At 40.1% G+C, this 72,089-nt stretch overlaps 2 protein-coding genes and 1 long non-coding RNA gene across 3 annotated transcripts; all 3 read right to left on the reverse strand.

Moving 5' to 3' along the window:
* Positions 1-1,375: 1,375 nt before the first annotated feature.
* Positions 1,376-24,878, reverse strand: LOC119911607 (Fc receptor-like protein 5). Its single transcript, XM_038730531.1, has 9 exons — positions 24,826-24,878; positions 12,745-12,780; positions 9,387-9,650; positions 9,063-9,308; positions 8,589-8,771; positions 8,246-8,347; positions 7,092-7,190; positions 2,901-2,990; positions 1,376-1,891 (listed from the first exon to the last, which is right to left on the reverse strand). Exons 1-9 carry the CDS (start codon positions 24,854-24,856, stop codon positions 1,815-1,817), a joined length of 1,128 nt encoding a protein of 375 aa, XP_038586459.1. The 5' UTR covers positions 24,857-24,878; the 3' UTR covers positions 1,376-1,814.
* Positions 24,879-34,647: 9,769 nt separating this feature from the next.
* LOC119911655 (programmed cell death 1 ligand 1-like) lies at positions 34,648-54,218 on the reverse strand. Its single transcript, XM_038730612.1, has 3 exons — positions 54,020-54,218; positions 37,527-37,871; positions 34,648-37,361 (listed from the first exon to the last, which is right to left on the reverse strand). Exons 1-3 carry the CDS (start codon positions 54,093-54,095, stop codon positions 37,279-37,281), a joined length of 504 nt encoding a protein of 167 aa, XP_038586540.1. The 5' UTR covers positions 54,096-54,218; the 3' UTR covers positions 34,648-37,278.
* Positions 54,219-55,694: 1,476 nt separating this feature from the next.
* Positions 55,695-57,261, reverse strand: LOC119911706. The gene is made up of 3 exons (XR_005445989.1): positions 57,023-57,261; positions 56,445-56,538; positions 55,695-55,926 (listed from the first exon to the last, which is right to left on the reverse strand). It is a non-coding gene; the product is annotated as an uncharacterized LOC119911706 (long non-coding RNA).
* Positions 57,262-72,089: the final 14,828 nt, after the last annotated feature.

Consider the following 72,089-nt stretch of genomic DNA (forward strand, 5'->3'; position numbering starts at 1 on the left):
CTGGCCACATATATAAATAAAATTATTTCATTTTATTTTTTTGATGAACTTTATGAATTGAATCATTATTTTTTGTATTTTCCTTGAAGCTTTGGCAAAACTGTTGTATGTTATAGGAATTGGAGCTGTTATCACGCAATACCTGCCATGCCCAAACTTCTTGAAACTGCATTTCCTCACACAGTGTGTGAACCATAGCATAGCCTTCGGGGGTGGGTGTTGTTTCGACCTGACTTCTTTTCTCCGTGAGATGGAAGAATTTAGAAAGTAGCTTGACGCTGCGGACAGCTCAGAGTGATGCTGCGTCTGTCACCAAGCTGACTGGGACTGTACTGAGCATGTGCAGCTATACAATAGCTAAACAACCTACAAGCATTTCTCCTACATGCTGCACTTTATACTGATTTGCCTTCAATATGGAAGATGCAATGTGCGGCAGAATCGGATGCAGAGGGAAGTGGAAGGAATACTGAAATTGAAAGGGATGTTCACTTTTTCCACTCAAATTAATAACATAACTACTACTATTGTCTCTCATCTTTGTGTTGTTCCAATGCAAACAAAATAAGTAATCATGAGAATACTAAAGCATTTGTAATTGTGACAATTTTCTGGGAGAAGTAGTGCATTGTGTGACAGACATGCAGGGGTGCCCATATTTTTGACCATGACTGTATTAAGTACTCCTAACTTTATCTTTTTATGCTATAAATGGATTAAAAATATTCAAAATTATAATCACACAAACAGACTGTACTGAAGCTGAAGGGGCTGTTTAGAGTCTGTGGTTGCAGTTTTGATTCTTCTCAGCCATCTGCACTGAAGAGAGTTATGAATTGCAGGTGTGTATCCGTTAGCCACAGCCAAACCAGAACAAGTCACACATCACATTTTCCAACAGACAGCTTCGTCAACCCGTTCTCACTCTCAAGTCGTCACATATGGACACATGGTCAAGAGCCATAATCAGTTTGTGAGGCACTGGGGATCCCTTTACCATCATAGTTCATAGTTATTTTAACCCAAACCATGATCTTTTCCTAACCTTAACCAAGTACTTCTGTTGCCTAAACCATCCAAGTACTTTTCGTGGCTAAACCTAACCAAACTGCAACATTTCACAAGTTTAATAATGCAGTGTTTCAAAATGGTGACGTTTCGATCTCTAACGTTTTATTTTGAATGTCTAACCGGATGTTGCATATTTGTTGTTGCTAAGCATTGCTAACTTGACCGCAGAACTGATATAAAAGGGCTACCCAGGTCGTTAAAAGGCGACGCCAAAGGGCCTTGACCAAGCGTCAATATGTGACTAGTCATTAATGAGAATGTGTTGGCTTTGTGAAACCCACAGAACCACAGGAGAACAACAAGAACGAGACCAAAGTTTATTGATTCTGCCAAGAAACAAGTTCACTGCTGCGGCAACAAGAAACAAAAAAAGTGAAATGAAATATAAATAACATTAAAGTTACATTACCTACAAAAAAAAACTTGTAATATTTCATTAGATTCTGTTCAGTAGAAATAAATGAATGAAAGTACAACAAAACATGTAACATGTCGGTGAAGTGTACTAAATACTGAAACACTTACAGGGACTTTAAATAAGTATTTTAACAATTTAATTACTCTTGTTTGTTTTTTAGTCACTGGTTTTATACTGTATATTTTGATTTAAACTAGGCACAAAATCTGACCTCGCTGTTTCTTTGTAGCTGCCTGAGTCTAATTTAGCTTTAACACTGAAATATAATAAATGGATGTGCTGAGGTGTGAGGGGCTCTGGGGACCAGTTACAGGTCAACTGGACATCAGTGGTTGGACTGGTGTGAAGGTGCAAAGGTCTTCCTCAGTGAAGAGTAGACGACCTCTGTCTCTGCTGGAAACTCTGAACACACAAACAGTTCAAACAACATGAGAAACTGACAAAGAAACTCCATCAACAACAACTCTGCTTCACCGAGTTCTCAGGAACTAAGAAGAGTTTCAAACTAGTGATTCACTAAATCAGGTCGCACCAGTAAACCTTAAGAAACGTCTCAGCCAGTGATGAGTAGATCGTAATAAAACTCTTACAAATCTGTTTCAACACTTTGGTTTCTAACGTAAGCTTAGTCCAAATTGCACCAAACACAACACTGTGCATCAATTGGATGAAAAGTTCTCGATAATCAAAACACAAACAGACACACGCTCCTCCTATATTAGAGATGTAGCACTGTGTGCGCTACAAAGGCTCTCGCCGACAACACCACAGCTAACGAAATGCAGTCCACTAACATAATTAAACAACCAGCTCCCAGCAAAGACTGACTCCAACCTAAACTCCATATAAGGATACAGAACAACAATAATGGTTAATGTGATGAAGCCTGTCAGGCAAAACCATAGACTATTTAAGAGAAGAGTTTGGCCGATAGGCCTCAGCAATGTTGATTTTTGCAACCAGACCAAACGTGACCATAGTTGGATGAGACGGTGGCACTAGCAAGCTTGGTTGGCTAGTTACAGCTGTAATTTACATTAACTGTGACTTTAACTGGGTTGCTAATGTTGGCTCACTTAAAAAAAAAAAAGGTTTAAAACAAAGTGTACTTAACGGGAAAATGAACAGCCAACTGCTAAACAGCTAGTTCAACAGCGCTGGTTAAATTTACACATTGTTGTGGGTAAGAGTCACTCTAGCCTGATTGACAAGTGCTTTAGGGCGGGACTACCCTGTGATTGACAAGTTGCTACCATGGCGATCTGCCAATCAGTAGTGACTCGTACTGCACTGGATAAATTTAACCAGCGCATTGAAAAAGCTTATTAGGAGTAGACCATAAAGACTGGAAGCCAGGGGGACACCGCTAGTCTGGCTCTGTCCGAATTTAATAAATAAAGAGCAGCTGTACCTCTCGTCCTGTTTGGTCTGACGGTTATTTGTTCATAACTGACGTCATCTGTTCCTCTCACTGCTGAGTAGACTGCAGCTGGATCACTCTCTGGAAAATAAAATACATACAAATTACATTACTGCAGGTACTACAACTGATACTAGTGCTGATATATTGTTATGGTTACTATTGGTGGTTGTTAGTTTATGTTAATCTCGTGCCATTTCGTAAGAGACGTTATGTATTCTGCCAAGTCAGCTGTGTGATTCTCCATCGAGGATTAGCTCCTACGGAGATGAGGTTGGTGTGGCTGTGGTCGACCCTTCCACTCCAAAGATTCCAATCAACACTGGCTGCTGCATAAATAGTTTGTGTGCACACAGCTCACGGTGGCTGTGAATCAGTGATCAGTCCACCTCGCTGCCAGGTCAAGTTACATGGTGTGTTTTTTTGTTGTTTCTTTTTTTAGATGTGACACTGGTTATTTTCTAGATTGTTTGCATTGCTGTTTTGTAAGATTATGAATGCAGTCCTCCTTTTGTTACCTTGTTCTGAACTGGAGTGTTTTTGTTCTTTTAAGTTCAGTGCAGTATGTCTCCGTGTAATACCTCTTTCTGTTACACTGTGAACATGTAGCCTTGACTGCATCTATGTAGCCAGTTCATTTTGTACCTTTGTTTTCTTCACAAACCTTTTCAAATAAATCAAGTTATCACTAACCTGAATTATCCCATTTGTCATCGCCATCTCATTTCAGTTATCCCATACCTTATGATACCTCTCTCCATAACGAGAGAGTCGTAACAATATTCACTGCTGTTACTACTACTGGTTTATTTAGTGGGGGTGGCAGTTGTGCAGTGGAGAAGACACATGACTTTGGTGTGAGAGATTCCCACTGCGACATCCAATGTGTCCCTAAGCAAGACACTTAACTCCTAGTTGCTCCAGAGCATTCGAACTCTGACATATAGCAATTGTGAGTCGTTCTGGATAAAAGCATCAGCTAAATGACGAGACGTAGATGTTGTGCAACACGTAATGATACTACTGCTAAAGAAATTAAAGAAAGTTAAACTTTATAAATGGCTGCAAGTTTGACAGTTTTTCTTAACACCACTACTGGGAAAGGTGAAAGACAAAATCTAACTGTGGGGTATTCATCTGAAACAATGAAACTAGACGACCACAAAGCTGCTGGCTAGTGTGAAACTCAACAAGTTCACACCTTTTAGTGCAAGGCAGAAAATAGACAGACATCACCATCTGCTAAAGCAGACCACACTATAGTGAGAAACCACTGTTCACAGAAGTCAACAGGAGGAAGTTGCTGCTGTGGTTTGAGGTGCAGAGTGGGAAAAAAAATATAAATGTAGACACAACCAAGTATATTTTGTCTGCTAGTTCTACACAGAACTGTTAGCGTCTGTAGGCAGATTCACCACAGGGCACAAAACAGATCTAACACACGTTGTCAGAAAACAAAATTTATCAAAACAAATATAAGTGCAATTTGACCATATCTATTGATATAGGTGTATATTAGTGTTTGAAGTGTAACACAATTATATAAATTTTTGTGGGTACGCACTTCCTGTGTTTTGTACGTATGCAACCTTTAGGAGTATTTTCTACGTACAATTTTATAAATGACATCATACCACACATCTTCATGGAGAAATTGCAGCAACAGGGACTTGAACAGCCATTCTTGCTTCAGTCCTGGGGTGTTGTGTCTCTGGAAGTATGCTCTCAGCTGTTTGTAATACTCCTGTGTTGTTAAATCCTATTCCTGGATGACAGCAAAGGCGCCAATGGTGGCGATGGTGTGGTCAGTGTACACTGATTACCATTTCCGCAGGGCTTGGCAGAGTCCAGAGTACCAAACAGTAGTCAGAGTCGTCCGAGCTTTCATAGTCACTCAGTTTGCTATAGCGATGAGGGCATCTTCTATCCTGTCACGGTGGGGATGGACTTCCACCAAGCGCAGGTGTTATCTACTGGGTCTGTGTGGTTCAGCAGCAGGTGAGGGGTTGGAGCCACCTGGGGCTCTGTTGCACAACTCCCCCTTTCCTGTGTAAGGGGAGTCTGAACAAAATGCAAGGTAACGCATCCAGTGATGGACTGGTGTACTTTGCTGGCGTGTGGGCAGATGGGGGCGCTCGATAGCCGAATAGAGTATTGAGGCTGGGGATTACACCACTAGGGGGTGTCAGCTCCTAGTTTAGAGGTCTTGGCAATTAATTTCACCACTCTGTTTAAGAGAACACTTGGTAGCAATTAATTTGTTGAGTACTTAGACTTAAGAATCCTTTATCACAAGGTGATTGGTGTCAATCTAGCTTGCAGGTTAGTTTTGTTAATAACTAGTTCCCTGGAGGGTACCTAGCAAACTGAAGAGCCGTTTAACAAACGTGTGCCAAAAAATCCAAACAATGCAAATACTATCCTCTGGCACACAACAAAAACTCCAAAACACAACTGAATGAAAAATGCTTGGCAAAAGCATACAATATATAAATTAGAATCAAGGAAAAAAAGATTTTTCAAGTTAAAAAATAATAATTCTGGATTATTTATGCATAAATACTGCAATAAAATTGGTATTTATATGGCCTCACACAGGGGCACCATATGTTGGGGTTTTCAACACGGGCTCAGGTTTGGTTAGTAGCTGAATATCAAAGATATTCTAGAAATCTTAATACAATTAATATTCAAAATGTATTAATTATAATTAATAAGTAGGGGTACCTCCCTGAAATCAGGGACCAATAACCAACAACTTAAAATTATAAAAGGATTTATTTAACTCAAGGATAGATCAAAGAACAACTTTAGCAAGAAATCAGTATTAACTATTCTAAGCAAAGATTAAGAAAGGGGGTGGATCCGACCCACGTGCTTGTGATCCGGTTCAGAATGTGCTTGAGGTAGCGTTGTAGTCAAGAGCGCCCAAACGGAGACCAAGTCAAGACCAAGACCAGTTCCCCACATTACATGACACAATAAAATGTGGAACAAGATCATAGGTACTTCTGAAATTGATCTGAAAGATCCACATTCACATTAAAACACCCACAAACACTAAGAGCTGAAATCAATGTAAGGATTTTTATTCACTCCTTTTCCATGCTTACCCTCTCGGGGAGGGGGGGGCAGTGGTTAACAGTAACAAATCTTAATTTAGGGTTATGGTCTTGAAATAAAACCCTGAGTCCTCAATGCACTCTGATGCTAGCCTGCTGTGGGTCACAGGTGTGGTTAGCTTTAGAGATCACGTGGTGTGTGCATGGGGGGTTAGTAAGCAGGAGGAGGAGAGAAAGCCCCAAAGAAAGTACATACATCCACCATCAGTGAACATTCATTCAGCAGCGGTTTCTGGCTTTGGATTAGCTAGAATATGCAATTGTATCTGTTCTCAGACAACAGAAGCTAAAACCAAAAATCCTAATTACTGTTGCAAACAATCAGCTACAACTTTATCAATAGGAGAAATGGTTGTGAACTTGCATTCAGCAACCGTGTTCCTTGGCTTGATAAAAATACTGATACATTTTCACACAGTAACAGGAACAATGCGGTCACTGTTGTATGACCCTCTTTTTATTTTTAACTATGTATTTTTTAAACTGCATGTTTTTAAGTCTTGGTGTACGGCCATTGTCCTGTAATGTTTTAAGTCTAGGGGGGGTTGTTATTTTAGCTTGGGAGCTGAATCCAGGTAACTGGTAACTACAAAACCAATTGAAATGTGGCAGTTGTAGTAGTCCAACAAAACAAGCAACGTTCTCCACCACAGAGACCATCATTTAAATGTCCAAACAGAAAGCATAAATCCACACAGGGAAAGCAATAGTCCACGGGGGGAGGCACAAAAAACACTGGAGATACAAGAATGAGCCAATGCATGAGCAAATACACACAGTAGGGTTGGAGATAATGAGTCACAGGTGTACACAATCAGGGTAACAAGACAGGTGCAAATAATGAAGGACAAGACAGGAAGTAAAAGTAGCAAAAGACACTCAAGGAAGAACACCACAAAGCAAAACAGAAAACAAAACAGAAGGAATGCATAACACATACGAAACAACACAAACACAAGGAAATGAAATCCAGAGGAAAGTTTAGTATTTAATCCTGGACTCTTCTCTAACATATTTTCTAGAGTTGGTTCATGGTGGAAATAAAGAAAAGCAGCTGTACCTCTCGTCCTGTTTGATTTGTTGTCTTTGATCACTATTTGTCCATAACTGACGTCTCCTGTTCCTCTCAATGCTGTGTAGACTACAGCTGGATCACACTCTGGAAAACAAAATACATACAAAATTACATTACTGCAGATATTACAGAAAATACTGCTACTAGTGTAGCTACTGCTACTGCAGCAGCAATTACAAAAAGAATTGAGATTATTATGCTTCTCTTACAATATTATGCATTTCTGTATAAGAATAGGACATAATAGAAATTGATCAATATGGCAGCAAATATCAGCATATACAGTAGCTGAAGACACATGTTAAAGTCCAATAATTATACTGAAGATCAGTTTTTTTTCTTGTTAACACTGCTGCTGCTGTGAAAGCTGAAAATAACACAAGTGAAGCGGATTTATCTAATTTGGAAAACTTAACGACCACAGAGCTGCTAGCTTTGATCAAGTTAAAATAATCACCACAGGATAAACATGTTGACTAGTCAATATGTCAGGACTTCACTCAAACTACATAATCAATCCCGTATAAAAGTGAAATCCAAATGTGATTTGAAAATTTGATGTAAATACAAAGAACTATGTGAAGTGGCGTCACATGAACCTAAAACAAAAAAAAAAAAAAGTGACACAACATGGAAAAGAAAATGGGTAATTTACTATTTACATTAACTAAACAGATCAATAATAGTGTTTGAGTAAAATACATTTATATCTGAACATTTATAATTAATATTTATTATTATTTATTTCCATTAACAGTCCTTCAGTGAAACATGCAGAACATGTGCAGAATCACGTCTGGCTGAAGTGTTTTTATCAGAAACAGGAAACAGGACAACCACAGAGCTGCTAGAGTCTGTTGATAGATTCATGGCAGGGCACAAAAACATCTTACACAACACATCTTGTCAGCCAAAACAGATCAGATTACAATCTGAAACTTTATAGACTAAAAAAAAATAGATTTTACATTTGATTTATTTTGATGAACATACCTAACATATCCTTATTTTATAATACTGTCCTATAATACCAAAATGTCCTGTCAAAGTCTAAAATTTAAATCGGTCCTCACAAAGACGTAAGAACAAGAACACACAGTAACTGTCCCTGAAAAACAGAATCAATAAAATGTCATTACCTCTGCTGCGTCTGATTGGCTTCTGTTGGTGACGTAATATTTTGACATCACTGTATGTGATGTCGTCTGTGATGTCATCAACTCCAACTTCTACTTCAGCAGCTGAATGAACCAAAAGGAGCAAAAGTTTTAATCAATCAAAAGCTCCACAGCTCACTAAATGGACCCTGTGGTGAGATTGTTTTATTAACAGCAACAATGTAATTTCTGAGAATCCTGATGGACGTCTGACTTAAAGAAACATTAACTTATTATTTGTATGCCCAGAAGTGTTAAGAGAAATGTGTCAACAGTAAAATGTGACTTAACATGTGAACTGCAGCATGTGGAGTCTGTGACTAACCTTTACGTTTCCTATAGAGGCATTGTCTCACCAGTAGAACCAGAAGAACCAGAACACAGAAAGATAGAACAGCAGACCACAACTCGAAGGGAGGAGAGGGGGAACTAGGAAGAGAGGTGGGTGAGGAAGAGAAGAAATCAGGAGGAGAGGGAGTTGAAGGAGGACCCGTAGTGGTGGGTTGCACTGAAATTAACAAGAAATTGAAATTACAGAAATAAAAATAAATAGATAAATTATTTAACAACATGCTAACAGAAAGACACAGAAGTGAGTTCATAATGTCTGTCTGGTTTAGAGTTAAAAAGATCTTGTATCAAACGGTGGGTTGAACTCTGACAGATTTCACTCTTGTTTCTTTGCAGATTGCAAAGTTAGAAATGTTGTCACATCATGAATCATCTCTGCTGAAACCTGCTGAACTCAATGTAGAAAACAAAACCAGGTCATTTTGAGAATTATCTTTGAGCTCCTCACCTGTGACAGAGATCCAGCTGGATGGAGACTCTCCACGACCTCTGATGTTACACTTGTAGAGGCCTTCATCAGACTTGTTAACATGGTGGATGGTCATGTGACCTGTAGGCTCAGTCCGTATGAGGGAGCCATCTTTATAGAAACCAGCTGGGAGGTTGGAGGGAGGGGTCTCTGTTTTACAGTGCAGAGTGACATCGTGTCCCTCCATCACAGGGAGGACAGGACTCTGCAGGATCACTGGTCCACCTCAACACAGAGACAAACTACAGCATTTCATCATTTACACACAGCTTCATCAACACTAACTCCACAGTCTGATCTTACCAGTGACAGTGATGTTGATGGTGTTACTGGTTGCTCCCTCTCTGGACTCACACCAGTAAACTCCACTGTCCCATGGGACTGTCAGACTGATGTTACAGGAAGAATTAGCTGATTTCCCCCAGCCAGCTCCACACTGAGTCCTGGTTCCTCTGGTTGTGTTCCTCCACAGCGTCCATCCAGCAGAGCTGTCGTCATCCTCACAGCTCAGAGAGACAGACTTCCATCGGAAAAACTGAGAGCTGTTGGGACTCACAGTCAGAGAGTCTGGAGGAAGAGACAGAAAGATGTGGTTTTCTATTTTTAAACGTCATTTTTCCACATTCCTCATATTTTTACTTTCTTAATGTCACATCTTAACTGCTGAACTGATATCTGTGTTTCAGGTATTGAGTTAAACTTGTAGTCAAACTCAGATATGAGCTGATAAACAAACTCTTTCTGTATGTTTTTACAGTTGGCTGTTTAAAGTTGATGTTAAAGGTCAAGGTTTCATGTTTACATTGGTGGGAAAACATATCAAGCATATTAAGAATATGATGCCCCCCCCGCACTATTAATCAGAAGGTTATGACAAAGACACATTCGATCGGCAGATATAATAGCAATATAACTAATTACTCTCAAATGACAGCAACTGGTATATCAGTAATGTATTACATTTTTGAAGTAACTTGCTCAACACTGATTTACATCTCTTCTTATGTATTTTTTGGGGGAATAATTTCTTTAAATATGCTTGTGGCACCTTTTCACCTCAATGATAAATTAATTCATTTTAATTCAGTTATAAACTGTAATGGGAATTCCAAAGATATTGCATGTAACCCTGGAGTCAGGGAGACTTGTCTGATCTGGCACTGAATTTGTGTAAACATAACAGACTTCAGGGACAACATGCCTCTGTGGGATGACATGATTGACCCTAAAGCTGGATAAGTAGCAGGCTCACTCAGCTCTCCTCACTCATTCGAGCATACATGTACACGGCATATGTGTGTTACTGTGAGTTCCTTCTGCAGAAGACTTGAATACAATTCACAGAAAGACAAGTGTTTGCCTGAGCTGTTTATTTGAAAGCTTGCCATCACAAAACTCTTGGACTTTAATAGCTCCTGTGATTCAGAAGAGAAATAGTTCGCACATTGCTTCCACCGATGACAAAAACAAGTTAATTAAGATAAAAAGATAATTGTGCCAAATGCTGTTTAACAATGATACTTATTTTGTTTTATAAATCCAGCTCACCACTTTCCTTTACAGCTGAGGCTCTCGTCCCTCCCTAAAAGCCCAAACTCCCTCTCAGCAGTTGTGATGTTTAGTTCTGCTGCAGCCAACAACATGACTGAGGGTTATAACATCATTTTACATTGCCCTATAGGCTAAAGGATAAGCAGGTATAATTAACGGATGGATATTATTTGTATTTATTCTAAACCAGGAGTGTTCAGTGTTGCTTAACCTGGTCGGTGCTCATAAAATGTCCACTGTGTCCACGTCTTCTAAGTCATAACGATTTATAGTTTTTTAAGACACTGCATCCCAACAAAACACCACGTTTCAGCGTTCTGTAACGCAACTCCGTCAACTCGAGTAGTTCACCTGTAACCACGGCCCTGTTTCAGAAAGCAGGTTAAACAAACTCTGAGCTTATCCCTGAGCTCTGAGTTGACTGAGCCTGAGATGTGAAAATCAGAGTTTTCGGTTTCAAAAAAGCCGATCAGAATAAGTTCAACTCTGAGTATGTTGAGCCTGATGGGAGCGCGTGCGTGGGGATGAAAAAAAGCCATCATCAATGGAGCTCTGATACTACGATTCACCATGGCAATGGGTAAAAAGGCAGAGCCTCCATTTTAATCGGGTGGAGCTAGAAATACGAATGCTGCCAACATGGACCATGATAGCATCTAAAACACAGGAGGATTGATACGTTAACAATGTTACATTTTATATAGCGTTGCTCATTCGTCATTTACCAGACTGAAATTTCCTTAATGAATGATAAAGGCTTCCCCCACTATGTTGAACTATGACGCTCCCCAGTATGTTACAAATTGACGCCGATGGGTCTTGATCGTGCGTCCATACGTGACAAGTCGGAGAGTGAGAACTGGTTGCTCTGAGTGAGGGGATCAGCCACTTCTCATCTCATCAAGTGAAAAAGTAGTTATTTAACACCAAAGGTACCCTTCAGCATCTGTGTGAGAAGCACCGGGTGCGTCTCTATGACACGCTTCTGGAAGCGTCTGCATTTAGATGCTCTGGGGCGTCCTGAACAGAGCGGAAGTGCTAGCTACGTTCGTGTTAAAGGTTTTGACAGGCCCCCAAAGCCCCTACCCTTACCCATCACCATAAGAAATGTTAGTATCTAAACCTAATTCACTGACTTTATGCATGTTGACCGGCTAAACCTAAAACTGCCCCATTTGGTGCACCCACACAAATATTTTTAAAAGTTCCAATCTTGAGTTTGTTATATATATATATATATAAACAATAGTTTTATATAAGATGTGTTTAACCATTAATGCACTATGCATCTGTTTAATATATATATGATTGCAACCGCATGAAGTGTGATAAATTTTACTGTCAGACAAATGAGGCTGTATAAAATGTAAATACCCTATTCTTCAGGACACAACCCATAAAGGTAATGACTTCATAATGTGCCCTCCTTAGGCCCAGCAGACAACCTGCCTATAAGTGAATGGTATGCTTGGTCATATTGGGACACAAAATCCACAGCTAAAGCTGATGAAAATATTGTTATTGTCACTGTGATATAAGCAGCGGTGATGTAAATCCAGTTTCTTATAGCTTACATAAACAGAAATAAATCAGATTCAGTTTTAATCTCTCCAGTTTACTGTTTATCCTCTTAGTAAAGTTCCGCGGTAAACGCACCATCATGGGTAAGTTAATAGCTATTCCTGCCAGCACAGTGTACTAAACTTTACAGTGTAGTGATGTTAACACAGCATATCGTTAGCGAAAACCCCAGTCAGTTTCTGGTTGTCATGGTAATGTATCACGTCCGACTATTAACCACACCCCTATTCTCTGTTTGAGAAAGAACCTTAACCAAAAACAGTAGTTAAAACTAACCGGAGGGGGGCTTTAAAACTTTTATATAATTAGGTGTTCCCACTTACCTGGTAGTCGCTACATTATGCTGTCCAGTTTCTGAATTACATTTTTATTCCAATCAGTTTTAGCTTTGGCTCCAGTCACACTGTGGCATCAAAACTGCATTCAGTGTTTTATTGTATTTGTAAAGTGTCTGTTTCCCTCCACAAACACTAACTGTTCTATCAGGGAGTGAATAACTTTTCAGCTGTGACAGAAGAAGTTTTCTCACCTTGGTTTGTTGTGCAGCTCAGCAGTGAGGTCAGAACTAAAGAGAAAACACACTCAGGTTAGTTTGAGGTTTTACATGCAACAAGACATCTGGACTTTCTACAGCACAGAACAGAACACAATCAATGTTTTTCTTTTGAATTCTTGTTAAAACAATAGTTAAGTAAAAGCAGAGGAGCTGTTCAGCTGCAGAAAGGAAATGCAGGAATGGGGGTAAAATGATGCCATAATTACTGAAAATGAACAGACCCTGACTTGTAAACACAAATACATGATCTACGAAATGATTAAAAATCCACAAATAAACACATCATGATTCACCAATCACTGACTTGTACTTTAAAACCAGAATTAGAATGAATGCAAAGTAATTTATTTACATGTGAAATTTGTATTCTGTTTGTAAATTGTGTCGAATTTTCGAGTCGACTACAATTGTCAAGTTTTAACACTGTTTTACTATGGTGCTAAAATGATCCCATAATCACTGAAAATGAACAGACCATGAGTCTTAAATACACAATTCAATTAATAAACACACTGCTGAGGAGAGAGAGCAGAGCTGTAATGAGATGAAGCCAGAACGCAAATAATGTGTGCATTGTCGTGACGTTCAATGGGAGTTTGATTGAGGCATACTCTGTATAATTACTGTAGTTTAAACTGCAAAACAGGATATAAAGTAGATAATATAAGCTCAACTTTACATCTGCAGCAGTAAAATGCAACATACACATTAATGTAGCAGGAATATTAATCCAGAAACATCATATATAATAGTGAAACACTGACAGCAACTTTTTACAGCATTATGAGTTTTGTTTTACATTACTTTCAGATTTGTTTAATCTTTATTTTGTTTATGAAAATACTGTAAAGGGCAATTTATATGTTTTTCCGCATGTACACCACATCAGAACTGGTCCAGAAACACAGTTTCACAACAGTAAGTTCCCGAAACGTTCCCCCTAACTGCCGGATCTGCATCAGACAGTAATGTCACTCTGGGCTCTCTTCCAGCAGGGGCGGAAATGGCAATATGTTTGAGCTGAACAATTTAACTCCTGACTTGTTAAGGCGAAGTCCTTCCTTAAAAAGACATCTGCGGTCCCAGAAAAAGTTGAAATTATCGATGAAATACACTGAATGGACAGTGTGTGCCATTGAGAGACACATGTTCAGTGCCAACAATCTACTAAATCTATGAACTCCTCTTTGAATTGGTGATCGAGGGCCATTGATAAACACCTCAGCTTTCAGCCTTTCTCAACTCTTTTGTCCTTTTTCAAATTGTTGCTTCCCAACATCATTATGATTGCTACGGCAACCGGCAGCGCTCCTTCAAACTTCGCTACACTTTTGTTTTTTACAATGTTTTTTGGCTGACGCTTTTCTCCAAAGTGACTTAGAACTAGATGTCTTGCTCAGGAACACATTGGATTCTCTCACACCAAAGGCATGTGTCTTTTCCACTGTTCTATCACCAACCCCATCCCTCTGACATAAATCTAGCATAGCATTAGTTCGGGCAGGCAACAAAGTCAAGCTCAGTTTACAATCCCAGCTCATCAGCTGATTGCAGCCATTCTAAGTCAGCCACATCTGCTGACAACTCAGCTGATTCCTCTCTTATTATTCATTGACAAATTTCATACAAGGCGCATATTTAAACTGCCTTAACCAGCCTGCCTGTCCTTGCTGCTTCCTCTGCAAACAGGTCATAACCCACAGCCACCCCAGCTCCGCCTTTCAGGCCATATCTGATATGGATGCACAATAATTATCAATCTGATAGGTATAAGCCGATTGGCATATTTCATGGAATAACATCGAGAAATTTATTTGGCAGAGAATTTAAGAGTCAAACATGCTTACAGGCGCCTTTCCTGTTATCACTCTCCTGGCCTCATATTGCTGTGCGTGGATAGAGCCTCACAGATGCAGTTCAGGCAGCTAGAGCCAAACAAACATGTCGCCAAAGTCAGATTTTTTCCACTGTTTCAGAAAAAAAAACCAGCGCATTGCATATGGCATATATCAGTCCTTCTTCCTGTCCTCCTTCCTTCTGTCTCTGCTGTGATTCACTGCAGGTAACAATGTGCCAATCGAAGCTACGTGGCAATCTAAGCTGAACAGTCAACACAGTCTCACTCCCTACTCGTCAAATGTCTGATGCATGGTCAAGGCCCTTTGTCGTCGCTTTTTAAAGACTTGGGTAGCCCTTTTGCATCAATTATTGACGTTTAGGGATCCACAGTCAAGTTAGCAACGCTTAGCAACAATAAATATGCAATATCTGGTTACACTTTCCAGATAAAACGTAACGTTTCGATACATTGTCATGTTGAAACGTGCATAATTAAAGTCGTGAAACGTTGCAGTTTCGTTAGGTTTAGGCACAGAAAGTACTTGGTTGGGTTTAGGCAACAAAACTACTTGGTTAAGGTTAGGAAAAGATCATGGTTTGGGTTAAAATAGCTATGTATGTCAATTAAGACTTAAGTTAACTAACGTTAATGTCAATTTACCTCACTCGCCTAAATAAAAACATTTAATGTTTTGTTTCGTACGGGACACAAACCCTGTTCTCCTGCTTCAAGGTCCGGGTTCTGGCCCTCTATCCACCCCAATCACCTCCTTACTTCGTCTTTTCTCTTAAATATCATACTTGCCTTTACCATCAAAAACTGACACAACAGGGCTTCCCTCAATACGTCGAACTATGACGTCAAAGGGATCCCTAGTGCGTCACAAACTGACGATTATGGCTCTTGACCAAGCGTCCATATGTGACGACTTGGGAGTGAGACCGGGTTGGAACAGTTAGACTACAAACCGCTTTCATTTAGCTCATCTTACATCTCACATCAAACTAGCGTTAGCGCAGTGTGCTTTAATAACACAGAGGATGAGACGTAGACAGAGCAGATAAAATAACGCTTTCTATATGTTATTCTTGCTAAACAAGCTATTAAACAGGCTGTTTAAATAAAGTAGTATTTAACTCTTGAGGTTTTGTTTTATATATATAAACCTTTATTTGAACAGGAAAAGTCCCATTGAGCACAAGTAAAACACAATTTTTCAACCATGACTTGAAAAACAATACATTACATGAATTAAAATACAATACATATTTAAACAAAGATTACATGATATTTACATAGACAAAAATGTAATGAGTTTTAATATGTAAAACATTAGATTTAATTCTGCTCCTAAAGATCCGGTCTCGACAAAATGGGGCTCATGTTGACCAAGCAACGGAAATCAGAGAAGTCTCCAGCAAGATGAGAGGTGGACTCTTTTACATTGATGATGCTTGGTTCTAAAAACGCAGTCAAGATGAACTCTGTTTGCCAAATGTCAGACTGTTTATTGTGAAGATGAAACCATATTATCATCTGGTTGCTGTTGTTTACATTCACCCCAGATGCAAATTCAAAAAATGCACTTTGCAATGTTATTGGTGTATACTGGTATGTATATGTATATAAATAACTGTATATATTGTTTTATTTTATTTTATATGTCACCATATTGTAATATACACTTAATTATATATTGTGTGTGTAGCATGCTTCTTACATCGTTTACAGCAAAGTCACCCAAAATTTTGAGTTTGAGACCCAGAGTTTGAGGCCGAGTTGTTCCTTGTAGCCTTTTAAGTCCTGATTAACGCTGTCCTTACCCTTCTGTGTGAGGATGGGATGTTATCCAGGTCATCAGACGGAGATCCAGGGTCCTGGAACTGTGGTGAAAACTTCACTGCACTGCACACTCGGTTGTTGTGGAGGTTTGTTGCTAACACTCCCTTTTGCAGCTGTCCACCGCTGTGTCCTACTAAGAACAGAGGTTGAAGAGGCGCTCTGCCTAGATGATAACGCAGGCCAAAGAGTCGCATCACAAATCTCAGGGCGCTGGGTTCTGCCTGTTACTCGTCCTCCCATTTCCCTGGGAAATGATTTACTCTTCATTACTCGCCGTTTGTCAGCATGCTCTTGTCCACTATTTTGGGTCCACGGTAAAGTAGTGTCATTCCCACATAGTCCATTCACTTCCACATTAACTTCTAACCTTTGGATCTTAGTTTCCAACACTTTAATTTTCTGTAGAAGTTTGTGGAAGTCGTCCGTGGAGAAGGGGGGCATCTTGTTGGTAATTAGTATTAGCTACAACTCCAGTCACTGCAGTTTAGGCTTGTGCTATTGATAGGCCACATTCGCATAGCACTGAGATCCTAAAAGTGCGTAAAGAGAGTATTATTCTCATTTTCAGGTTCAAAATGTTATTTAGGGGTTGTACCAGAACAGGTTTACATGGTTTAATTTTCAAAAAACACCATTTTTTTTTCTCATACTGCACATTGGTGCAGCTCCTCTTTTCACCCTGTGTGTTGTTCGCTCCGCTCTTGAGCTACAGAGTGATGCATCTTACTTGTACAAAATCTTTGTTGGGAGTTGCACATGCGCAGTTCCCAGGTAAGGACTACTAGCCAATCAGAAGCAGAGAAGGGCGGGTCGTAAGAAACAAGGTAGTGTGAGCCAAATCAAAGCCGCTTCAGACTGCGACCGTAACCTAGCAGATGGTATAAGTTACTCACAAGTCCACAACCACACAACATCATTGTTCCACATCTTACCATCAGGACTAAGCGTTGAACTGTTGCCGGTGTTCTGACGATCTATGCTGCCTTGCCGAAAAATGCTACCACAGCGCAAATCGATAGACTCGACTCTACTCGGCCCTGCTTCGTTTTCCATTGCAGAAAGTACCCAGAGATAGTACGTAGCTTGTCGTCATAGCGACGCCACACACAGCTGCCGCGACGTAATATTCATTGCGACACGCACACCAGCGATCCACACAGCTTTCTCTTTAAGTTAAAACGTTTCAACATTCCTCAGAATGTAAAGACAGATAAGCGGTATGAAAACCTTCCAGCTGTGTTTTCCTCTGCCCTTGTTGCTGCAGCGGTCTGTGTGACGGCGGGAGCAGAGGGCTCTGTGAACGGGCGGCTGGCCGGCCTCACATGCTCATTCTCACAGCAGGCTTCCCCCACAGACACTCGCGGAGCTCCTCAACTCATCACATTTTTGTTCCGCCATCACTTCTCGTAAAACTGTCAATATTTGAAATCTATACAACTGATTTCCCACCTCAAAACTTCTCAGAAGTGGATTTAAGGATGAAATTCCATACAAAAACTGTAAAATATAAAACTTTCTGTTGCTGGCCTCTGGCGCTCGCAATGGTGATGCAGTGAATGGAGACGATTCTCTCTGACCAGTCAGCAGTCTGTCGTGTTTTCACGTTACATTTTAGTATCCCTCAGCTCGCTTGGAACCTCGATGGAGGTGAGGTGATATGAAAAAAAGTACCTGGAAGCAGGTACAGGTACAACATTTCTACAATGGAAACCCAAACAAAGGCGAGTCGAGCCACAGGGCCTCACCTCAGACTAGCTTGGTTTGAGAGCGTGCCTGACCACGCTAGCTTCTTGGCAAGCTTTATGACGCGTGAAGGGCTGGACTACAAACGAGCTGTTGTCAAGCGGTTCAGAGCAGAGTTTTCTGTGGGAGATGGGAACTCCCTTTGGGCTGGAAATAACTCAAACTACCACCTCTTTAAAATATGTCAATAGCCTACTTTATCTGAATAGATGACAGTCCCAGTAATTTAAAAGTATCCAAGAGCCGCTGTTTATCCTTTCTAGGATAAAAAAACAAGAATATCAGCAAAAAAATGCAAGCAGAGGGGAAAGCAAGCAGCAAAGCATCTGCACTGTAAGAAAGCAGAAAGCTTCACCGGCCGTTTGTATGTTCTCTCTTAAGTTGGATGTAAAAGTTGACACTATCCAGAGTGTGGTGTCCGAACGATAATGCTACGATGATGTGTTGAGAAGAAATCCGCTTGACACTGTTCTTGGTTATAAAAGTTTATTACATCAAAGAATTCAGCATCAATTACAAGCTCTGCAGCAGCTTGGAGAGTGACCCAGCCCCGATGACCACTCTGTCTCTCTGTACATCGAACACAGCTTATATAGGACATGTTTAGGTCTCTGCTAAAAACCATATAAGGGCACGGTGCTGTAGAATAAGTGTAACCATCTATTAGACACCACAGAAGGGTACAGTCCCTTCATACACACTAACCTCTTTATACACACTAATCTCTTTATACCTAATTTCTACTTCCCCTAACACTGCACCCCTCAATCATTACTTCCCCATAAGGGTTCACTGTCCCTCTCACCAGCTACAGAGCATTATGTTAAACTGTAATGGCCGGATACACGTAATGGCCAGATGCACATATGTTATACACCACAAGAGTAAAAATCTTTTGCTCAGAATAGTCTTTTCTTTAACTCTTGAGAAAACACTAAGATCTCAATAGTATATCTTTTTGAGATCACTCCAATCTGAATTGTTGCTCCTAAAACCCCGTAGGATGACATGAAGAGAGATTGAGGTTTTGAGACTTAAGTAAGACAACTGGATACTGAATTGAGATTACAATAGGATAAATTAAAGTAACAGATGAGATCTCATCATTGTATCTTTTTGAGATCATTAATGTCTTGCTTATTGCTTATAAAAAGCAGTTGGGGGCTCTGGGGAGATGTTTGTGAGCTTGATTGTATCACATTACTGTCTATGCTTAGTGAACCATGCAAGAGGCTTTCCCTTAGCTGGAGTTGAACCCACTCCTGTTGTTCAAAGGGCAACGACACTGCCGCCGCCCGATCCAGCTAAAATTAACAGTGAAGGACCGATTCTCTTTAAATATAGTACAATTTTCTTTTACTTAAAAGAGGAGAAATAACATATCCACAATTAAAGTCCTCAAAATTCTACTCAAGTTAAAGGTACAACAATATTCACTAGTGAAAAGTTGTGAAGAAGATGCACTTGGTAAGAACGAAAGCTGAGATGATCACATTGAATGTTTTAGTACCAAAGACTGTACAAGATATCCTGAAAGATCTATCCCCGACTGAAGGTTCATGAAGATAGTGAAGAAACTGTAAATGGTATTCACCAAGTTCTGATGAACTGCCTGAAAAAGCATGAACTGGAAATAAAACACATAACAAGTGTGACCATATTTGGACGAGACGGTGGAGCTAACGGCCATGTGCGGTGCTAGCCAGCTTGCTTCGCTAGGTGCGTTTGTATTTCATTTTAACAGGGCTGAAAATTTTGTCTAGCGAACAACATTCTCAAAACTAAATGTACTCACCAGAGAAAGTGAACAGCCAACTCCTAATAAGCTTTTTCAACGGCGCTGGTTAAATTTACACAGTGCTGAGGGTACGAGTCACTCTACTGACAGGTCGCCATGGTAACGACTTGTCAATCACAGATAATCCCACAAGCATAACCTGCATTATAGTCTACTTTACTCTAAATGGGACCATAATTTACAAAATGAACATCAGAAGACCTGAAACTAGCGATTGAAACCATAAACTCATTGTGAAAGTGTTTACTGAGGTAATAAATTTTACCACCCTGGGGCAACTCATAGAGAAGTGAACATACTCAAACCAATTGACCCTTTGCTAAGCCACATCCCCCTGAGTTACTGCTGATAAACTGTTGGACTTTTATCACGCCACTACCGCTGTCTAATACTGCACTCCCTGAAGAAATATTGTCTAATTTTTGGAAAAAGCGATCTCAGAAAGAAGCAGACAGTTTTGCAGTTGCATTTTGTATTTGAAGGTTTTATTCAGGCTAAAGGTTAAACTGACTCAAACTGACCTAAAAAAAGTAATAAAGACAGAAGTCTGATGTTTTAAGCTAGATACTTTTATCTGAAATTATAATGCATACACTAATGTTGGCCCTAATTAAATTTTAACAAGACATAAAATGTTTTTATTTGTGAATCAGTTGAATGGTTGAATATCAATAAGCTCTTGAAAAATTACAAATAGCTCTACTAGAAACAATCTGTAGGCAGACATAAGCCAAATAAAGTGTAATCTATGAATATATTAGTATTATACTAACATTAAACTTTAAAATTTAATGTAAAATATTACACACAATGCTAGTTCCTCCTCCAGGTCAATAGTGTCTGCAGTGGACAGATGTAGATTTAGCCAGAGGCATGATGCCATTGTGAGAATATTTGCTCCTTTTGCCACCTCTATTCTTGAAAGAAACACGTTGGCCTTTTTCTGTTGTAATGTAAAGTGTGTGAGTGTGTGTCCATACACATTGCCTCAGTGCCATCAATTAGCCTACTGAATCCCCTCCATATCCAACATTCCACCCACTGCGGGTGTCTGTCCGCTTCCTGCCCCAACTGTCTGCTTTTTTGAAAACCAAAATATGGTCACCCAACACATTCTCATCTTAGTACGTCATCACTGATGCTTCCAGACAGCGTAACAAAGCATAAGGATTTTACGCTAAAGGTACCCTTCAGGGTCTGTATGAAACGCCCCCGTTGGCTACGTTGCAGCAACACAAGGGAACCGGTCGACATTCCCAAAGACAGTGACTTAGGTTTAGGTACTAATATTTCTGATGGTTGTGGTAAGGGTAGGGGTTTCGGGGGGCTGTCAACACCTTTATCACGAGCGTAGCTACCGCTAGCTAACTAGCACTTCCAGTCTGTATGGGACGCCCCAGAACGTCTCACTCACAAATAGAGACTCACCCGGTTTGTCTCTATTTCTGCCTCTTTCTCAAATCGTCGGTATATGACGCCCTGACTCTGTCTGTTGTTTGCAGTGCATTGTGAGTCTACGTCAGTGGTTCTCAACCTTTTTTGGGACTTAATTTCCAAAAATTAAAATTATTATTATTATTATTTTCCAAATATATGTTTTGGTCCTCAAACTATTTTGGAGAAGTAAGAGAAGTGACAGCCAATTAACCTACAATTTCATATGGCTTTTCTTACATTAAACTGGTTTAATGTCCCTAAATACAGACATTGTTCCGTTTGTAATGTTTTGTAATAATTCGCGAACGCGCTGGCCATCAGGTGCAGTGGAATGCTGTTTGTATGTCTGTCAGTCTGGGCAAAAATACTTTCAATATTGAGGGGGGATACGAGCGGCCCCTTCCAACTTGGACTGATCCTCATTTTTGCTGATTTCTGATTGGCTCTAAGGCGCCGATCGAAGGGGTTTACTTTCCATTTGGGGCGAGTTCAATCCAAAACCTTTTGCACCCGTTTGCTACGTTTTGTTGGGGCTGAACTCAGCCCAGGGCTGTGTGACAAGTGCAACAGAGAAGGAGGCAAAAAAACGTATAATACGTTACACTACTAGTTACTGGGAAAAGTAAATGTAAAGTGAGAAAAGTATTATTAGCACATTCCTGCCCAACACTGCTAACAGTAGGCCTAGCTATGAAATTAGTTTTAATTTAATGTTAGAATATTATACTAATAGAAATAATTTTTACTCCACAGATTATGTGCAACCAAAAAACCATTTAGATTTTTGACAAATTAAACTCAATCAGCAACAGAAAACTACTTCCTTAAAAGAGAAAGCAAGCACATAACAAGAATACAGAAGACGGCACACTGAACAGTTTTAACACCCTCCCTCCTCTGAGGGAGTAAAGACGAGTCTACAGCTCCACACTGCTGTCTGACCCTAACTGGTCCACTGACTCCATAGGTGTCATTTACACTGTGGACCCACCACATTTTGAAATGGCTGATTTTGTCCCCATCGCTTTTTAAAAGCATTTGTTAAAAATGTTCTGAAAACTGCACTAAGAAATGTTAACTAACAAATGAAAATGCTCTGAGAAAGATTTATTTGCACAATAAGAAAACCTGCAATGCAATATAGTTTTCCTTCATATAAAAACAGACATTTTCGCTGTAAATTGGAGCAGAAAATGTCTCCAGAATGCAGGAAATTACCAGTTTAATGCTCAAAATCTTATGGGGGTGGACCCCCAGACCCCCCTCACAAATATTTCAACATCAAATATTTAATCTAAATAGTGCTGAAAATTGCTGAAAAAGTCTTGTTCTCGTGCATCATCACCTCTCATGACCCAAATGTATCATCATGCCCTGATGTGAGCCCTTATGTACCCACAACTTTTCAACACAAAGTCACGCCCTTGTTCTGCTCTGCAGCAGCTCCTCTCTAGTAGGCCTACTTATACTCTCCACCGATTAGTGGACACTTTTGAAAGGTATACATGCGTGTATGCTACATTCTCATTAGGGGCTGAGCACCCCTAAAGAACTGATCCTAGAATAGCCCCTGCTTTGGGGTAAACTCGCATTAAAATTTCCAACAAAACAAATGCCCCCCAAAAGTACCAAAAAAGTAACTAACTTAACCTAGTTATAATGTAAAATATTACTAATTTGTGATTCATGCATTACTGAAACAAAAACAGTTGCAAGACTAGAATTTACAACATAACTTGCATAAAGGACCTTAACCTTTAAAGTAAATCTTGTGGATTGAAATTGAATTGAGAACCATATTTGAACCGAGAGAACTGAAAGTGTCATAAAAAGTTGAATTTTTAGTGAGGCTCAAATACAATTTCAGTTGCAACTGAATTCAATTTCTCAATATTATATTCAGTTTCATTTTGGGGGGAATTCAATTTGAAACTAATAAATTAAATTTCAAATGATGCTATTCAGATTCAGTTTTTTATGCAATTATTCAAGTAGAGCAATTAAAATTCAGATTGAAACAATTCATGTCACTGGATAATGTTATCAACTGGTTAACGTTAGTGATTTTCTGTAGTGACTGTTTTTACCCGACATCATCTGAATTTTGTTTGGTCTGACAGGCTTCATCAATAAACCTTTATTGCTGTTTTTATCCTTACGTATATGTTGGAGTCTGTGTTGTGTTGGAAAGCGGTTGTTTTGTGGTGTTAGTGGACTGCTTTTAATTAGCTGCGGTGTAGACGCTGTAGTCGGTGAGGGGCTTGGGAGCGCAGACAGGGCTGAATCCGACTCGGTTTCTTCACATTAAAAGCAGAATAGTAGCCGATGCAAGCAAGAGAGCAAACAGGTGTGTCACTTCTTAGTGAGGTTTGAGCCCATTGACAATAAAGCAGTGAAAATTTGATTTATTAATCAATTATTTCATTGAAAAACTACATATAGACCCTTTAAGTTATTATTGAAGATAGCTTCTTGTTAATACCTTGAGCAGTCATATATCAGTTTTATTGTAAAAGACCTGATCACAATGTTTCAACATCCTAAAATGGTCCTTAATTGTTACAGACAGCTCTCTGAACTCACAGGAGTATGAGTTGCTGTTATATATATTTCATATACATATTTCTAGTTTAGGTCTGCATTGTGGTACCAAGTACGGCTTATGTTTTATTTGTATACTGTAAAATAAAGTGCAACCATTTTGGTGTTCAACATGTTCTCTTTTGAAGCACTTCAGTGTACTAAATACTACGACTGCATGATATGCTAAAACAATCATATTGCAATTATTTTGTCAGATATTTCAATTTGTGATTTGATTCACGATTAGCCGGAATGACATTTTATGCATCACAATTTTCATGGAATAAACCATTAAATCATGATGATGTGACATTTTGTTGGGTCTGTCCCAAACAAAGAGTTTTCTTCTCTCATCTCTGCAGCACTACAGTACTTAATTATAAAGAAGAATTATAAATCATAACACATTTTACCATCATCAAAAATTGTGATTTGGATGTTGCACATATTGCAATGTGAGATTTCATTTAATTGTGCAGACCTATTAAATACCTTTGTTTTTGGAAAAACATTTTCTTCTTCTAATTCTTATATTTTAAAGCAAAACTAAGAATAACTACACATTGTTACCACTTGCTGTAATACATATTTTGTCTTTCATTGCTGTCACATTACCAAATTAATTCCCACTGAAATTCCTGCTCTTTTGTCATAGCTAATATATATTTGCAGTTTATACGCAGTTTGGCTGAATTTAGTCTTTGTATTCCCGTTATTTACTCGCTGTTGCTCTCACCACCAGAAATATTTTTAGAACTAATCTTTGAGATATGGAGACAAACATTCACACATTAAGTAGATTTTTACTCACCTAGCAGCCACTGAAAAGACAATGCCTCCATTTTTAATCTTGGTCATCTGAGATCAACACATTAATGTTCACCAGTCACACCAAGTAAAACCCCCCCTGCTTCCTCTTTCTGTAGCATCATTGTGGTTTCCTCGCACGCAGTTAGCAGGAAATAGGCTTTATGTTTCGTGTATTTGCACATGTAGAAAAAAACAATTGTCTATAACAGATTACACCTCAAAGTGAACAACTGACATCAGAATCTCAGTGACAGCTAGATCACAGTGAAGTGGGAATCACTTGGACAGGTAACTAATCTATCAGAACCACTGGGCTGAAACATACTGAGAGAAAAATCACACCTTAGGGTCTCTAAAAAACCTGTACGTCTTAGGACTGTGAAAGGACACAGAGCCAAGGGCTGACACAACAGCAAGGCTGGACAGACAGTCCTGTCTTGACTCAACTACAATAGTCTTGACAATAGTCTTGACTATTGTAGTCAGTATCTGGCTCACAACTAGCACAGTAGTTTCTGTTTTGAATGTTTTTCTTGTTGTAAAGCTGCTTTTATAATTGCAAGTTGTTGTCAGATTGTTCCTGAATCACACTTCCTTGAAGATGTGCTACGGGACATGCCTACAGCATCTGCCCTTGAATCAGTTCCAGTTTTGGATATTTTTAAAACACCAAAGTTATTTTGTAAGGTTTAGGCACCAAAACTACTTGCTTAGGTTTAGACACCAAAACAACTTCATTAGGGTTAGACAACAAAGTGAAAGCGTGATTTCTGCTCATCGTTCAGTTATAAAATTATAGTGCAATATCGATCATATGTCTTGCTGGACTGCTGACAGTGATGAGAGTCTGATGACTCACAGTCCTTAGTGGTGCACATGGACATCGTTAGACCTATTTTAGAGGGGCTGACTCTGCCCTAAAATTATCCCAAGCCCCCCTAAATAATAATAAGATTTCGATAAATAATAAAGAATAAATCCATCCATCTTCATCTGCTTATCTGGGGTCGGGTCACGGGGGAAGAAGCTCCAGCAGGGGACCCCAAACTTCTCTTTCCCGAGCCACATTAACCAGCTCTGACTGGGGGATCCCCAGACGTTCCTAGGCCAGTGTGGAAATATAATCTTCCACCTAGTCTTCCCTGAGGCCTCCTCCCAGCTGGATGTGCCTGGAACACTCCCTAGGGCGGCGTACAGGAGGCATCCTTACAAGATGCACAAACCACCTCAACTGGCTCCTTTCAACGCAAAGGAGCAGCGGCTCGACTCTGAGCTCCTCGTGGATGGCCGAGCTTCTTACCCTATCTCTAAGGGAGACACCAGCAACCTGCCTGAGGAAACCCATTTCGGCCGCTTGTACCCGCGATTTCGTCCTTTCAGTCATGATCCAGCCTTCATGACCATAGGTGAGGGTAGGAACGAAAAATTAACTGGTAGATCGAGAGCTTTGCCTAATGGCTCAGCTCGCTTTTCGTCAAAACGGTGTGCTAAAGTGAGAGCAATACCACCCCCGCTGCTCCGATTCTCCGGCCAATCTCTTGCTCCAGTTTCCCCTTACTCGTGAACAAGACCCCGAGGTACTTGAACTCCTTCACTTGGGGTAAGGACTCATTCCCTCCCTGGAGTTGGCACTCCACTGGTTTCCTGCTGAGAACCATGGCCACAGATTTGGAGGTGCTAATCCTCATCCCAACTACTTCACATTCTGCTGCGAACCGATCCAGTGAGAGCTGAAAGTCACGGACCGATGATGCCATCAGAACCACATCATCCGCAAAAAGCAGTGAAGAGATCCCAAGCCCATCGAACCGCAGCCCATCGTCGCCACGACTACGCCTCGATATCCTTTCCATGAATATCACTAACAGGATTGGTGACAAAACGCAGCCCTGATGAAGGCCAACCCTCACCTGGAAAGAGTCCGACTTACTGCCGAGTACTCGGACACAGCTCTCGCTTTGGATGTACAGGGATTGGATAGACCTGAGAAGGGCCCCCCTCACCCCATACTCCCGCAGCACCTCCCACAGTATCTCTCGGGGGACCCGGTCATACGCCTTCTCCAGATCTACAAAGCACATGTAGACTGGATGGGCATACTCCCAAGCCCACTCCAGGATCCTTGTGAGAGTAAAGAGCTGGTCAGTTGTTCCACGACCGGGAAGAAAACCACATTGTTCCTCTTCGATCTGAGGTTCAACTATCCGCCAAACCCTCCGTTCCAGCACCTTGGAGTAGACTTTAATGGGGAGGCTGAGAAGTGTGATACTCCTGTGATTGGCACACACTCTCTGGTCCCCCTTTTTGAACAGGGGAACCACCACCCCAGTCTGCCACTCCTTGGGCACTGTACCCGACTTCAACGCAATGTTAATGAGTCGTGTCATCCAAGACAGCCCCTCCACACCCAAAGCTTTTAGCATTTCTGGGCGGATCTCATCAATCCCTGGGGCTTTGCCAATGTGGAGTTGTTTGACTACCTCAGTGACTTCCTCCAGGGAAATTGACAAGAAATCCCCATCAGCCTCCAGCTCTGCCTCTACTAGAGAGGGCGTGTCAGTCGGATTTAGGAGTTCCTCAAAGTGTTCCTTCCACCGCCCAATTACCTCCCCAGTTGAGGTCAACAGGGTCCCATCCTTACTGTACACAACTTGGACGGTTCACCGCTTCCCCCTCCTGAGATGGTGGACAATTCTCCAGAAACAGTTTGGTGCCGACCGAAAGTCCTTCTCCAATCTTCTCCCACACCCACTGCTTTGCATCTGCCACAGCAGAGGCTGCAGCACTTCGGGCCCGTCGGTACCTTGCAACCGCCTCCGGAGTCCTCTGAGACAACAAATCCCGGAAGGCCTCCTTCAGTCGGACGGCTTCCCTAACCACCGGTGTCCACCACGGTGTTCGAGGGTTGCCCCTTGAAGCACCTAAGACCTTGAGACCACAGCCTTCCGCTGCGGCTTCAGCAATAGAGGCTTTGAACATTGCCCACTCATGTTCAATGTCCCCAACCTCCACAGGGATGCCAGAAAAGCTCTGCCGGAGGTTTGAGTTGAAGATCTAACGGACAGGGGCCTCCTCCAGATGTTCCCAGTTCACCCGCACTACCCGTTTGGGCTTACCAGGTCTGTCCAGAGTCTGCCCCCACCCCCTGACCCAACTCACCACCAGATAGCGATCAGTTGACAGCTCTGTCCCTCTCTTCACCCGAGTGTCCGAAACATGCGGCCTCAAATCAGATGAAACGATTACAAAATCAATCATCGATCTTCAGCCTAGGGTGCTCTGGTACCATGTACACTTATGAGCATCCTTATGCTCGAACATGGTGTAATCCATGACTAGCACATAAGTCTAACAACAAACACCCACTCGGGTTCAGATTAGAGGGACCTGCTTGTGTCTGTATTAGTTTGTCATTTATATTTCTCTGATATGTTTATTGTTCAGTAACTTGTGTTAGGTCTGTTCCCCCTTTTGATCTGCCTGCTTGCCAGTCTCTGTTTTCCCCTACTGTCTCTCTGCCTGCCTGTCTTGCTAGTCCTGATCCCTTCCCTGTGTTGCTCCCGCCCTGCTCGTTAGTCCCTGTGTATTAATGTTTGGTGTTTCTGTTCATTCCCTGTCCGGTCATTGTAGTATGTATACGCTCTGTTGCATGATTTGTGTTCAGCCAGTTACTGCGCTACCTGGTCTGCATTTTGGATTTTGCCAGCTTCCACTGCCTGTGAGTTTTGTCTTGCCTGTTTGTCTGTCTCAATTCCCCCTGCTTTCACACAATGTTATGGTGGAAAGAATAAGCTTATAGATGTCCTACGTATAAATCTATATATATATAAATACAAAACGGGAGTCAATCTCCTTGTCAGTCTCAAGTACAGCTGGCTGACACAGTAACCTATCAGAGAACAAGGTACTCAAAAGCTCCATCCACAGCAAGCATACCAGCCAACAACTAGCAAATTTCTTCCTTTAAGGATTGGTAACGTACCGGGCTTACTGGCATAATTTCACATAGCTAACTGCAATGTTAAATTGGCTAAGCAAGGGACTGTTTATGTAAATGTACATTAATGTGTTTTTTATTAAGATTTTATTGTATTGATCATTTTTAACATGAGATTATGTAACTGCATTTCTCAGCCACAGCTAAATTGGTTAGAAATGCTGTTTCACACAGTCTTTGCATGCTACTAACTCCTTTTCACAGAAAAGTTGTACCTTCATTTTTTTTATGTGACCACATGTGCACACACACGCGCACACACACGCGCACACACACACACACACACACACACACACACACCTCACACAGTCCTTATCAGATATGCAGATCTCTTCGTCTTCTCTTTGTATCAGCTTTGTGCATTTTAGTTAGTTTTATCTTGTGCGTTTTGTCTGCTTGGGTTCCCTCCGGGTGCTCCGGCTTCCTCCCACCATCCAAAGACATGTGGACTAGATTAACTGGTGACTCTAAATTGTGCTATGGTGTGCGTGTGCTAGGTTGTTTGCCTGTGTGTGGCCCTGCGATGGACTGGCGACCTGTCCAGGGTGTACCCCGCCTTTCGCCCAATGTCAGCTGGGATTGGCTCCAGAGACCATGTACGCAGGATAAGCGGATGGATGGATTGCATAAGAATGAATATATTGCCAAGCTTTGCCACAAAGAACTCCAAATCCTTCCACCCACTATCTATGAGTGGTAATTTTGTTATGGTTATTGATGTAATGGCTTATGGCTTATCACAGTGTAGCACAGGACTCTCACTAACTGAGGTGTGACACTTGCATGGCTGCGCTCCCTTGACTCTAATGCAAAAAGAGTAGTTTTGTAGCTTTTTTTTGGCTTATTTTTTCCTGAGATATGGTCAAACGCTGTTCCTGGGGAACTTGTAATGGTTACAGTTGCTACCCAGGGAGGTTGATAGGGGAAGTACGATTTATTCTTTTTCCAAAACCTAAAATCACCCCAGAAAAATGTTGACTGTGGATCATTCCTAATTTGATGTTAGTCAGCTAACGCTAACTTCCTACTGAATGTAATGTTATAAAGCCCTAATGTTAATGATTGTAATAATGAATAGAGGCCTACCCAGCTGTACAGGAACAGTGTTGATGGTTCATATAGTTATCTTTTGTCTCAATCGTCAGAGGATGAGGTGGTTCACTTGAGATTGGTAGGCTTTAGCTTCTATCTTTCTATCTATCTTTTTTTCACGTCCGTTTTCTGTCAGTTTGACAGCCTGAATACAACCTTCAAATGTATAATGCAACTGCAGGTGACAGAATATAAAAATATATTATAATAAGTAATCAGTAGCTTATTATTGTTTTTAGCTTAAGTTACTTTTTTTGGACAACACAGTTGTACTTTGCTTGCATTGCAGGCTTACTGTGCAAATAAACTATTTTGATAGCATTTTTATTTGTTAATTAAATTTTATTGCGGCAAGCTATTTTTCAGAACATTTTTAACAAATGCTTTTAAAACGTGGTGGGTAGCCTACATGTTCCCAGCGTCCCCAGTGTAAATGACCCTTCCTCCCAACAGGTTGAGCTACTCCATGCTTACCGCTTCACCTCCACTTTCCTCCTGCTCTCTCACTCCCTCAGTCGCTCGTCACTTTGTCACTCGCTAACACTATAGACTGGCAGTGGCCCAGCTCTTTGGGGGGGGCCGTAACGCAGGAAACAGAGAGCAGAGGGAGTTGGGGCTAGTAAGAGATGTGATTGGGCCAGCCCAGTGTCGGTATAGAAAATTACCCTGGGCTGCTGTCCATGCTTTATGGGCTGATCGTCGGCCCATTTTTTTTAAACAGTTATATAAATACATAATTTACAAATGTGCGTCGGCCCACCTGTCATTACTAGTCCAGCCCTGGCTCACAGTCCCAAACAGAGCAAGGTTGTGCTTCAGTTTTTAGATGTTTATGTTGCAAAACTCTACCAGCTACGTTACAACTGTCACAACTGTCTGGACTCACTGCGCGAGCAGTGCGGTTGATTACTATCAGGGCGTACGCCGGTGTGGCATCAGCTGGGCGGAGTTGATTAGCTCCACGATTCTATCTTATCAATTGTACATTTGTATTTCACTGCCTGCGAAAATTAATGCGTTGCTTGACCGCATGTGAAAAATTTCCTTTGCGTGAGTCTCGCGAGACAGCAGTTTACCTGACGAGATATCTCGTTACAATTTAATCTCGCGAGATTTCGTGACATGAGATCTTGTCACACCCCTAGTCATGGTTCAAGCATAAAATTAGGAGGCTTCATCCCACTAAAGGGAGTGATCACCGACAGTCCGCAGTGCACCGACCGCTCAGCAACCTCTTGTTCCTTCCACTTTCCACTCAAGCTCCCTGCTCCCTCTCTGGTAGACCTACTATAGGTTGTGTTGCTATAACGATAACAAGACTGTGACCCCCATGTGCCCATCAAGTGACCCATAATGCTTATACTTTTGGTATATGCATTTAAAAAAAATTATTTGTTTGTAGGCTATTGCTTCTTTACTGTGCACACAAATGTATAATTTGTAATTTCATTGTACTACTTTAGACGCTATTACAAGAGAAAGATATAAACAAAAAACTGAAACATATGTTGGATGTGATCCTAATGTTATGAAGAGGAGCAATTTTTCAACTGAATTGAAAGATCTGCCTGTCATCGAGGCGGTAGATATCAGCAACTACCTTGTCCTGCAGACATCCTTCTACTCAAGACAACAAATGAAAGCATACAAAAGTATAGCAGGCATACAAATTTTTTGTAAGTGGTTGGGTCCACAACCTCAGTACCAAGATGCTCCACAATTACGTTGACGACAATGATGTTGTTTGGTTTTCGCCCAGGTGAGTGTTTTTTCCTCTGGATTAATCCATTCAACAGTCCATCCTTCTCCTCTGTGTTCTGGGATGGAGATTTGAGTTGGCACTTGGCTTGTATCTTTTACAACCGAAAGGTCACTAGCGCAAGCACAAATAACACTGCTGGTTTGAATGTTTAAATGATAAAGTGATATGTGACATGAAATGAAATTAAATGTGAGAGACATTATCTAGTCCTTTCACATTCAATTTAATTTTGATAGTAAACATCCACATAAATGATCACACTTAGGTTTGTCATTGACTACTTCATTACATATGCACAGAAACTGGAGTAGAAATGCTATTTTGAAACATTTGGTGAGTTTCAGTACTTTGGAGACAAAAGTTTGTGAACTTTGCGCACATTCTCACGTCACATTAATTTTTATACATCAGACGTATGTTTGAAAACAAGCGTACGTAACTGTTTTGTGCATAGGCAGCGTTTATACATGAGGCCCTTGGTCCTGTTTTTTGTTTTGAAGAGCACTTATTGCAGTCATTGAAGGAATGACTGTGGTCTCACTGGGTATGATACGATTAGTATTTTATTCCTAAAACTTAAGGATTATACTCTGTGTGTTATTCATGGCCTTGTGCCCTTCAATGTGTCTACCTGAGCAGAGAAAATGTTCACGCAGAATATGAAAAACCTAGCTTCGCCTGACTGTGAACATGCAAATAATTGCCACTCCCCTGGCAAGACCCCTGCAGTCGCAAGAAGGACTGCCAGTGCCATAGTCGGCCAAATGCTGCTACAGGCACAGCTCACTACGCCGTCCCCCGGCCTCCTGCCCTGCTGTCACAGCCGGAGCCTGTCTTGCCGGCTCAGTGTCACCCTCCCAAGGCGCCAGGGGTGGCCTGCTCATGGTCTAACCCCCTGTGCAACCACGGCATTCTGGAAAGCGCCAGTGAAATTTTGGAAGGGGGATTGCTCCTATTCCCTCCCTACCTAGGCTCACCTACCTGGGTGTGATGCTGTATTCCTTTTTCTGGAGAGCACAGCTCTCTCAGGAGAGCATGGGTGCTCTGACGGAGCCGCTCCACTGTGTGGTCCCATGGACGGTGGTGAGGGCCCTGTCAATCATGAGGCTTCTGGGCCTCATGTCAGTGGCTCACGTGGTGGTCCCCCTGGGCCTCCTACACATAAGGAGGCTACAGTGGTGGTTTGTCCACCTGCATGTGGCGATCTGTGGCATGCCCACAAACCTCTCCACATAAACGCGTTGGAGCTCCTCACAGTGTGGAAGGTGGTCCGATACTTCTCCCCTCTTCTCAACAAGTGCGATTCAACTGAACTAAAAGAGGAAGGGTTAAAAAGCACCCTTTAAGTAGTCTACTTCTGTTGTTAGCCCTGTATGTATTGCCTGCAGTACTGTTCTATCCAGTGCTTAATTTGTGCCGGAGTTAGCTGGAGTTTAAGCCTTTTTCGCTCTGTCACTGCACTGCCCTTCTACACAAATAAAATCCAAGATATCATCCAGCCTATTAGGGTGAGTCTAATGGATTTCCTTATTTACTATTAAATTTGGTAGCTAATAATGGTTTCTGATTGCCCTTTAAAACAATGTGCAGTTACGCTATGCGTTTAAAATAATTAGTTATTTGATCACAACTGGTTAATTATAATAAAAATAATTTTTTTCAGCAGATGGCACATTTCACACGTTCCGGCACAATCTCTTGCTTGGACCCTGCCTGTTCATATTGATATTTGGATTTCTGCCTTTTTGGATTCTCTCTTTGGAATATTTTTTTCACCCTTTGAGTTTGGACTCAGTACATGCAGGCATGGAGAACAGTGTTCCTTAGTTTGTTCCTGTATTAAATAAAAAAAATAGTGCACTCATTTTTAACTTCATTCCTGATTTTTTTTGGAGCTGTGGCTTGTTTAACCCTAGCACACGTGTACTGCATGCAGTGACTGCACAGAAGTGTTTTTTGCAAAGTGAGTGACGTAGCCTATTTGATAATTTCTCCTCACTCATCATTAAAACAAGATATAAAGATAACATAAAGATATGATGGTAGACGATACGTCACACACCCCTACATAGAAGTTAATAATAATTATTAATTATTATTTCTCAGTGTCACACTCTGCTTTTCAAATAAAAAATGGATGGAACCTGAAATAAATTACTGGGTGCGACCGCTGACACGGTGTCGATGAATTCTGTCTGTGGAGGGAGATGCGAGATGAGACTGGAGCTCTGTCCTAACCCTGCATATATCCTGATCTGTCTGATCAGAATGCAAAGTATTGGAAACAAACAATAACTAGATGGCTTGTCAGCTTTAAGCAATCGTAAAACATATGCAATGAATCATGTCATGCAGTCCGGTCTGGTTTGTTTTGTTTCAAATTAATCCTGTGCCATGATTAGTTTATTATATGTAAATATTATTCTACTGATTTTATCCAGGAAGAAGCTACCAAGGGAGTTATTAAATTGAAGTTAATTCCTTTTGTCTCCCCCTTATAATTTTGAAGACAATGCAAAGGCAAAGTACATTCCACTTCCAAATAAGGGTCAAAGGTCATGTTTGAGATAAAGATGTGTATGTATATAAATTCATATACATTATTTAAAAAACAATGAATTGCCACATTTTCAATATTCTACCTACAATTCATTTGACCGGGCCACAAAACAAATTTAAAGTAATTTTTCTCAGTTCTACGCTCTGGCGAGTTAAGGTTGTTTGCATTTGTAGGGCAGGATAGAGTTGAGAGTTTAGTTGGAGTGACAATTAAGTGAAATTGTGATTTAAGCCAGTGTGTCATTTGACCTGCTGTTCTGATGTGCAGGATATGTTTGTTTTTTTCGTAAATAAATGTAATGATGGAGAATAAGTTCGGGCTAGGCCAGCTAAAAACCCAAAACACCACTTTGAAAATGTTGCCAAAATAGTCACTAACTTGGAGTCCAAAAACTTACTGGAGTCAGACAAAAATTGGTGCAAAGACTTTTTATTCCTTTTCAAATCAAATACCTGAGTTACACTGTCTTCTATAGCCCTTAGTCTCCTACTACTGCCCAAGCTCTGATGGTGAATTTCTTACCCCTTGCTGCCATCCAGTGGCCTTTGTGTACTAATTTGTTTTAGTTTAAACAATCTTTTTACGTTTTGTATGTTAAAATTGGCTGCATTGACTATAAAATTTCACTGCAACATTGTTTTATATAGTTTTGGATGATCCAGTCTTAATATTCACCTTTAGAACTTCAGAAAGTCGATAGAGAGATAGACACACGTGTAGTTTACAACTTTAAGATGTAAGATTACATTTTTTTAAAGATTTGAAATGTTTTCCGATTACACAATCATTGTAAATCAACCATTCAGCGCTCACGAAAGCCATACCCCTTTCCTTGGCGACGTTTACTCTTTGCTGCCACGCCTTAATTCGTTTACATTACTTCACACTTTTTCCACTCATGCCTAACCCAAAACTGTCCATACTCTTTTCTGTACCTGAGCTCATATCTTACTAAGGATTGCACTCCCTTAAGAGGAGAAATCATTGTCATTGTTTTAAGAAAAAAAATGCAGAGATAATAGTTTAAACTTTTAGAACATGCGTGGAATTTCATAATATGGCATATCATAATGCATAATGATGTTAAAAAATGCATTTAACAAAATATACACAACAGTAACATGTAAATATTTTTGTCCAAAGCACAGAACAGACTTTCTTATTAAAGGCTTGTTATTAATAACAATTATCAGCTTGAACTTACATAACACACTGCACTCTTGATTTTTGTATAATTCATATTATTTCATAACCACATGTCCCTATTTAATCCTTTTTTGTAGATAATTATACTCAGGTTTATTTCTACAGTAAAACACTAGTTGACACACACAGTAACTCCACTTTAATCGCACCATGTGCAATTCATGAGACTTAAGGCTGCAAATCCACACGCTTCAAGCAAAACAGGCTGCATGAACTGTTACAGTAGTTACAATAAGGATAGAACAACACTGTAAGGAGACTGCGGTGTAGTTAATTGTATTGTACTGCTGACAGAAAGTAGTCACTTATAACATTAGCCTACACACACACACACACACACTATTTAATACTAGGGCTGGACAACTAATTGAAAAGTAATTCAAGAAACTGAAATTCAGAACCTCTAAAAGATAAAATAACCAACATGTTAAAATTAATTTTTTTAATTCTGTACCCCATTGCGTCTGAGTCTGAAGCACAGGAAGATGTTTGCTAGCGCTAACCGCCTTCCATTTCCCACGGTTTTTATTAACGGACACATTGTGACCTACACTGACATTTACAGCCAGATTGACAACTTACACGCTCGCTTTCTCCATCAAGTTCTACTGCTTCCTTTCTCACATTAGCCACACTCACTACACACATTTAAAACGCCTTAAAAAGACCTAACTTCACTGCTCATATAACAGCACCTATCACGTAGATGTCCTTTAAAGAATGAGGAGAGGAAGCCAAGCGGTAATTGTTACCATGCTTGTACAGTGTGCAAGTTAAAATCATTAACTTTAGTTGCACATAGATATTAATGATCAAGTGCAATTATTATATTAAATTATTAATTATAATTAATGAGAATTAGTAACTTTTGATGGAGTCTTTCCATTATGACCTGTACAACCTTTCTAGCATTTATGGTACTGGTTTTGTGGCCTAGGAAACACTCTTACCAATAGCATGCATTGTAAATCATGTCATATGATGCTACTCAGCTAATCAAATCTGTGCATTCCTATAAACATTGCAACTCAAGATCTAAGAGCCCAAAATGAGCGATCCAGCAGAATCTTAACACATTCATTCACTTTTGGAGCAACATAAAAATCAATTTACTGATGGAGGGGTTGTCAAGGAGTGTACGAGTGTGGTAGCTGAAACCTTACTTAAATGATAACGCAAGTTAGTCATTATGATGTTGCAGACTTTTGCTTGAGTAATTTTTCTCTAACTGGACCTCTTAATGGAATACACTGGATTTAGATATTTAACTTTTGACATTTGTCAATCAAAAAAATATCCCACCTCTAATAGTTGAACATATTTATAAAACAAACCTTATCGGTGAACCATGAGAAAAAGAACATTTCTTCATTACTTGTAACAGACTCATGATTTTGATTTTAGATCATATTGTCCAGCCCCATTTTATACATTTGGTATTTATTTATTCCTACAAAATGACAAAAAAACAACAGTTTGTAAACAAAATTCAATACTTTTTAAGGCCTTTGAGAATATTAAATAAAAAAATAATTTTTACTTTTAAGATCCCGTGGGTACCCTGCATTTAACATCATCATCACCACCATCATCATTTACTGCGAGGACATCTTGAATGATCTACAACACGACAACTTTGGGATCGGGTACACAAAGCCTTCCCAAATAATTTTTTGCAATGATGAAGCAGGTCATCATGGTAGAGAGCCTCAAACTCCAGATTTACACATTCACACTCAAAGAATGAAAATCTTGTTGAAAATATGAAACATGGTGGAAAGAGATCAGAGGAGCTGATTATCTCCTGCTTAATCACCATCAAACAATCCAACAGCAGCTAAACAAACCAGAACAAAACCACTACTCCCAGTCCGTAGTAAAGTCTGTAGTTTCCCTCCACGATGTCTCCGCTGTTGGACCCTGAAGATCAAAGTGCATATTAGTCAGGAAATGAGTGAACAGTGGAACAGCCTCCATTTACTCTTCTATATCTTCTATATTCCTCATGTTTGACTCTCAGAATCAACATGGAATAAACTGCAGCTACAACATGGCACACAGACACACTGACCTCCACAAACTCACCTGAAACCTCCAGATGGATCCTTCTGATTGGCTCAGTCTCAATGTTGGCTCTCTTACGTCTTGATCCACCTGCTGTGAGTACTCGACACTCGTATGTTCCAGCGTCGTTGCTGCTCACGTTCTTCAGAATTAAAGACACGTCTCCGTCCTTCAGCTCTCTGTCCACCAGCTGCACCCGGTCCTTAAAGGATGGATGCTGGAGGGTTGGATCTGAGAGTCCATCTCTGTAAAAGAAGACGTACTCTGACTCCAGCTCAGGTCTGGTCCACTCTACAGCTCTGATGGAGGCTTCTCCAGCCTGACATGGCAGAGTGGCATTATCTCCAGGTTTCACTTGTACCACATCTAAAAACAATAAAAACATCCAGAGAGAAAAAGTAATTACATTTCAAAAGGACTCCACAGGAATAAAACTGGTTTGTTTCATCAACTGTACGATTCTATTCAGGCACTGTTGACTTCATTAGATCATCACATTGCTGTAGACAAAAACTACCAACACAATATGAAGGAGTTAAAACATCAAGCAGTAAAATGCAACAGTCACATTAATGCAGCAGAATATTAATCCAGGAACATCAGACAGTAAAACTTTACTCCACTGTGAGTACTTTAAGTACATGTTGCTATGATACTTTCATACGTTTACGTTAGTCAGGATTAGATTTTTACTTGTACTGGTATTTTCAAAGTGAGGTTGGTATCCGAACCTTTCCTTAAGTTATGGACCTGAATACTTCCTTCACCTCTGGTTAGCTTACCCACAGCTTAACTGCAGCTGTAGGTTAACTGCAAAGACTTCCCTTTAAACCAAGGTGGCTTTGTGGATAACCTGAATGTATGTGCGATTCATGTTCTTATATCCCGTTGGGGACTTAAACCTGAACGCACACTTAGTGATGGAGACTCCCATCACCGTGGTTACCCAGGGCCCACAACACCAGTGTAATATCTGACAATGGCTCTGAGGATTTCAACCGGTACCTAACAAAACTCGAGGTCTTCATGGATGGAAATGCTTTTTGAGGGTGAACACTGGGCATTAGGGTCCTGGTTATAATTACTAATCAAATGAATAAGGGAAAATTAAAATAACTAGAACGTTCTCTTCTCAGGGCGTCCAATACCAACAATTTCAGAAAAAGTGACAAAGCGTAGTTATTTAACGCTAAAGGTATCCTTCAGCATCTGTGTGAGACGCTCTGGGGCGTCTCACACAGACCGAACTACCAAACTGAACTGTTAAAAGGTGTTGAAAGCCCCTGAAGCCCCCTACCCTCACCTTAACCATCAGAAATGTTAGTGCCTAAACCTAAGTCACTGAATTTATGCATGTCGACCGGCTAACCCTACCTGCTAGCACATTGGTCGTGAGGCTAAGCTTTAAAACTTGGATTCCTTTGTGTTGCTGCAACGTAGCTAATGGTGGCGTTTCATACGGACGCTAAAGAGTTGTAGCGTCAAATAATTATGCTTTGTCACGGTGTCTGAAAGCATCGGTAATGACGCACTGAGATGAGAACACGTTGAAATAACACATCAGATCTCGATTAAAGGTTAAGTGCGTGAGTTTAGTGACATTTAGTGGTGAGGGTTGCGAATTACAAAAAAAATCATTTTCACAAATCAAAATTTCACAATCTGCTCAGTTACTGGGATTTTCACGCACAGCCATTTCTAGGGTTTACAAAGAATGGTGTGAAAAGGGAAAAACATCCAGTATGCCGCAGTCCTGTGGGCGAAAATACCTTGTTGATGCTAGAGGTCAGAGGAGAATGGGCCGACTGATTCAAGCTGATAGAAGAGCAACTTTGACTGAAATAACCACTCGTTACAGCCGAGGTATGCAGCAAAGCATTTGTGAAGCCACAACACGCACAACCTTGAGGCGGATGGGCTACAACAGCAGAAGACCCCACCGGGTACCACTCATCTCCACTACAAATAGGAAAAAGAGGCTACAATTTGCAAGAGCTCACAAAATTGGACAGTTGAAGACTGGAAAAATGTTGCCTGGTCTGATGAGTCTCGATTTCTGTTGAGACATTCAGATGGTAGAGTCTGAACTTGGCGTAAACAGAATGAGAACATGGATCCATCATGCCTTGTTACCACTGTGCAGGCTGGTGGTGGTGGTGTAATGGTGTGGGGGATGTTTTCTTGGCACACTTTAGGCCCCTTAGTGCCAATTGGGCATCGTTTAAATGCCACGGCCTACCTGAGCATTGTTTCTGACCATGTCCATCCCTTTATGGCCACCATGTACCATCCTCTGATGGGTACATGGTGAAGTCTGTGCGAGTGAACACATGCACATAAGACGACCGCTTAAAGCTGGTAAATCTGTTCATGTAAAACATCATTGCTGAGGCCGGGGCTGCCAGCAACCAACTTTTTTGTCACGCACAGTTTGTCTGTGGATGCCTCCTGAAATTCTCCGCTGTTGCTGTCTACACCGTATGATTCCTGGTGCCGTTGCAGTGTTGACAACTCCTCTATAAGAAAGTAGCTATTGGCTACCCTAAAAGTCGGAAGAAGTCCCTAAATGACACAATCATAACCTAATTTTCATAATTGGCATGTAATTGTGATGACACTGTAAGACAGAGGAATAATGTCGGAGAGACAAAAAGTGAATAAAAAAAACCTAAACATGTTTAGAACTACAACCATGTAGCACTAAACATTTTTGCGTATGCGCGATTCATTTGCAGTCTCTAGATGAGGAGGAGTGACTGACTGCAGCTGGGAGGGACTGCTGTGTTAGGACTGGTCCGTCTATGTCACCTACATCATTAGTGCCGATCTGATAATATTTAGGGTTAGTCGATCCTCGGTCGATTATATCTACCGAGTCCACTCTAGCATGAGCTTTACAGCTGCATATGCCTAAGCAATCGTCACTCCTAATGCTGACAGCCAATCAGAGGCAGAGCTGGGCAGGTCTATTCCAAGTCCGCTACACTGCGGACAGCTCAACGCGTTAGGAGATTATTATATAGGTGCAGTATCAGAGGCTGCACTTTCGGGACCCCTGCGGTCCTGGGATCATAATTCTTTTGCGTCAGCGCCATCTAGTGAATTGGAGATGGATAGGCAGACAGGAGTTTAACCATTTGCACAACTGTAGGATTAACATGCATTTAATCAGTAACTTAGGTTTAGGCACACACCCCTGTGACGGTTAGAGTAAGGGTAACCAGACCTTTCTCATCTCAGGGCGTCCAATACCAACAAAATTCAAAAAAAGTAACAAAGCGTAGTTATTTGACACTAAAAGTACCCTTCAGTGACTGTGTGAGACACACCCGGATGTGTCTGTATGAGATACTCTGGGGCATCTCATACAGACCAGGTTCGTATTAAAAAGGTGTCTACAGCTCCCCGAAGCCCCCTACACTTACCATAACCACCAGAAATGTTTGTGCCTAAACCAAATTCAGCGACCAAATTCATGACAACGACTAATCCTACAGCTGTGCACAACAGCCTCACGCTGTCTGAAAGCGTCAGTAATAACACAAGTTGGAGTAACTGGCTTCGGGGAGCGGTCAAGAGTAACATAGTTAACATAGTTAGCTAGCTAGTTAGCAAGCTAGCTGGCAGTGTCACATAAAACAAGGGTCCTACAATTCCGTTCCTGGGACTGCATTCCTGAAAATGCAGTCTCTGGTACTGCAGCTACATACTACTCCATTAGGATGTTTTTTCTGAACTGCTGAACGATCTGTCTGTCGGAGAGCAAGCCTGATGTAACACAGTAAGCTAGCTGACAATATTAACTATCCTGTCAGATACAGTAATGTTGCCAATTTTACAACTTAGCCCACTGTTATTAGAAATAATGTTAGCTAAGCTAATCGTTCATTTATGGAGACCAGTGGCATCAGTGTTGTTTACACTGGTGATGCCCTAGCACTTTTGAAATGGCTAGTTTTGTTCCAATCACTTTTGAAAGAATCTGTAAAAATTGTTCTGAATAACTTTATAATATTTTTTATATATTCTGGGTACCCACAGGGTCTTAAAAGTATTTTAAAAAAGTCTTAAATTTCATATTCCAAAAATAAGGCCTTAAAAGTATTAAACTTCATTACCAAAGTATTCAAGTTTAGTTTACTAGTTTAATAAACACTTTTAATGTGTGTGACTTTATAATTTAATCCGTTAGGTGCGACTCTGACGTTATATGGTAGTACAGGTAACGTTACCGTCACACCCTTAATTTGAACCTTTATGTCCCACCACTTTTCAACACAAAGTGACGTCCTTGATTCATATCAAAGTACAAACACACTCCATAAAGCTAGTGTGTTAAATATTAATGTATTATAATAATGTTTTATTAAACTCATGTAACTTTTTAAATAATTTTCTCAGGCTTAAAATTCATACAGATTTTTCATTATAAGGCAGTGAAGTTGGTATTAAACTTCATCCTAGGTGGTATTAAAAAGGTCTTAAAAAGAAGAGAATCCTGGGGGTACCCTGATATTAAATAGCAAATTAAAATGCTTTGAGAAAGGTTAATTTGCACTTATTTCTTTTACTCAAGTAAAGAAAAAAAAAGAAAAAAAATAATAATAATAATAAAAAAAAAAAAAATCAAGGTACTGATTATAAAATGACCCCGAAATGTGCAGCACCAGTCAGTAACTTTGACAACTTCCTAACACAGTTTCTTTTCTCTCAAGTTTTCGGTTCTCTTATATTTTATGTTTTGAATTGTCACATGCCAATTGAATATTGTGTTTCCCTTTTACATGAATAAAAACATTTCCACAACAAATTAATGCAGGAAAGGAAGGAATTGGTGCAGAAAGTTTCACCAGAATGCAGGAAATTAAGTTTTTATTGCTGAAAATTTTCTGGGGAGGAGACCCATTATGTTGCATTTCCAGTCCTATATTATAGTTCTGTGACTCCTGTATGGCATTTTTGCATGATTCAAAGTTCCCCCCCAAACATTTCTGTCCTATACTGGCCCTTCATGTAGGCCTTCATTTCACCTGAAGCCTGTTAGCAGGCTGTTGTTGCCGCTGAGCGATATCAGAGACGTTATATAGATGAGCATGACTTGCATGTTTTAGTGAAAATGATAGTAAGAAAATGAGAACATCTCTCATGCAGTATTATTAATAACTGGAATGAAGTTAATTAGTATGGTCCTTAAAAAAAAAAAAAAAAAATCTATAAGCTCCTGATGTTTTGTTAATATTTTACACCTGGCAACATTTTCTCAACACAGACAGGAGGAGCGAACAGGATGCAACGTTAAATGTTCAGTGACTGAAGGTCTGCAGAGGACTACATTCTTCATAAAGGTCCTTTCAGAAAAGAAGTGATTTATGCTGCGCTTGAAGGTGGGTTCAGCGCAAACGTTCAACTACTTTGACCGTGGAACGCAAGCTTGCCATGCGATGCATGTTGCTCGACGCAGCAACAAACCACCATGGCGTGGCACAAGCCATTGAAAATAATGGGCCTCACAGCGCAGCGGTGCTGTCGGTGCAGTAATTCACTGAGATTACACCTCCTTTGTTTGTTGATGTTGCACTGAAAGCTCGACTCTCACCGCGAGGGCATCAACTGTAAGTGACATGTTTATATTCAATTCCCTACCAACTTGCCACGTTATTTGTTGTAGTTACGCAGAAATATTAGGGATGTGGGCTGTATTCAAAGTATCCACTGTTCTCCCATGCTCTAACACACAGTAAGGATGAGACGTGTGCTGTGTCCCATTCTTCCTTTTATGAACATTTTTATGTCGTTACATGCGAGTCATCTGCCAAAGGGGGAGCTGGGGCGAGTTCAATCTTAAAACGTTTTGTACCGGTTTGCAACATTTTCTGATTGAATGACATGTTTCCTTGCAACGTTGTGCGACATTCTGCAACAGGCTTTGAGATATGTTTTCTCTTGTTTGGCGGGCGTATGTCAGGTGTTACCCAATCAGCTGCAACAAGTTTGTAAACACAACAGTGTTAAAGAGCCAGGAAAATTCAGCGCGCTTGCATACACGGCTACAGTTGGAAAAAAACGTTTTGCTACGTTCTGTCTGGGCTGAACTCAGCCTGGAGTTTGAGACCTTTGCCTTTTATACTCCACCACAGGAAGTGGAAGGAACCATCTCCTGGCACTGTGCAGAGGGACTCTGAACTACAAAATTCTTAACAAGGCATCATGTGGATATTTGATTTGTTAGATTAACACTGGGTTTCAGTAGTGTTTGTTTAGTATTTTCTTATGGTCAGTTGTTGGGTTTAGTTTGGGTCTTTTTAAATTGTAGTAAGTTAGGTTTGATACCTTTTAGTGTAATATGTTTTGAAACTTTACTTGATTTGATGGCTAAATAAAGCCTAAACTTTACAAAACCTTGACCTTGTGTCCCTGCTTTTACTGATATAACATTTGAAAACTCAAGTTGTGTTGTTATTGTTTCGGTCCATTTTGTATTCAGGGCACATTTAGTTCCTCGTTTATCAGATAGTTACCCCCTCATGGGCTTCCGGCAAGATGGTGCTCTAAGCGGCAACTCTTTCCCGAGCTCTTCCAACGGTCCCTCAAAAATGCCTATTTATATGGGAGTTTGATGTTTAAAACAGTGAATAAGCACTCTTAAAAAGAGTAAGAAATTGCATTTCTCTCCTGTGTATGGATAAATGGGATCATAATTATTCGCTAGTAAGTGACGGTGCTTTCAACATGAACAAACGCAACGCGCCACCAGTTTCTCCGGACAACCTACAACTCTTGAAAAAAAAAATTAAAAAAATCAGGGGAAGTCAAGCAGAAGACGTTGGTATAAGTAAGAAATTTCCAGAAAGGTGGAGGAGAACTGTAGTGTGGTTGCTGGGTTACGAGAGTAGGTGACAGAGTACAAGGTAAAAATGGCGGAGCTACAACGGCAAGTGGAGGAGATGAGGGGGCTGACGAAGAGGTGCAAAGAACAAGAGAGATACAAGAGGAGGTGAAATTTACGTGGTAAAGGCTTGAGAGAAAAGGAAAATGAAAACGTCAGGACAGCGGTGATCTCTCTGCTGTCCAAAATTACCCTTGGAGTGCCGTGGAATGTGGAAGACATGGTGGACAGCAGTCATCGCGTCGGTAAGAAAGAACTGAACTGCTCAAGGCAAGTCATCATCCAGTTTGTTAAGAGTGCAGAAATGAAATCTGGAAGCTTTCTAAAGACTGATGTGTGCAAACAAGCTGGCATTCGGTTTGCAGAAGATTTAACAAGAGATGACAGGGCTGCAAGAGAGCTGCTGTGGCCAAAGATTAAAGAAGCAAGAGATCAGAAGAAAAGGGCTTACTTTCGTGGGCCCTTCGGCTTCATAGAAAATGTTCAAATATTCCCATAAAAAGGTAAAAATGGACAAGGAGAGTATATGCTGTAAATTCTTGAAGTGACTCAATGTGTGGTCTGGAGGGACCAATATAATATTTCCATTTCTTTCAGCTACAGAGATTTGAGCAACCTCAGGGAGGGGTTGACTGTTAACTAGTTCTAATAATCTGTTCTAGTTATGATAGGCTCTAAGGTTTCTTTTATTTTGTTAAACTGGATTGCTGCCGTTTTGAATATGGAAGGAACTCCACTCATTGTTTTGAATGTTTATGGATATAATGGAGGTTCTAGGAACAAATCTCAGATACTATTGGAAAATTTAAAGTACTCAACTGATAATATGTTAGTGGGGGGTGATTTTAATTGTGTACCCGACGAATGGTTGGATAGACTCCCTACAAGATATACAAACCACGAATACAATCAAAATATAGCCAATTTTTGTATCAACAATTCCCTAATTGATGCTACGAGACATATTAACCAAAATTTGGGAGAACTCATGGGTAAGACCTAATGGAAGTTGTATGTCAAGAATAGACTTTTTACAATGCCTGACACGGAGGTAACATTTAGATAGAAATATTGGAAGTTTAATGCAAATCTTCTAAATTATGAATATTATTGTAAAATGATAAGGAAAATATTATCTTCAGTGAAGGCAAATGAGGAAATTGATTCTTATGGAAAGAAATGGGAATTCTTCAAATTTTAAGTAAGAATATTCAATTGATTATGGTTAGAAGTGGAATGGAGTTAGAAATACAAACTAATAAAAGACATTAATGAGTGTTGTAAAAGCAATGGGTTAGATGATATAAATAAGGAAGAACTAATTAGGTTACAAGCTAAATTAGATGAGTTATATCTGAATAAAGCCAAAAGGAGCATATATAAGATCCAGAGCAAGATGGTTAGAAGAAACATAGTTCTTATTTTAGTAGACTGGAAAAAATTAAGACAAGAGAAATACAATCACAATGTTGAATGTTAATACAGTAGTGACCAACCAAAAAGAAATAGCCAATGAAATATATAAGTTTTATCATAACTTTTATTTCTTTTTTTTTTATTTCTATTTTATTTCTTCGTTCTCAGATGCTAACTGAGAAAAAAAATGTTTAAAACATTACAACCATAAATCCATCAAATTGACACAGACTTTAAAAGGACATGTGACGCTGACTTAAGTATTGGGGAGTTTGATACTGCTATAAAGAAAATGGCTCTGGGGAAATCACCAGGTCAGGATGGGTTAACTAATAACTTTTATAAGTTTTTCTGGATTGATGTAAGAGAATTACTCTTTGAAGCACTGAAAGAATATTTAAACGGTAATATGCTACTAACAACAATGAAACAAGGTATAAAAACATTAATCCCAAAGCCAAACAAAGACAAAACAATTTGATAATTTAAGGCTGATTACTTTACTTTATGTTGATTATAAAACATTTACTCATGCTTTGGCTTCTAGGCTTAAAAGTGGTATGGATAAAATTGTCAGTGAAACAGAGTCAGGTTTTCTTCAGAATCGCTTAATACATAACAACACCCGGCTTATTTTAGATCTGTTTGACTACGCATACTTGGTGGAAGAAGACAGTATTTTTGGATTTTTTTGTTAAAGCATTTGACAGACTGGAACACCCCTTTATTTTACAGACACTACAATATTTTGGGTTTGGGAAAACTTTATTGAGGTTATTTCTATGTTGTACAAGGGTATAACAAGTGCAGTCTTGAAGATTCAATGTTGAAAGGGGAATACGACAAGGAGACCCAGTTAGTGTTCTTTTTATTTTTGGAGCTGAACTGTTAACACTGTGGGTGTGTGTGTGTGTGTGGGTGTGTGTGTGTGTGTGTGTGTGTGTGTGTGTGTGTGTGTGTGTGTGTGTGTGTGTATAAAAAAAAAAAAAAAAAAAACTATAAAACCATTGGATGTTATGGGTAATCCCTTGATAATAAACACAATTACCAGATGACACAGCACTCTTGTTTTTGAAAGATTCTGATCAAATACCTAATGCCTTAAAAGCTGTTTCTATTTTTTCTGAAGCTTCAGGGTTTTACTTAAATTTAAAGAAGTGTGAGATTTTGACTATTCACGATTGTGCACAACCTTTTATTCATAACATCCCAGTCAAAAAGGAGGTTAAGTACTTGGGAGTAACCATCAGTAAAGGCCATAATGGCAGGAGAAACACTCACATTCAAGAGGTTTTGCAAAAGAATCAAAGAATTTTAAATAGCTGGTTACAGAGAAATATCTCGATTTTTTCTCTCTCGAAAAATTTTATTAACGAAAATGGAAGCAATTTCTACACTATTTTACCCTGCATACTCTTTAGCAGTTCCAGACAGATGTATCAAGAAAATAAACCAAATGCATTATAATTTTATTTGGAATAAGCAGCATTTGATTAGAAAGAGTGACATGGTTAAACCAGTAGAAGGCGGCGGCATGGATGTGATTGATTGAAGTAATGAATGGAGTTATTAAATTAAAATGGTTGCAAATGTTTATAAAACAGGGACACTGTTTATGGTTTAGTTTTCCAGCTTATCATTTTCAGAAGGTAGGAGGAATTGGTTTTCTGTTAAAATGTGATTTTGACCCAACTAAGTTGCCATTTAAGTTATCAGATTATCGTATGCAGGTATTACTGTATTGGAAAATGATGTATAATTTTCCCCCTCATAAGGCTACAATATGGGAATATGTTATGTCATGATGAATTTAACACAAAATTTAATTTGGATTGCTCAATTAGACAATATTCCTTAGTAGTCAATGCCATTCCTAAGCCTCTGATAAACCAGATAAAAGGAATGTTACAATACTTTGCTGTGATACCTACATCTGCTAATCTCTTTGTGGATAAGTATAATTTCTTAGATAGTAAATGTGATAACAAATTTTTGAGGTCATTGATGACAAAAGAATGCTTTCCTCTTCCTGTGAAAAGAAAGGTTTTGTCTGAAAGACTTTCAAGAGTTGACAGTGTCAAGGTTCGAACTAGATTTTTATCATTTCCGTTGTTTCCTAAAATGAAAGCGGTTCATTTCAAAACAATGACATATATCCATGTAAAGAGTTCTTAAGAGTAAGATTTAATTTAGATTGTAATGTTCGTACGTTTTGTCAGACTGATATTGAATCTCAGGAACATCTTTTCTACGGCTGTAATGTTCTTAAATTGTTGTGGAACAGAATATTTGATTGGTTAGGAACAAAGAATGAAATACCTGTTTTTGATTACCATAAAGGTGAAGTTTGGTTGTTTTATGGAAAACAAAGGCATTGAGTTGTCAAAATTTTATATGCGTAGATTTTTAAAAGCAATTGCATTAAAAAACACAAACTTTTAATGCATTCATTAATGATTTGAAGAATCTTTTTCGGTCATTGAAAAAGCTGGAAAAGAATAGTGCCTTAAAATTCTCTGAGTTACTTTAACTGTATTTTGACTAAATCCCCTTAATTTATTTTAAGTTATATTTATTGATTTATATATTTGTAGCTATTTATTTTGCGTATTCATTTAGAAGGGGGTGTAGAAGAAAGATGTGAAGACAACATGCCAAGTTGTTATTCATATTGAGTATTAAGTAACATTAGCTGCTTTGGTTCTGACGATTTCTGCAGCCTGGTCAAAAAATGCTAACTTGTGTTTTTCCATTTACTAACTTGTGCAGGCTATATCCCATAAAGGTCACAATATTGTGACATTTTTCAGGAAAAGGTACGAAATTGTTAGTGTGAAAGATTAATGCTAAGTTATGTTAGCCAACAATATTTAATAGCTAGAGCTGGTTATTCCCTACAATCTCACAATATGCATCATGATACAGGGGTCAGGCTGATTATGAATAATTATCATGTCCTACACAGAGCTTACTATAAATGGTGGTCTTTATTATTCTGTGCAACAGAGGAGGAAAAGCCTTAAGGTTTTGAGACTTAGGTATCTAATCCCAGTCGGCAAATTTTGCTTTAATGGTCATTTGATGAACTTTTCACTGCGTGTCCATGGCGGGGTGGTGAAGTTCAGTCCTTCACTATAAAACAGGAAGTCACTGTAACTTCACTGTACATACTCAATTCTGTGCCAAACTTTAAATACTTGCTGAACACATCTACATTCAGTTATAGTCATAGTGCCACCTACTGGGAAAAGGAACTGTTGTACCCCTGGATAGGTCAGTGGTTAATGTCACGTCCTGACCGGGAATAGAACCCCCGATCAGGACGTGACGGTATCCCTTAATGCTACTCGCTATAAGAGTCATACTGGCTTGGATGTTGCCCGGGTCAACAAAGTCCGCGTCAGGTGCTAGGGAACCAGAGCAATCTGATGAGAAATGGGCTACTGAAACAAGACATTCATGGTCTAAAGCAGAAAATATGGATTTGTTGCAATGCTACTATACAAGCAATCATAGTGAGAGGGGTTATATGCTGATGCTGTGGGATATATGGATGCTTTGAAACTCAACATCGACACTGACAAAAAACAACTCCTAACTCAGTGTTCTGACACATGAAAGCGGCAACTGTTATCACAACTAGAGATTGATGAGGTAAAACAAACAAGCCATGTCAAGCGGGAACCCGGATATACGCAAGCACACTGCATTTTCTTGCCTTTTTAACACCGTTGTGTTTACAAACTTGTCCCAGCTGAGTGGGTAACACCTGTGACACGCCCACCAAGCTTCTTGTTCCCATCATGCTTGGAGCTCTGGCATTAAAGATATATCCAGTGGGATAAACAAACGACCCGCCTTGCCCCTGACAATCTCCATCTAAATGACTTTGGACACGGCTATCTCATTATATACTGTTCATTTTTGAAATTTACACCTGCACGTACTTTGCAAACCAACGCATAAGACTCAACCCGCACCAACACGGACAAATTGTATTCAACTAAGATAAGTCATAAAATATGGAAAAGATAATTGGTCTCCTTTAATTGAATAAATTGTTAAATTGCCTATATCTCTTTTTTCTTCACACTTCAATCGTCCAATCCACCAAACACCACCCAACAAGAGTCAACAGCAAAGAAAAGCTGTTTGGTGTATTAGAACAATTAAACGCACAACCAGACTTATTATTCCTCCAGTATTTGCATGAAAACATCTCCTGAAGGCACAAACATGGCAGAGTTGACAAGTCCCATGACCGGTGAGTCAGCTGAAGTCGGCTAGTAGACAGACACTGAGAATGCACCCCACCTCTCCCTGAAAGTGGCCACACCCCTAATTATACAGAACTTTAAGCCTTAATGTAAATTAGAAAACTGAGTTATTTAAAAAAATAAAATAAAATTAACCCCTCACAGTTGTCCTGAAGAAGGAAATGAGCAATATACACTAAAACAATTTTTTTAACCAGGCCGTGAACATGTTTATTTTTGCTGTAAACTTGGGCATTTTAACATGGTGGTGGTCTGTCTCCCTTTTGGAGCCTCAAGTGGCCACTCGATGAATTGCTGATTTTTATCCCTTCCTGGATGGCTTCAGTTATGAGACTGGAAGGTCGCCACTTGGTGAATTGCAATTTTTGGTGTTTCCGGGTAGTATTTATTTTTCAGAAACAGTTATCTTTTGGGCCTTTCATCTAGCTAGCCAGAGCACAGTAACAGCAGCAGACGGACATCACCTCCTCTCTCATGGATAAGATTGTGTTCCTGTTGGTCCTTCTGCCTCCAGCAGCTTCTGGTAAAGACGAGCTTTTATTGTGAATAGATTCATGTAACGTAGACAGGAAAGACTTTTAATCAGTGTTTTAAAGTAATGTTATCTTGTCCTACGAATTCTTCATGTGTTTGTGGGTCAATGACGTGACGCCTACATTTTGTGTCCAACTGGATTTTTTTCACAAAAAAAACAAAAAGGTTGAAAGCATAACAGCCATATAACCATATAAATACAGGACCTCTCCCATATATGTACTCACCTTTAACTTTAAAAAAAACATTAGCTGTTTGTAATTTTTCTGATAATTGAAGTGTCAAAATGTCATGCCATGACTGCTGTTTTGAAAACTTCTTCGAAATTACTTTAAATTTATTCAAAATAGTGTTTTGCCCTATTTTCCAAAGTGTTTTGTAAACCTCTTCAAAATCGCAAAGCATCTGTATTTATATTTCCATAATAATACACAAGCAATCTTTGTCAGATAATGTCCATTTTATGAAATATCATGCTGTGCGACCATCTACAAACGACCACTTTGGGACTTTTATGTTGAAATCCATTAGAAGACAGGAAGTTGAATAATATACCAATTTGCCAAGGACCCATTGAAACAGCAAGTAGGTTTGTAACTCTCTCTCAAATCACTTGTTATGTAGTTGCCACATTTTGGATAATATAAAGTTATTTCTACCAATATTTGTTTTGATTATAAATTTCATGGAATCCTTTTGTGGGAAGCCAGCTTGTTTTGTTTAGGTGGCCTATTCTCTGCCTGTAAATTTTGACTAAATTAGAAAATATCATGTGGTGCGACCGCTGAAAAGTGGTTTCCATGATTGGCAATTTAGTTTTTGTCCTTTTAGTTTCAATTTCTGACTTTTACATATAAAGTACTTTTATTTTAGTATAATTTGGAATAGATTTTCTGTAATTTGACACATTTTTTCTTATATTTCATTAACAAAGGATTATTTTTAGTCTTTGTACAATATCATGAGCAAAATGCCCCCCAAAAAATATTTAGAACTTGTAAATTCACTTTGGTAACTATGCATTATTATTTAATTGTAACCGTTTTACCAGATGCCACTCCCAAGTAAAGAAAAACTGCTCGCCATGGACAGCATAATAATTTTGACCCTACAGCAAGAGCGGAGTCGCTAAAAGAAGCAAAAAATATTGTGTCTTAAAGAAAATTTTAAATGAAAACTATATGAAGCAACATGTTGCTCTTGTGCGCATTTCCATTTCCTAGGAGGAAATGCATTTTTTTGTGAACATGCTGGAGTAGGAGCCTGTCCTCATTTGATTTATTAGGCTGCTTTATGACCCATGTTTACGTTTTTAATGACCTCTATTGGCTGTGTTGGCAAACCCAGGACATTCACACAGGAGAACCGTGTCCGATTCCCCTGTGAAATCAAGTAAATTTAGAATTATTTTCTTTTAAATTTTAATAAAGATATCTGGTTATATATATATATATATATATATATATATTTTGATTGAAGTTTTTGTTTATTGATCTCTTCAAATCTATATTTTTAATGATATGCAGTGTTCATGTCATTTGGAGCGACCACTCGTCATGTGGTGCGACCAATAACAACAATAACTGTAAACTATAAAATCTCATTCCTGGGACTGAAATATTAATTACTGATGCAGTATGTTTAAGTGATTGGTAATTTTTAAATATTTATCAGTTTTATGCAATTTACAGTCAAAATTAATCAACTACATTTAAGAAGGGGATTGTGACATTATAGAGCAAAAATATATAAGATCATTATTTACAAAATCCCAAAAGAAAAGCAAATACAGTGAGGAAAATAAGTATTTGAACACCCTGCTATTTTGCAGCCAGCCCCTCCATGATTTCTAAGTGGGAGAACTTGCAAAATAGCAGGGTGTTCAAATACTTATTTTACTCACTGTACATTGTATCTAAAACCTTTATATTAATGAGAACTATAAGGAACGTTAAGGAAATTAATTTTAAAATAAGTTATGGTCACACCACATGACATGTTGTAAGGCCACAAACACTTTATGTAGCTGAAAAACACACTAAAATCATTTAATTTGGAAAAATTAGATTTTTGTGTATACAGCATTCTTAATGTTTGAACAATGCCAATAAATGTTTAAATTTTTTGTATTTTAAAATTGGCCTGTTGAAAATCCTTATACGTCATTCAACCTTGTAACAGGGCTGGGCGACATGTCGAATATATTATATGTAAGATCATGTCGTCATGGTCGAGTTTCAGTGTTTTTCCGCTGGTCGCTTCTGGTGGGAGTGATAAACGGTGAAAAGCTAACTAGCTAGCAGCTACAAGTCACTGTGTTTGTTTCGAGGTGGCGGAAAGAAAATGCGATCGATCACCTGATCTCTATAATTTCTCTACCGCGGCTTCCAGCTCTGTAACATATTTATGATATTTACAGTTTGAGGCTATTTTAATAACATCAGTCTAACTTGTAGCTGCTAACTAGCTAAATTAGCTTTTCGCCGTCTGGTCCAGCTCGCTGTGAAGAGGACGAGCCGCTGTAGTAACGTTACATAAACACGGACTTTATTTACTTTCTGTGGCACAACACACATTAACTATTATACTACCAGTGTTTGGCAAGCTGCCTGGAAAATGTAGTGACCTAGCTACCAGTTACTCTACAGTAGCAAGCTAAGCTACAGCAACATGGCAAAAGTAGTTTCCTACATCTAAGCTATTTCTAAAAAAAAATTTATATTGAACCAACTTCAATTCAAGTCAATGCTGTCTCTGTGATCAATAAAACTGACCAAGCTGGCAAAATGTCTCTCTCACTGCTCCAAAGCTAATTTGAATATTGATATTACATGAGAAAAGCTGAACAGGAGAAACATATCTGAAAGCAACACAGAACACCAGAGAGCCTTACTGCTTTATATAGTTTTATATTTTGAGTCATCGTCTGCCACCTGAATTTTTCCCCCCCTTTACATAAATAAAAACATTTCCAGCATAAATTGCTGCAGAAAAATCTCCTAGAATGCAGGAAATTAAGTACTTAATGATCAAAAATGCATGAATGTAATTCAGCATTGAAGATTTATCAGAGTTCAAATTTTGTCTCACCTCTAAGGCCCAATACTGATATTTCCTGTTATTATAACTAGGTCTAATAACTAACTGGGACTTGTTGATGTTTCTAAACACGTAAACGTTTAATTTGATATCAACTATGTGAAAAAGGAAATGAAACCGTGTACCAGACAGTCTGTTGTGTTTGCTGTTCACGTGATAATGTTAGCTTGCTAGCATTATTCAGCTTTAGTTGGGTTAGTTTAGTTAACGGTTTTTCAGTTTGCTAGCTTACAGGCTCCTTACGATGCTAGCAGTGTGCTCGTGGTTTAGAGACTGAGAAAACCTTTCACAGAAACACTCACCGTGAGAGAGACCTGTCAAAAGAACCGGGAAGACGAAGAAGAACAGAAGATAAGCCACGCTGTACTGAACAACCATCGTCTTCTAAATCTTTGCGGCCTGGTTTAAAGCTTCCAGAGTTCCAGTGAAAATTGTGTCTCAATTCAGGGACCGCATCCTTCGAAGGGCGTGGCCTTCGAGGCCTACGAAGTATGCGGCCGCAAAAGGCAGAACAGACCGTTGTTCAATGAGACGGTCTGGTCTACGGAGGACTGTTGCGTCATCAACTGACCCCGCCCTTACCCATGCGTGGGGAAGCGCCGCTCTTGTCGCCTAGCAACCTTCACAGCTGCGGTCCACCGGCAATAGAGACGAATATTTTAATTTTAATATTTTACCTCTTAATAGAGGAACTAGAGCTACTTCACCGCCGGCGCCGCCGCATGATGTATCTCAGGAGGTGAGAGGACCCTGGCCAGGGGTCAAAGTAACTAAGAAACGTTACATTTTATTTGTATTTAGGTACTATAGGCTTCCTAAAGCTAATGTTAACCTCAGTTAATGTAGTTTGTTGCTATTGCCATTTCACTTTAACAACATAATTTCATATTTAAAGAAAACCTAACCTTACTAATATTAAAATATTGAAAGTGTTTTTGTCATTGATCAGCTAAAGCAAGTTGAATAGAATGATATACAAGCCTTATCTAACTAAGCTCTCTACACTTCACAACAGTTGTTCTTCTCCTTGTATCTCTACACCAGCCCCGGCCCCTGTACTGCAGGACAAATCTGAGAGTTCCTGTGCTGGACAGGTTTTTTAACCTGCAGGACACACGGCTGGATTTCCGGTTGAGCAGGGAGACCCTGGGAGTGCTACTAGGCCTCCTAAACCAGGAACGGAGACACGGATGGGGTGCCACGATTGAGACCCTGGTGTTTCTCTTCTGGCTGGCAAGCGAGGCATCATTCAGGGTGGTCTCCAGAGTGTTTGCAATGCCTCGATCCAGTCACTGAGGAGGTGGTGGCCATTCGCCACAAGGTCATACACTTACCCAAGACCCAGGATGAGTTACAACCGATATCCCGTGGGTTTGTAGGGCTGGCAAGACACAGAGCCTTTTTTAAAGCAGCTGGAGCAATCGACGGCTGCCATGTCCGCATCAAGCCACCGAGCGGCCCTGATGGTCAGTGCTACAGGAACAGGAAACTGTTTCCATCCATCATCCTGCAGGCTGTCTGTGACCATCAGGGCCGCTTCATTGACACCTACCTGGGCTGGCCTGGGTCGGTCCATGACTCCAGAGTGCTCCGCTACAGACCACTGTACAGGAGTTCACTCTACCCTCCTCCAGGGCATTTCATCCTTGCAGACGTATGGTACCTCTGCATCCAACACCCACTCCCCCTCATCCCTCCCTACAAGAGGCCAATACAAGGTGTGGGAGCCCAGCGCTTCAACAGCCATCACTCTAGGGCACGATCCATTATAGATTACAGATTCATCAAAAAGCATAAATGTTTTTTCAGACTGAAATATATTTTTAACCATTTCAGGTCATAACAATTATTCATTTAGCTGACACTTTTATCCAAAGCGACTTACAATTGCTATACATGTCAGAGGTCACACGCCTCTGGACCTATGGGTTAAGTGTCTTGCTTAGGGACACAATGGTGGATGTCTCACAGCAGGAATTGAACCCAGGTCTCGAACCCAGGTCTCCCACACCAAAGGCAAGCATCTTATCTATGCGCCATCACCACCAATAACAGCATGTGCCATCCTCCACAACATCTACCTTGGTGCTGGTGACATTGTGGCCCCAGAGGATGAGCCCAACACCTCATCCATGAGGACAAACCAGGGCCAAGTTGCAGCAGTGGGCTTCCCCCCTACACCCTGTCCTGACTCTGGACACTTGCAATCCTAAGGCACAGGAAATTAATCATGGCAAATAACAACAGCAGCAAAACAAATTTCAGCAACTGTGTTTATTAACGTGCATGACTAAAATGAATGAAATGAATATACAACGTACAAGGTAAATGTATGTATTATATTAAAAAAGGGTTGAAGATGAATGCGGTTTATATTTCCCTTTATGCTGCACAGTGAACGATTTATATAAAAACGTATACAGAATATATCAATTTCAAATCATACATAGTATTTTTTTTTCTCCACTTTTTTTTCGCTTGGAGGGAAGTCACCTTCCCCCACAAGCCCATTTTCTCCAAATAAGATAAAATAATAAAATATTTGTGCCACAGTGGGGAAATTGCGGTACATGGTAATTGTGTGAAGACACATCAAAGGGCTGCCCCATTTACAAGTTTTCTTATTGTTAAAGGCTTTGAATAAGATGGCGGCTCATTTAACTGTAACTTTAAGTACACGATGATTAAATGCAGATATTACAAAAGGGTTATTGATACTTTAATTACCTCCAAGCCACGTTGGCAGAAAACTTTGCCCCAGTGAAGAGGTGGTCGCTCTCCCCCCTCTGTTTAATGAACAGGGCAGTTTGCTCCTTGCTCCCTAAAACAAAACAACATGTTCAAGTAAGTTTTATGCTTCACATCACCAAACAGTAAGCAGCATAAATCATTAACCGTGTACTATATCCCAAGGTTTTTGTAACCGTTACTAACGTTAAAGGTGTGAAAACCAAGTAGGGTTCACAACCCGTCTAACGTTAAATTATTCTAACGTTACGTGGTCACGTTATTTTCATGTACATAATATATCGTGATAATCTCGGTAAGACGCAGGTCTGACTCTGAACCTCTTCGATTTAAAGTGAAGACGTTAAAGGCTTTATTTTTTAGGTTGTAACTTGGCCAAACGATTTGCATTTAACGTTAGCACATTAGTAACCTCAGCTAACGTTAACTTAACGTTAGCTCGCCAGTTAATCACTTAACTCACGTTAACGTCTTCCACAAAACTATTGGACAAATTGCGCTTTTATGCCTCTTTTTGTGTAGTTGGCTTTTGAAGTGAGTTGAAATCCAATACTTACATTTATAGGTAAAATCCGGGGGGCTCAACTCCGCAGCCACAGCAGACGCCATTATTTACGCTGGGACAATCAACCGGCGCGCAATGAATGTCGGGATATAAGGCCTTATATTCGGTCTTCAAATGCAGCCTTCGAAGGATGCGGTCCCTGAACAGCTATGTCTGGTTTATACTTCTGTGTCAAGTCTACACCGAGCCAGCTAACTTCCGGTTTAGTCAGTGTTGCCAGATCCTGCTGATGAATTCCTGCCCAAAAACATTTCAAAAACTTCCACGTTAACTTCCACGTTTCCTTACATACGTTACATTTCATTTACATAGCCTTAGCCTACATACTTTACACAAGTAATACACACCGGCAGCCGAAAGCATCCATAAATAAACCGTTTTAGGTGCATTAGCACCACCTGCTGGACTGGAGTATTGCCCTCCTTCTAATTAATGACACCATCAAAACCTTACGGTGAAATGACAATATCCTCCACACACTCGTTTGTATTTTTGCAAGTCGATTTTTTTTAATGCAATGACATGACACGCTTTATCTTCATTCAGAAAATGTTGTGTTACTGACAGATGACTTGTAGCGCAGCGCCAATGGTGTGTGTGTGTATGTAACAGTAGCGACAAAACGATGAAGAAATGCGATGTGTCAGTCAATAAAATTTTCCAAAACTTTACTCCAGACAGACAGTGTGGGAGGTTTATACCTTTATATGCAGAACAGGCTGCCAGCTGTCACTTGAACAGACTGCTGAAGAAGACAGTTAAACATCTGAATGCAACTTTGTGGAACTACAGTCTGCGGCGCTCTCTAGTACCATGAGCAACGTGACTTTGAAATGGGCGTTGCTCAGATAATGATGATTGATTGGATGGAGTACATGCACTCTTAGTTTTGTTTCAAATTACCTATAAAATGCTACTGTTAAAAACCGCAAAACTGATCCCAAACCAGCCCAAATTTTGTCCATCCGCCCAAACAAATTTTGACCCGCACAATCAAAATCAAAACAGCCTACAGCCCAATCTGGCAACACTGGGTTTAGTCCTCCTAATTTCTTCTTCTTTGAGTTTTAATAGTGGTTGGCATCCAAAAAGTGAAAAGGCTGTTGCAATAATCCAGGCGGGATGAGATGAAGGTGTGTAAAATGGTCTCGGTGTCCTTAAAAGTTAATATAGATCGAATTTTTGCTATATTTCTAAGTTGATAAAAACATGATTGAACAAGCTTTGTGGTGTGCTGCTCGAAATTTAAATTACTATCAAACCAAACACCAAGGTTCTTTGCCACAGGCATAATGTGATTTAATAGGGAACCAGCAAATGGCAGTATTTGATTTGCCATCTGCTGAGACCCGATGACCAGGATTTCTGTTTTGTCTGAGTTCAGCTGGAGGAAATTATTTGACATCCATATTTTAACTTCACAAAGGCAGTTGTTAAGTGAACTCAGCATTCCAGGGTCTGTGGATCTGACGGGCAAGTATATTTGTGTGTCATCAGCATAAATATGAAAAGAAATGCCATGTTTATGGATAATATGTCCAAGGGGAAGCAGATACAAGGAAAACAAAATGGGTCCTAAGACCGACCCCTGAGGCACACCATATTTAACTGGACAGAATGAAGAGACATAGTTGTTCACAGACACGCAAAACTTCCTATTTGACAGGTAGGATGAAAACCATTCTAGGGCAGTACCAGAGATCCCCACCCAGTGCCTCAGTCTGTCTAACATGATGTTGTGATCAATGGTGTCAAAAGCAGCACTAAGGTCCAGGAGTACCAGGACTGAGCACATGCCTTCATCAGCAGACATTAAAAGGTCATTGGTGACTTTAAGCAGGGCAGTCTCAGTGCTGTGGTACTTCCTAAAACCAGAGTGAAACTTTTCAAATAATTTGTTATTTTCCAGCACAGTGAGCAGCTGTTTGGACACAATTCTTTCTAGAATCTTTGCAATAAAAGCCAGTTTTGAAATTGGTCTAAAATTATGTGGGAGGGAGGGATCTACAGCAGGTTTCTTTAAAAGTGGGTTCACGCAAGCCGTTTTAAAATAATCAGGGACACAACCAGTAGATAGGGAGCTGTTGAAAACAGAGATCAAATGGGGCCCAACAGAATCCATTATTTTCAGTAAAAACTTTGTAGGTATAACATCAAGTGGGCTGGAGGACACTCTCATTTGTGATACTGTTTTTAAAAGCTCAGACAAGTCGATGGGATAAAACTGGTTAAAACTCTCTTGTTGCTGGTGAGGAACCTCTGAGTAAGAGGCCACGCGGGTAATAGAGGCTCTGATTGACACCACCTTATTGGTAAAATAAGATAAAAACAATTCACAGTCATCATTACTTCCAGCTGAGGCACAAGGAGGGGTTGGGTTTACCAGCTGATCCACAGTCTTAAACAGAAACCTGGGATTGTGTTTATGTGTAGTAATGTGTTCAGAAAAATATGAATATGATGAATATGATCCATTCATTCGGTAACATTTGAAAAGGCTACACCAGCCGCACATTTTACCCACATTCACATTAGCGGAGCACTAAACTGGAAGTTAGCCTGCTTGGCCGGCAAAAGTCAACACAATATATATGTACATATATATATATATATACACACACAAGAATGATGTCCGCAGGGAGTTCATCTCCACAGTATTCTTTAAAAACCAGTGTGACTTCTCTCTTTGTATCAATATAAAAACGGACCTCAGATCAAGTTATTTGTTGACTTTTGAACAGAGTCCTGCTTCTAGAGCAGATGAAACTAAGAGTCACTTAAACCTGATAAAAACAGGATAATTCACCTTCCGTAACAGTAACTCTAAAGCCGATAGAAGAAAATGAAATCTGATGTTTCAAAATGTCTGCCTGGGCCTCCCCTTCTAATCAGAGAATGAACGGGACTTTTTCAGGGTGGCTTGTTGTCTGAAGCAGCTCTGAGGTCATTTTAACTTCACCATCCCCCACGTCTCAGTCTGAATCAGGATGTGGGTTCAGTTCTTCCTCTTTACTGCTGGTGGGTGAAAAGTGACTCACATGAAACCAGACTGCTGCTCTTTTATTCATGTATGTCTGAAGACGCTGAAGTTTAAATTGAACACGCTGAGACATGATCCCCACCTGCTGTGTGGACAGATGCATGTTGAACAGCTGTGACTCTGCTTTGTGTCTGTGTGTCTCTCAGAGGAGCCATCTTTGATCACGTTTCCTCCTCCTGATGAATAACTGCTGGATCAGGATACTCTGATCAAGCTGTTTCAGGAAAACTTCTTTTCCTCTGGACTTTATTGGAGTGAACCGTCTCTCTGATAAACCTCAGTATGGTGTACTGGAGAGTTTTACATGTATTTCTTCCTCTTCTGTCACGTGTTTCCTGGATGATGATGTAAACACTGACCAGAGTGGGAAACAAAGTCATGCATGGAAAGGTTTTCTGTATGTACAGTACGTCATAGTACGCAGTTTCCTGTTATGAAGCACATGACCTGCTGCGTGTATAAATACAGACTGCAGAAAGAGGAAGTCTTGTGACATCTGCTGAAGTTTTTTTAAAATGTCTGTGGAAGGTTTTTAAAATAATGGGATGTACTGGGACTGAAATTTAGCCTGAGACTTAGAGATGGAGAGGTCTTTTGAGATAAAGATATTTTTGCAGTTATCTTAATAATAACAGTGTTTTGTGGTATAAAGAGAATCAGAATATGCTGAAGACCTTCCAGAAACTTCAGGATGACTCCTGTCTCCTCAGTTTGTATTAGAGCTGGACGATGTGGCTTCAAATGTTATCACGATAACAAAGTTTCATAGCTTTTGATATCGATAATTATCACGATAAATATCACATTGTTTCGACTTTAAAGGCTGATTTTAGCTCCTAAAGGTTGAAGAAACATGATTAGTTGCATTTTAAACTCTTCTTTACAACGCTTGAGACCAAACAGTGGATCACTTCACAAATCTGAGGTAGAACATTCAATACAATCGTGATACAATCTTTGTCAACAAATATGCAGAGTAAAATTAAGTAAAAGCTATTTTCGGTCCTTTCCCCCTCAACAAAATAAATTAATTGAAAAAGTGAGTCCTACTTCGTGTTTGATTCAATTGAATAAAATCAAACATTTATTGAATATTTATTGTTTTATTGTCCAGTCCTAGTTTGTTTACAGGGATAAAAGCAAGAATTTTTTCGGGGGCGAGAGCGTAACTTTGTGTTGAAAAGCGGTGGGTGTGATGATACACTCAGCGAAACATGGGGAACGACTAGACTTGGTTCACAAGAACAAGACGAGAAGGTAATTGTACAGTATTCAAATTAATTATTGAATGATGATTGAAATGTTTAATCAATGTGGAAATGTATGAGGGGGGTATCTGTGGGTCTTCCCTCAGAATATTTTGAGCATTAAACACTTAATTTCTTGACGGCCACCGTAGCTTCTCCTACGCCTGAGCCAGTCAGATTTCAGCAAAAATGGGCCAAGTTGGGAGGGGCCGCTCATCTTCCCATAACACTGAAAGTATTAGTTTGGCCCAATCTGACATACAGCCAGCACAAAAGTGAGATATTAGAAATTGAAAAATAAAAACTCTTTGACCAGCGGTCGGTTTAACCTGGAATGGACCGGCTGTTCCTGACGGTCAGCCTGCCGCTGCCATTGACCTTTTCATGTTCCAACTGTTTGTGTCACACATGTCATCACTTTTAAGTCTCAGAGCTCAGCACCGGGTTTTCTGAACAATATATAAAAAACTGATCTGAGTCACAGTAATTCAGTTTAGACTCCACACAAGCATCTACATAAATAAAAATCCAGGTCTTACTAGTTGTAGATCCCTGCACAGGCCTCACATCTGGGCCCTAGCCCGACCCTGACCTGACATTTTAACAGAATTCTCAGAATTTAAGACCAAGCGGCCAGCAGCCGCAGTGAGTTGATGATCAATGTAGCATCTCAAATCAACACTTGACTACAACAAAATACTTCGAGCATATCACAATGTTAGCTTAAAGGTTTTTTTTTTATCACCACCAAGTTAAAAAGCATTTTTGACAAGCTGAGGCAGGCTGCTGCTGCTGCTGCTGCTGCTCGCAACGCCGTGCTGAAAAACAAACGGGCTGTATAATCTCAAGAAATAATAAAAACCATGCAGGTTGTTTTACCTTACACCCGGGCTGTGAATCCAAAATCAAGGCTTCACCACAGAACATGGCTAATCCCAAAGTCTAATCCCAAAGGACAGCTTCCTGACACTAAAGCCAAAAGCACAGTCTCACAGTGTGTGTGTGTCAGTGTGAAATGTCTTAAATCTCCAACTTCTCATAGTTTCGTGTGAGCTATGACATGAAAATAGTCCCGGACGGTGAAAAACAAGTTGGGGCCGGGCTGGAATGCAGGGCTCTATTCAGTTTAACTTTGTGTCTGTGAGCAGCTGCAGGATGAACCCACCTCCTCCCTCATGATGCAGACAGCAGTATTTGTCATGTAACTCTACGATAAAGATTGGTTTGAATCCCAAATGTGGAGGTAAAGTGTTTCAGCTGCTGTTGGACTAGGACAGGAGGTCTGAAACCTGCGGCCTCGGGCCTGACATGTGGCTCTTTAGCTATACATCAAATGTATTAACACTAAAATGTGAGTTATCATGCTACTTCCTGGCGCTAACCTCAATGGCAGTGTCTTGAGTAGGTAGCCTGTTCTCCTAAGATAGCTGAATTTCAGTGTGTGGACAAATTTGTATGCTTTTAACACCTCGCTTACCAGAATGCAGAGATGGGGACTCGAGTTTGAGACTCAGACTTGAGACGCACTTAAGTCTCAGACACAGTGACTTCAGACTCGACTGAAACTCGTCCTCAAAAGACTTCAGACTTGACTCGTACTCGAGGTGCGGGACTTGTGAACCAAGTATCTGCTGCGCGCGGTCACAACGTGAGAGACGACAACAAACACAGGTGTCGTGAATAAAAAAGTGATTACTGTCTGAGGGAGCGTGCACAGTGTCTCTTTACGACAACAGCTGCATCTGGGTCAAACAGACATAACATGCAAATAAACCTCACTTTATCTCCATGGTAACAGCAAAGGTATGTCTTTGTGAAACTTTAACGTTTCTTTTAACTGAATAATCACAATTGTGGCCAAACATGTGTTTGTAGTTTAAAGCGTAACCAGGCCGGACGTTTACTTGATTATAGGCAATAATAGAAGCCTGTTGCTGTGCAGGCGTTTGTCTAATATCTTTGTGTATATTTGTAGCCTGTAATTAACATGACTTACTGCTGAGTTATGTGTAAAGTAAAGACAATTATCCTTATGACTCTACATTATTTTACTTCCTGTGTACCAACCAATCCGGTCCTTTTTACTTGTTGAAATACCTTTAAATGGCGAAAAACAAACACAATGGTAACAATGTTTCTCTCTCTTGTTGTAGCAGACTTTGACTGATGACTCCTGTGCATGTACAATATGTGTTTGTAAATTTATCTATAGAATAAACTTACTTAAAAGTAAACTTAATGAAAGAACATCTCTGTACATCTTTAGGTCTAACTAAAAAAAGGTGGGTGTGTGTGTGTGTGTGTGTGTGTGTGTGTGTGTGTCAATGTGTGTATAGTCTTATTCAGAGTCACTGTCAGTGCTTGAAGTGGGCTGGTATTCACTAGTACATATACCAGCACTTCTATATGTTACTCTTTGGCGTACCGGGACTTTTTCTTGCGACCAGGCACTTCTCACAAGCTGCCCATACACTTTTCTACCCTCTCCACCGGCGGAGACCGACAACAGAAAAGGTCAAGTGACGATACACATGCCAACATGTGTACAGCATGTGAATGGGGAGGACTGGTCACAGTGCTCACAAATTAATGCTGGTAACCCTGGAGATCACGCTTGGTGGGCTCAGACCGCAAAGGGCACTCTATAAAATATTCCATCCTTCCATCCATCTTCATCCGCTTATCCAGGATTGGGTCGCGGGGCTATAAAATATTAAAATCAAAGAAAGTACCTAGTTTTATGTATAGATGCAAGTGTTACAACCCACCCCACCTCTGTCAGCCAATGTTTAGTTAGCTGTATTACCATAGTGGTTTGAAATTAGAAAGGAAAAAATGCATCACATGTTGACTGAGAAAATATATTTTAATCTAATATAAACCAAACAATTCTGTCTGCAATATAGATATTAAACAAAAATAGTCTTGATCAAAAAATGTACTTTTTTACCTCAAAATCAGTTTTTTCTCTTGCCTATATTTTCTGAATGCACCTCTTTCCAGACTTGATGACCACCGTGCTTGATCTGGGAGGAAGTAGGTAAATAGTGGAATTGGTGTTGTTACAACTCTCCCCATGTTACAACCATACCCGGTCTCCCCTACACTGTTGCTCTGTGATGGAAACACTCAGAGAAAGATCAATATGCTGCATGTTCAGATGACCAGTGATGTAAAGCATCTTAACCTTTCTGGCAGTCCGAACCCTTTTTGAAGTTGAAAATATTTCGCGATTATGTCAAAGGCATTATTTTACATTTCTGTTGCATTTCTGTTTTTGTGATCATTTTCTAATGAGAATTTGTTTTTGATACAGTTCACTGATAAAACATTACTCTTTGAGCATAATATCAAAAACAGGTTGAGCGAGTGGGTGGAGTAGGCTATGACTTTATTTAGTTATGTACAGAGCCGATATTCTCCAGCAAGTCATGTTCCACCCTCTCAGTCAGTGTAAACATTATGTTCAACTAATGAGGAACAGACAGAGCACAGTTACAGCAGAAGACGGACTTCACCTCCTCTCTCATGGATAAGTTTGTGTTCCTGTTGGTCCTTCTGTCTCCAGCAGCTTCTGGTAAAGATGAGCTTTTATTGTGAAAACATTCATGTAACGTAGGCAGGGAAGACTTTTAATCTGTGTTATAAAATAATGTCATCTTGTCCTAGGAAATGTTCATGTGTTTGAAAGATAAAATGTTTAAATGTACTTTGATAATCTGTTTTTGTGTAGTTAATTTCAGTTTTTTTAAGAGACTGGATTTAGGAAGGTTTATGAAACATGTACATGAAATATAATAATTTAGATTTTCCTACAAAATATGTGTTTGTCATTAATAAGTCTTATATTCAACTTTGTCAGTGTGTATGATCACTCTTTGATATTTGATGTAACTGTCAGACTGTGTTATCAACTGTGCAGTTTTGAAAAGGCTCGGTGCTTTAAAACCACAGGAGAGAGGGACCAACAGAGGGAGGGACGTGTTTCCAAACCCAGATGTCCTGGGTCCTGTGGACTCCTTTGAATATATACTTACATATAGTCTTCCTCATATGTTTGTTATTGTTTTTTAGATTCTGATGTTGTCCAAGTGAAACATAGAGATGATGTCATTCTGTCATGTAAGACTGGTGATGCCACCTTCAGAGCTGTAGAGTGGAGCAGACCAGACCTGCAGCCACCAGAGTACGTCCTCCTTTACAGTGATGGACACTCAGATCCAACCCAGCAGCATCCATCCTTTAAGGACCGGGAGCAGCTGGTGGACAGAGAGCTGAAGGACGGAGACATCTCTTTAATTCTGAAGAACGTGAGCAGCAACGACGCTGGAACATACGAGTGTCGAGTTGCAACAGGAGGTTCAAGACGTAAGAGAGCGATCATTGAGACTGAGCCAATCAGAAGGATCCAGCTGGAGGTTTCAGGTGAGTTTGTGGAGGTCAGTGTGTCTGTGTGCCATGTTGTAGCTGCAGTTTATTCCATGTTGATTCTGAGAGTCAGACATGAGGAATATAGAAGATATAGAAGAGTTCAGGGTTTTTCCTGCCAAAATGATCAGAATTGAAAAAAAAAAAGCGTTTCAATTATTCTCTGAATGTGTTTTAATAGCCATTTATCAAACAACTGTTGAGCAAGCAGAACATAAAATTAAACACGACGTCTGCAGCTGCATGGGCTCCGTCAGCACAGGAAACAGAATTGATTAGTTCACGACTCTCAACTGTGGGTCTGTTTGAATCGTTCATTTGTCACGTGACAGCTCCAACTGTGGAGCAGGAATGAAGGACTCGTTCAACGCTCACATGGGTCCTCAGTCTTTCGTTCATTCTGCAGGCTGAGTGACTGCCAGCGCTGGAGAATGAGAGGCAGGTCGGCTGTCAGGTAACAGTCACTGGACTGATATTATATAGCTATTTTGTTAATTATGTGACATTTTATAAAGCATAATATTACAGCGCAGTGATGTTGTGCTAAGTAATAATTTTAACACAGCCGCACTGTAACTTTAGTCCTGCTAGTGTTTACAGCTAACAGCTGATGAGAGTTGTTCTGGGTCCACTTCAGAGTCCTGACAGGGTTCTACCTGGAGCCGAATTACCTCAGAGGTCGTCTCCTCTCCAAAACAAACAGACCCGGTCATTAAAACACAGCTACGTAGCAACGTTAGTGTTAGCCCTGTAAACAGCTAACAAGAGGTCCACAAGAGAATGCAACGTAACTTTTCCTTTTTATTAATCAACAGAGCCGTGCTGTTGTTTCACAGCTCGTCACTGGTGAACAACCTGCAGTGTTTGAGAGCGATGTGCTCATGTTTGTTTCTCTGTCTGCAGAATCAGGACCTAATGTGGCCCATCTGCGTACAGACCTGCCAAACTGCTGCATTTATATAATGTGTTAATATTTTCTGTTCCTCCCTCTGTGCTGGAGTTCTTTTAAGAACTTGGTGGCTTGATCCAGATTATTATTAAATTGGTTGAATTTTGAGTGTGCAGACATAAGCCTTTATATGGCTGGTCTGGTTTTGTACTCAGGGAGGATTGTGAAAATGGAAGGATTTAGTCGGAGTAGTGGATTGCATACAGACAACATATTTATTTGGTTTTTACATGGTTTGAATTTGGTTGTGGGCCCAAGGGGGGTTTATATAATACAGTGGGGGAAAAAAGTATTTGACCCCTTGCTGATTTTGCAGGTTTGCCCACTTACAAAGAATGCAACAATCTACAATTTTAATCATATGTACATTCTAACAGTGAAAGACAGAATCCCAAAGAAAATTCCAGAAAATCACATCATATGAATTTATAAAAATTGATACAGACTTTACTACGGACTGGGAGCAGCTTTTGTTCTGGTTTGTTTAGCTGCTGTTGGATTTGTTGTTGGCTTGAAATATGAATTAAAATTTAATAATTTCTCATTAAGGTGAAAAGGTACTGCAGTCACATTTAAAGAGGTTACTTTACCCCAAACAAAGACACAGAAGAGGAGGGAAGACTAAATCATGCCTCAGCAGGGATGAGATTACGTGAGACAAGTTGATATACAGGAGAATTGTCACCTATCACTTGAATTTTGAGTTTATCTTTATATAGATAAAAGAAATTTCACCTGGTGCAGAAAAATTCATCAGAATGCAGGAAATAAAGTGTTTGTTGCTCAAATTATTCATATAATTCAGCATTGAAGATTTCTTAAAAATAGTGTTGAAATCTTATTTGTGTCTCGTCACACCCCTAATATATGATTGCACTGACTTAATAAACACACCTCTGAAAGAGCCGTCAGAAAATGTTTTTCGCCTAAATATCCTCTGCCTGAAGATACTGGGGAAATAAAAATGCTTCTGTAGATTGATGGATGCGGATCAAACACCAAAACAAAAACAGTGCAGCACATGCCATGATCTGAGAAACATTCGCTGCAGAATCCATTTGTTGAAGACAGAAAAATAAAGGTTGCCTCAAGGTGGGATAGAGCCCTCCACCCTTGGATTACAAGTCCTGCGCCTTACCAAATAAACTAAATGAATAACATGTTGATGCAAGTCAGTATTACGGCTTATATTTTCATCCACCATCTAATGGTTTAAAATATTGCTCCAATGCAAAACTTATTTGCAGACCCCTGCAGTATATTACTACTACTACTACTTCTTCAAACATACGTATTCAACATAGTGATAAGTGTCTTCACTGCTTGAATTCTACCAGAAGTAGAACAAGAAGAACATAGTGACTGTAGAAACAGACGATGCAACGTAGCGACGTCCATAGAAGGGGGGATCCGCGGTTATGGAGATATAAATGGCTCATTCTAAGGTAATAAAAAGATAATAATTTAACATTTAAGGTCTTTACACACCACTGAAAACATGGTTATGGATCTTATATTACATTTCTGTAGATAGATCCTCAGACATACTACCCACTGAACCTTTAAGATAAAGAAATCAGTAAAATATTGTCCTTAAGGAAATAAGCGTAAGACTGTGTCCCAGATTATTAAACATCCATCCATTCATCTGCAACCGCTTATCCCAGGTCGGGTCACGTGGGCAGCAGCTCCAGCAGAGGACCCCAAACCTCTCTTTCCCGAGCCACATTAACCAGCACTGACTTGGAGATCCCAGGGCGTTTCTAGGCCGATGTGGTGATATCATCTCTAGTCCTGGGTCTTCCCTGAGGCCTCTTCCCAGCTGGACGTACCTGGAACACCTCCCTAAGGAGGTGCCTAGGAGGCATCCTTACTAGATACCTGAACCACCTCAATAGACTCCTTTTGATGCAAAGGATCAGGACCACATCATCTGCAAAAAGCAGTGACAAGATCCCCAAACCGCAACCCCAACTCAACCACGCGTGAATATCCTGTCCATGAATATCACAAACAGAATTGGTGACAAAGTACAGCCCTGGTGGAGGCCAACCCCCACTTAGAACAAGTCTGACTTACTGCTGAGAATCCATGCACAGCTCTCGCTATGGACATACAGGGATTGGATAGGCCTTAACAGCGACCCCCTCATCTCATACTCCGGCAGCACCTCCCACAATCTCCCTTCTCCAGATCCACAAAGCACAAGTAGACTGGATGGGCACACTCCCAGGCCCCCTCCAGAATCCCTACGAGAGTGAAGAGTTGGTCCATTGTTCCACAACTAGAATGGAATCTGCATTATTCTTCTTCAATATGAGGTTCAACTGTCAGCTAAACCCTCCTCTCCAGCACTTTAGAGTAGTCTACCAGGTAGGCTAAGAAGTGTGATACCCCTGTAATTGGCACACACTCTCTGGTCCTCCTTTCTGAACTGGGGAACCAACACCAGTCCTTAGCCAGTCCTTAGGAACTATGTACAACTTTTAGCACTACAGGACGGATCTCCTCAATCCCCGGGGCTTTGCCACTGTAGAGTTGTTAAACTACCTCAGTGATTTCCAACAGGGAAAATGATGATGATCCTCCATCAGCCTCCAGCTCTGCCTCTACCATAGAAGAAGGCGCGTCAGTGAGATTTAGTAGTTGATCAAAGAGTTCCTTCCATCGCCCAATTACCTTCTCAGTAAAGGTCAACAGTGTCCCACCCTTACTGTACACAGCTTGGATGGTTCCCTGTTTCCTCCCGCTGAGGTGACGAACAGTTTTCCAGAAACACCTTGGTGCCGACCGAAAGTCCAGCCGGGCTACTTCCCATGATGCACTGAGCTCCCACACCCGCTTCTTTGCCTCTTTCACAACAGAGGCTGCACCCCTTTGGGCCTGTTGGTACCTTGCAACTGCCTCCGAAGTCCTCTGAGACAATGCGATATCCCGGAATGCCTCGTTCTTCAGTCAGATGGCTTCCCTGACCACCGCTGTCCACCAAGGTGTTTGAGGGTTACCGCCCCTTGAGGCACCTTGAGACCACAGCTCACTGCCACAGCTTCAGCAGTAGAAGCTTTGAACATCGCCACTCAGGTTCAATGGCCCCAACCTTCACAGGGATGCTAGGAAAGCTCCACTGGAGGTGTGAGTTAAAGTTCTCTCGGGCCAAACGTTCCCTATTCGTCCGCACTACCTGTTTGTGCAACCAGATGGTGATCAGTTGATAGCTCTGCCCCTCTCTTCAACCGTGTCCAAAACATACGGCCTCAGATCTGATTTCACGATCACAAAATCGATCATCGACCTTAGGCCTAGGGTGCTCTGGAATCACATATACTTATTTTACCTATGAGCATCCCTATATTTGATCATGGTGTTTGTTATAGATAGACTTCTGTGCCAGTCATGGACTAACAACAAACAGCCACTCAGGTTTAGATCAGGGAGGCCATTCCTCCCCATCAAGTCTGTCCAGGTGTCTCATTGCCCACATGAAGCATGACAATGGAGTCCCCTACTGGAGTTCAGGACAGGACTCCATTCAGGGTCACCAAGAAGGCGTTGATGCCCAGATGCAGACACAAGTGCCTAGTGTGAGTATGCCTTAAAAGATGTGATTTGTTTCTCAGTATGTGTCAGCTGTGTTTAGTGCAGTGATTAGTTACCTGTCCACGTGAACCCCCCCACATTCGAATGTCAGCTGTGCACAATCTGTCAGTTATTTTGTTCACTTTGAGGTGTGATGTTTTATATACCATTGTTTTACTCTATATGTGGAAATACACAAAACATAAAGCCTATTTCCTGCCACCTACTTGAGAGAAAACCACAACAATGCTACAAAAGGAAGAAAGAGGTGGGTTTTACTTGGTGTGACTGGTAAATCTTAATGTGTTGATCTCAGATGACCAAGATTTAAAATGGAGGAATCATCTTTACCGTGGCTGCTAAGTAAGTAAAAATCTACTTTATGTGTGAATGTTTGTCTCCACGTTATCTCATAGATTAGTTATAACACATCACTGGTGTTTTTGAGAGCAGCCGCAAGTTACGAGTGAATAACGTGAATGAAAAGACTGAATTCAGCCAAACAGCAGAGACCATGTACATATTAGCTACGACAAGAGAGCAGGAATTTGATTTATCATTAATTGGCAATATGGTAGCAAAGAACACACAGTAACACATACATTACAGCGAGTGTTAAATTTCATTTGTTAATATTGTGTAGTTGTTTTATTTCTTACAATTTATCATAAAATAGGAGGAGTACAACATGTAGAAAGTTTTAAGAAAAGGTATTTACTATACTGAAGTGCTACAAAAGAGAAAATTATTGGAAATTAAACAAAAATAATAAATTTGTTATAATGACCAGCCTGTCATTAAATTTGTCAATCATTCAAAAGAATTAGTCATTTAGTTAATCAGTTAAACATTCACTTTAAGTCATATGTGTCTTCATTACATGTTAAAGCTTGTGGTGCCTATAATTTGCCTTGACTGAAACAAACACCAAGCTTGAAACACATTGCAGTCAAAGTAGCTGCAGAGCCTTTTTGTTTAACCCTTTTGTGCCTGCACATCTTTTCTGCACCTAAACAGCTCCTCTGCTTTTCCTTACTACTGCCCTAGCAAGGATTTTAAACACAGTCATTGTGTCCTTAAATATATATATAATTTGTCATTTCCAAAAATAATATCAACGTGTGGCTGTTATGCTACAAGCAATTTGTTCTGTTTTGTGGAAAGTGCAGATGTCTTGTTGCATGTAAAACCTCAAACCAACCTGAGTGTGATTTCTCTTTAGTTCTGACCTCACTGCTGAGCTGCACAACAAACCAAGGTGAGAAAACTTCTTCTGTCACAGCTGAAAAGTTATTCACTCCCTGATAGAACAGTTTAGTGTTTAGGACAGTGTTTGGGGAGGGAAACAGACACTTTACAAGTACAATAAAACACTGAATGCAGTTTTGATGTCACGGTGTTGCAGACTGGAGCCAAAAATTGCTGCTATAAAAATGTAATTCAGAAACTGCAAAGCATGATACAGTGGCTACAATAGAAGTGGACTAATATATTTACTAAGACACATGGAGCCAGATTTTCTGATGGGTTTAACATCAATGTTGAGAGTTAATTTGAAAACAGGTGGAAAAAACAAGCTCAAACCAGAGTTTGATTTGGATTTCTTCTCTGAAACTCCAAGCCTGAAACACAGAGGAGACTATAAATTGCAAATCATCTCTCCAACCACATTCTGTCTCTTCCTCCAGCCTCTCTGACTGTGAGTCCCAGCAGCTCTCAGCTGTTTAGAGGAGAGTCTTTCTCTTTGAGCTGTGAGGAGGACGACAGCTCTGCTGGATGGACGCTGAGGAGGAACACAACCAGAGAAAACAGTACTCAG

Source organism: Micropterus salmoides, unplaced genomic scaffold (assembly GCF_014851395.1).
Source record: "Micropterus salmoides isolate LMB-PRFRI ecotype aquatic unplaced genomic scaffold, ASM1485139v1 Ms_hic_scaffold_2, whole genome shotgun sequence".
NCBI classification, from domain to species: Eukaryota; Metazoa; Chordata; class Actinopteri; order Centrarchiformes; family Centrarchidae; genus Micropterus; species Micropterus salmoides.

Excerpts from the sequence above, each read along its gene's own strand:
- LOC119911655 (XM_038730612.1), bottom strand. The coding sequence starts at position 54,095 with ATGGTTGTTCAGTACAGCGTGGCTTATCTTCTGTTCTTCTTCGTCTTC. Across the intron at positions 37,872-54,019 it reads TTTGACAGGTCTCTCTCACG|ATGTGGTACAAGTGAAACCT; the intron begins GTGAGTGTTTCT and ends TATTGTTTTTAG. Across the intron at positions 37,362-37,526 it reads GATCCATCTGGAGGTTTCAG|GGTCCAACAGCGGAGACATC; the intron begins GTGAGTTTGTGG and ends TTTGATCTTCAG.
- LOC119911607 (XM_038730531.1), bottom strand. The coding sequence starts at position 24,856 with ATGGAGGCATTGTCTTTTCAGTGGCTGCTAG. Across the intron at positions 9,309-9,386 it reads CATCAACATCACTGTCACTG|GTGGACCAGTGATCCTGCAG; the intron begins GTAAGATCAGAC and ends CTCTGTGTTGAG. Across the intron at positions 2,991-7,091 it reads CAAATCAAACAGGACGAGAG|AGAGTGATCCAGCTGCAGTC; the intron begins GTACAGCTGCTT and ends TTTATTTTCCAG.